The following is a 64,063-nucleotide window of genomic DNA, read 5'->3' on the forward strand; positions in this document are numbered from 1 at the left end:
CTTTCTCCATTTCAAGTGGAATTTCTGAAATGACACTGCCCTGCAAGGCAACAAATGGCCATCGTTCTGGCCCAGCGGCAGGTGGAAGGCCATGGAACTCCAGAGCTAAAAGTGGAAACTTTATGCCTTCAGAAAAGGGATATTCCTATCTTGCCAGCTAGGTATCATTTACTTTTTGGTCTGGGAGGATCCAAGATTGTGGCATTTCTATGTATAGCACAGCTTTTTCCAGAATCTTCTCAAAGTATATGACTTACAACTTTTATCGCAGATACTTTTGTAGTCACGTGAAAGCCACAACACCTGGTTTACACCTCAGAGAATAAACAGTTACTAATAAAATATCAAACCTCTCACAAACATCTCTGAAATAAGAGAATGACCTTCCAAAATACGTTTCAGCAGACTGTTTTAATGCAGCTATTTCCAAAAGCGAGCACTTGAGCTTTGTTTTCGTATCTGTATTTTTTATACACCTTCCTTGATACTCTCTTTGTATAAAGTACCTTAATATAATTAGTATCAATACTAATCCAATATGGATCCAGGGTAGACACACAATAGCCCTTGTGACAAACAAGACAGAATGTACTATATGACATTTATTCAGCTTGTGAGAGGACAGACACATAAAGAGTATAGCAGCATAAAGTAAAAAAGGTTCGTGTAGACAACACATGATCTAGCGTGAAGACTGCTGACTGGCACAAAGCCAACCCATCAAAAGTCTGATACATATTTTTACTGTCATGGTAAATTTATAGCCTGAGATTTTTATATTCCCTTCATTAAAAAAACCCTTCAGTGCCTGCTTTTTACTTCATCATACTCAGGAAAGGAAGAATGTCCTCTTACCAAACTGAAGTGAGAACAAATTTAACGGAGCCTCTTTCCTAATCAGGATAATTGAATTGACTCTTCTTTAAGCCAAAACAGCAAAAAACCAAGCTGTTGGTATTGCTTTGATTTACCATAGTCTTCAGGCCTCTTTTTTTGATGATTCAGAAGGGATTCAAATGTACAGAAAAAGTAACAAATTACAATCTTGTATGTGTCTGCCAGGATCAAAAAAAAAGGATTAACTGGAAAGTCATGGTTTCAGGTGGTGACCACAGCTTTTCAAGCAAAAATTGTAAATGTATAGGAGATAGAGGATTTAATAAAGAGGTTGGACATAGAATTTAGGAACAGCTGAGAAGAGTTGCATACATCCCTAGCCACATGGAGAGATACAGGTCTTTCTCCTTCCCATCAGCCAAGATGTCTGTACACAAAGAAGAAACTTAGAAGCAACAGAAGTTGTTAACTGCTCCAGCACACCATATTTAGCACAAAATGGCTACAAAATGCCCAATTTTAGCATTTTGAGGCCTTAACAGGTGTCACAATGCAGAACCACCCCAAACTTGGCTCAACATACAAAGATATTGAACGCTCTTAAGTCTTCTTATGGATGATAAGCATCCACAGGCTTTGACAGAGTACCTGCCAGATTACCATGGCTTGGTGAGTGTGGACATTTTGAAAAAAGTGATACTCACCCTCCTGGAGATCTTCCAGCTTTGCAGAGGAGCATGGAATTCTGCACAGCAAATATGAATTAGCAAATTCACTTATCTCTTCCTACAGTCTTCATAAAGAAGTGCTACATGAATACAGGTCAGAAACAATTCATGCCTTTACCATTCTCAATGAGGTTTTCATTCCTCTTTCTTCTTAGTCTCTTCCGTGACATTTGAAATGTGAAAATTCTTGTAAGTACAAGGTAATCAAGTTCACATTTGGGAACGGTACATGAACTCAACATACTGCCCTGAGGCTCCAGCCTGAAGGAATTTCAACTGTGCAGAGATGGAATATGCCAAGACAGAAATACAAGGAACATGGGGACATTGCTAACTGTGAGAATAGATGGGCATTATTGAATTGATAAAAATAGAATGGGGAGGTAGAGGTGAGTGTAAAATTATATGATTTGGAATGACAGTATTTCACACACCTTTTGCATAGGTATAAAGAGCTACACAAGCATTGTTCTAGTTCAGTGATGCCATGAACGCCCCAGGTGAAGGCAGCACTGATCAGTACAGCTAAGCCAATGTAGGATAGCAACAGTGCTGGCTGTATTCTTTCAATGACTGCTGCAAAATTTCTGGCTGCCACACCTAAATTATTCCTGGAGTACCTAGTGCTCCTCCTCCACCTCCTGCATGGCTGACTGAAGCTACTACCTGGCCCTAATTTTGCAGCTAGTCTCAACAAGTACAGTAAACAGTTCAAAGCATTCCTGGTACAGTGGAGCAGATGTGAGCCAGAATTGGCTTTTAGCAGTTGCTACCCAAAAGAAACATAATATATTTTCCAGTTATGAATTCTGGATAAAAATTATGAACTCTAGATAGACAGTTTGTACTGTACCTTCCATTTCAGCTACAGATGTGAAACAGATTTTTGAATTTGCAGTTAGAACAAGGTAAGACAATGTCTGCTAATGCTTCTGCTTTCTGTTTGCAGACATTGGAAAAGAAAATCTTTTTTCTCCACAGTGGACTGAGTTTTAATCCAAGCTTCATTTCACTGCTCCATTGACAGCAATGTTACACAAATGTGTCCAAGAAGCACAGTTTGGAACTGTATGTTTTTCACATTTCTGTGCTGTAAACAAGAAAATTAGATTATTTTATTTTTCATTTTATTTAATCATCCTCTCACACCACATATTTCTCTCTTTTTCTGCATATCACTATATTGCCTTTGAATGTTGTTGCTAAATGTCATTATTTTTATTGTACAAATACAACAAAGAGAGAAAAAACGCTTATCCACATGGGCCAGTGTTAGAATCAGAACTGTGGGGTTTACTTCTAATCCACTCCTCATTAACAGAAAATTCAGAACCTTCATCTACTATGCACTTAGATTTAAAACATTCTTTTGCCCAGTTCAGAGATACTGTATTATGTCTCCAGCTGGCTTTTTTCTTAGAGCTATACAGCTGGAGTACAAAAGCATTCTGAAATGTCCCAACTGAATTTCAAATGAATATCAGAAATAGGCAAGGATATACATGATACATGCAGAATATGTATCCAGGGAAATCACAGAAGTTCTAGTTTCCACTAGTTAGTTATACATAAATTATTTAGGCAATCTTAGTAAGCCTGTTGATTAGCTGGAGGCAAAGATATTTATTTTAGGTGTACTTAGGGTCAGGATTAACTCATGAAACTTGGATGGCATTGCCCATGAAACAGCTAGAATCATTTCAGCAACCTCATTCAAAAATTAGGTAGTCTCCTTTTTTTTTTTATCACTTCGGAATTATTTTTTAAATTTTTTTTTAGTTTTCCTTAACAAAGAGGACAAGATTTTTTAAAATCATGTGATAAATGTCTTACAAAACTACACTAGAAACTATTTAGGGTGACTGGAGAAGAAACCGTACTGGGAGCCAGGAGACTATTTCTATTTCTGCTATAGATATGACTTTGAACCTCAGCTCCCATTTTTGTGAAATGGGGATGATAATACTTACTGTTCTCTCAGGGATATTGTATAATGTAATTTTCATTAAGTTTATGAAATGCTTGATATCCTTGATTAGAAGAAGTTGAAAATGCAAATTATTAATCAAGTAACAGTAATCACAGTATCAGCAATAATAATAATAATTATAATAACAATGGTTTTAATGTTTTAAATATTAAATTATAAGCTTGATAGCATTGTTCTCTTTAAAAGCCCAACCTGCACCTAGCAGGAAGATCTCTGTAGCTCCCTTCTAGAAACAAGAATGCTGCCAGCATAGTTTCAACATGGGAGTGGAAAAGAATTCTTTAAAGTTCTCCATCTGAGCAATTGTAGGTGGTAACAATGAGTATCTTTTCAATATTGCTTTGTGACATGGGAGCAGAAGCAGCTTTAAGAGCTTAACAGTATTTTTAAAATATGACTCAGGAGAGGTTTTCTTTTTCTAACAGAACTGAGAAAAAAACCAAAGCAAACCACCCAGGAGTTAAACAATCTTTTAGAAACCCAGAACCCTGAAATAGAACAAGTATTGTAGGTCAGGATAATTTGAGTTCATGTGCAACACAATTAACGTATAAGAAATCTACGCATAAACAACAGAGAAAAACAGATCTCTTATATTGGAACCTTGAGCTCTGACAGATTAATCATAAGAATTTTTGTTCTGTGAGGGACCCAAAACTGCCACAGGTAATTTGGGAGGTTAAAGTTCTTTTGAAAAACTATAATTTTTGTGAACTACCTATATAGATTGTATTGAATGGCAGAAATCAGAGGAAGGTGAGGAAGCAGAAACACAGAAGATCAATATAGCATTTATTCCACTATAAAGAAAGAAAAACATGTTCAGATTTGTTTAGAGTCCCATTAAGGCAGTCTGGCAGTTTGTCTTCCTTCTGAACAGCCCATGTTAGCAAGCAGGTGTGAAGACCTTAAGAAAGGTAGGGGAAAGTATAATTACAACAGTGTAATTGCACCCATTAATCTTACCACATAAAAATTGCCCCTTAAAAAGCAAAACCCATGTGGACTGTGGGTTACACAGACTTCTGATGGTTCAGACTGGAAGAATTTAACTGGTAAACAAAACAGCATTTGGTTTCAATCCCTCATTTTGTCTTATTTCATGAGAGAGAAAAAAATTCACCATAAAAGAATTTTATATTAAATAGAATTTTGGAAATTCTATTTAATGTACCACATAACCCATGAAAGAGCTTGTTTGATGGTATACAATCATTTTATCAATGTCTGAAAACTGAAGTGTGTTACTCCACTATGTTACTAATAACCACCTATGACTTTGGAGGAAATCTCCACAAGAAACACAGAAAGTAACTTCAGCTTGTCTCATATCACAAAATGTCACAAGTCTAATAAAAGTTGTAGTCATGTGCCATTAGTCCCAAACAATGGCTGAAAATGAAGTAATCACCATGCCTAAGAAAAGCTTTTCAATCTTACATTATTGCTACTCACCTACACAGAATGCACCTGAATGTCTTCCTTTCAGTCTTGAAGAAGTCTGAGTGACTTTTCATTGTGATTCAGCAAATACATGAAGTGACGGACACCTGTTGCATGGTGGAACTGTTCAGGTTATAGTACTGTAACACTGAAAAAAAGGAAATATATATTGTTTATACTACCTCGATTACAGCCTCTGATAGGGTCAAGAGATGAAAAAAGAAAAAAAAAAGTTTTGAAAACAAGTAATTCAGATGGTTCGCTTTAAAGGAAGAGTCTTAACGTACACGGCCTGAGTAAATAGAAGGTGAAATATAAAAAGCTGGCTTTACTGAGCTACCTTCTGGTTGTCATTGGTTGTCAGATGAATAGAAACATCAGTATGTACAGACTAATACAAACATATGAAAAGCGTAGCTGTTTGTGTATTTGGGCATCCTTTCCTTCACCCATCCTATCGCTGACAGGATCACGCACAGCACTGCGGATGACTACAGTGCACACCGTTTTGCTTGCAGTGTACAAGACTTTGGTTCTGTCCCCATAAATATCTATGAAGCAGGAAAGGAATTCGAATTTGTAGTGCCCCTAGAGAGGGCTAATGGTACTATTAATCTACAGTAATTATTGCCCTACCTTGTAGCTGGTAGTTTCTAGAACTTGTCATTAGCCCCCTAAGTACCAGGCTAGCTCACCTGAACCTGATTAATACAAAACAGTGTACATTACATGTTGAAGAGTGTGCAAGGTAAACTCTAAATGCCATGTTAGCATTTCTGTTTCTAACTTACTCAAGAATCACAAAAAGAAACCATTCAAAATAATTAACTGAAGTTTTAACACTCTAAGAAATGAGGCTATGTTGTGTCTTTATGGGTCCAGCTTCAAATTGGTACTGTTCTCCTGGGTGACAGCTTCAAAACCGAAGCAACGTCTTTGCTCAGGAAGTGGTGGTCCATGTCCCATAGCAAAGGAATTCAACTTTCACTACACTGTTAAGTTCTACAGGTAAGTACTATATAGTATGATCACAGCTATGACATCCCAATTAGCCATCAATTTGTTACAGATATAAAATTTAGGGCAAATTTGTAACACCTTACAAAAAACAAATCCTTCCATTTTATAAATATTGTGCTTGGCCACACAGCCTTCTACAAGCTTGGTAGTATTCCTAGCCTATTCTACAGAGAGCAAAATTGAGATCCAAAAGCACACAAGGGATATTTACACAGGAAAAAAAGTCAGCTAGCTGCCAAATTAATCAGAATTAGACCTTAATTAGATGGGAAATTCAGGTCAGGATGAGATAAGAACTCAAATCTCGTGGGTACCAACCAGTGCTTTATTTCTAAAGTTGCAGTCCATTTATAAGATGGCAGTCAAGCTCATTTCCCTTTAAGAGAAATTACTTGGCTATCAAAAAAGGATAAATTATTTTTCTCAGATATGCACGATGGATCTTGGTTCTGACATAATGTTGTTCTCTCCCATACTTCTAGATCTCCTATTAACATCAGCATGGGTTAGACAAAAATATTTTTCCAAGCAGGGGAATGGAAACTTTTGTGGCAAATACTCTAATGAAGTCTTTGGTGACAAATCAAGTGACAATCAATAGGATATAGAAATAAAAGAAGAAATCTACTAAGCCAAGCGGTGATCTCTTATAGTTACTGACATCAGAATTTGTCTCACTGTCTCTTTCACACTACCCAGGCAGCAGGCAGCAGGAACAACAATCCAGTTCTGGAAATCTCCCAGTAGCAACACTATCCTTTGTGTTCACAGTCTCTTGGTCTCAGTGGAAGTAAAATTCTACCTGCTGCTGATACAGGAACACACATTGCCTAGGAATAAAAATTATTCAGAATAAACTCAGATTATCTTAATTATCAAAATTCAAACCAATATTTTATCACTAAGTTTTCTACTGGGTTTGTGTAACTGTTTCATCTCAGTATTTTTTGCATTTTGCTGTTTAAGCTATAAGCTTCTTAAAGGGAGAGAGGGGGAAAAAACACCCTTGACATAATACCATGAAATCAAAGAGCAAGCTGACTGGAAAAAACAGTTGCTATATTTAAACTGCATTATCCTATGACAGAACTGCAGTTTTAAAACCCTTCCACTCTGATACAGCACTTTTGCGGTATTTTAATATGTCTTAGTAGATTTCAAGTGGCTGAAACATTTTAATAACTGTAATTTAAGAAGAATAAAATAGTATTGTAAGAGGAACAAACAATGCCCCCACTCATCACTCATGAACTTGTATTTGAAATCAGTTGGGGTAATAAGAGCAATGGGTTTGGTGGTCTCAACCTAAGCCCCATTAACCAGCAATTAGCCAGTCTGCAAAAATCATGACATAATTTGGCACAGTTAAGCAGAATAGTATAACTTTATGTCTAATGGAAGAGATTCAGGCCTGAAATAGGAAGGCTATCACCAGTCAGCATTCAGGTGTATTGGCTCAGCAAACCAGCATTTTGTGTAGTACTTGTCTGTGCTGTGTTTGGGTCCAGTAAAAACTATTAATCTTCTTTGAAAACTAAGCTACAAAACATATGTTTTTGCGTACAGCAAGAGACAATTCACATTATGACCAGTAACTCTACTGTGAATCTGCTTTGCAGCAATAGGGATGACTTAATGTTATTGCAATTTGAAGGAAAGCATCCTGCAGTCCTCTCTCAGGCCAAATTCCCATTTACTTCAATTAGTAAGCATTACAGGAACCATTTTAATGCTGCTGCCCGATGTGTTGGCTGCTGCTTCTAATATATTACAGTGAAAAAAGACAGGAGGCCAAATGTATGAATGGTGTACTTCCATTATGTGAATGGAATTTCATCAAGGCAAAAGCTGGCCCATTTTGTCGTGTTTGTTTCCAAGGTACCGCTCTAAGGGGTTCCACTCTAAAAACAAACTGCAACTTCACTTCGCAGCAGCAAAATAAATTTGTTTCCTTCTTTCTTAAAGATGGAAAACGTAAAGCTATTTGCACCTGCTGAAAGTGCAAATCACCTGGAAGCTTTCACGGGCTCATATTGCTTAAGGTAGAGCTGACATGCCATCGTTCTGATTGGGGTCAAGATACCCATCTTGTTAAGAGACAAGACAAAATTTGTAGGAAACTTTATGAATCCTTGCATAGCAATGGGAAATAACACTGATTTCAGTTCACCATTCTAAATTTGTATGATAGCAAGTGATGCCAAAATTAGCAGGTACTGCTTCTGCTGCAGTATCTACATGGGTATTTGTAGTTCATTCTGCACCATGCTGTCTAGACCAAGCATTGTATCTGCAAATTTTCCAATGTGCAGCTGTCAAAAGATCTTAAGTTATTTGAATTTTATTCTGCTGTGGAAGAGAAAGACCTGTAGAACAGTCCTTAATGCAGTCATTCTCTCAATATTCACTAAGCCATAACAGAACACATGACAGAAAAAAACACAGGCAGAGGACTACGCTTGCAAATTCTCTCCAGATTTTATGTAGGGGTCTATGTTCAAAAGATGGAGAAAAAAGGGGAAGAATCAAGTCTTCTTAATGGGTGAGAGAGAAACAATGGAAGTGGAGTTGTCAAGCTGTAGCTGAACTAGTGAATCCCAGAGAATGCCAAGAGTTCCCCAGGATTTGCTCAAATGCAAACTCTGTTTGCTTTCCTAGCAGCATTTCCCCATGTTAAAAAGTCAAACTGAAAGGACGCCATACCTACTTTATTATATACTATGTCAAGCTCTAATTGCACATGCCATGGTTCTGGTATGCTTAAAGTAATTTTCAGAAGCCTTTTTGGAAACAGGCATAAAAATTAAACCAACAATGACATACAAAGTATATCACAGGCAGAAATAATATGAAATATGACCCAGGTCTTTTTCTAATACCAGTTTGTTTTGAAAACGGCTACTGATGCTTGATTGTGTTGCACATCATGTGTTGCACTTTTACATCATTTGAAAGTAATACTTTAAAATAGTAAGAAAACGAAATGCTGGACTTTGAAGGGCTTTGCAGGTGCTCTTCTATATGAAGGCTATAAAATACACTTGTGTGTAAAAACATTGTTGTGGTAAATGTATTTTTACAAAAAGCCTACATGTAGTGCAGGCTGTGTTAACATGGTAGAAGGGAAGAAGAAACTACTCATATAGATGTACTGGGCTGTTAGTCTGTGAAATATGTTAATTCAAGTAGCTGACGTTATTCTGTATATAATGATTGTAGAAATTATGGATTTTTTGGTGTTGCACATGCACGTAATATGGGGACCAACACAGTCTGTCATGCAGAGGTGTCTTCAGACAAAGGTGTGTACGTACATACTCGTGTGCTAGAGGATACCAAAACCTAAGGTGTGGGCTATCTGGTCCTGTGACAGCCATCAATCAGCAGTTCTGTTGGCACTGAGTGTGTATTTTCAAAGACATACTGTTTTGCAAGAGTATTAATTTCATATGCATGTGCATCTTGTGACTTCAGTTGTTCTGGGGATGATTGGGGTCATGTGTTGATACAATATCAAGAAAATTATTAAAAGTGGTTAAGAAACATACAGTAAACTATATAAATTACATACAACTGTCATGTTGACATTCTTTACCACTGTAACAGTTACAGTATGTCTATATATGTGCAGTGTGAAGTAGTGGTATGAGAAGCAACACAACTGTATGCTGTTGTGTTCACAGCCAATTCAGCATTTGGCCATGCTGATTAATCATGCTGATAAGCAAGATAAAATTAATACGGGCAAGGCATGGAGTAAGTAATTCCCATACCTCAACTAGGTCATCAGATCTAACTCATGAATTTTTATTTCAGAACTTCCCTGTGAAGTGTAGGCATGTTGTCAAGTCATCCTTTTCTGGATGTTGGCTAGTTTCAGAGGAGTCTCTTTTAGGACAGTTGTACTTTTGCTAAAGAAGATACAGGGCCACACATACCCTAGAACACCGTGATTTTATATTGGCTGTCCCCTCTCCTTGCTTCTTTTGCTAATACAGAGGTAAGACTCAAGATATTTTCTTTCTAGATCAGATATACAGTTTCTTATAGGATGGTACTGTGGGTGGTTTGTAACAGTGGTGGATACACAGATTGTATGTAGGATCTGCATTTATGTAAGCCAGCACACATGTAGAGATCAGCTTTTACATTTGCACACACGAATACATCACTTAGCACCGAGTGCTTTTAAGGGAAGGTATTTACATTTTGTACTCGGTCACTTGCTGTGTTGTGTATTGCAGGTGTCATTTATGTCAGCTGGTGCCAACCTCTCTGTTTGTATTGTGTTCATTGAAGTTTCTGTGAATTACTGAGTGGGATGGCAAAATCAAGTCAGTTTGCTGTGTTCTATACTGGTCTGTCAGTCTGTGCCAGTTATCGAGATACTGCGCCGAGGAGAGCTGGTATCTCACACCACACACGCTGCTGAAATCACACTGTGCAGTTTATACCTCCTTACGTTATCTCTGTGCATGCCAGCGCTGAGTGTGCGCGTCACTGTTATGCTGGCGGGGCAGCGTGCGATGGCTGCGAGGGGAACCAGGGAAGTTGTGCAAAAGACATTGCTCAGCGTCAGCGCAGGCCTCGTCAGAGCAGGGGCAGGACCTCTGGGGAACGAACCTGCTCTGCGCCAGCATGGAGGGCGCGCAGCCCTTGCTTCTCCCACCTCTGGCGCACCCACCCTTAGGCTGGATGAGGCTCCTGTCACGACAGAGGCGAGCGCAGCCCCTCACTCACCCTTAGGCTGGATGAGGCTCCTGTCACGACAGAAGCGAGGACAGTCCCCCCAGTGAAGGCTGACGCTCCTGTCGCGACACGCGCCGGGGCAGCTCCGCGCCAACCCCCTGCGCCGAGACGCCTATCGCGACAGGGCGCACCCTGGGCGGCGGGCGCGGGCAGCTCCCCTCAGCCGGCGCGCGCTGCCGCCCGGGCAGCCCCGCGCCCCCTCAGCGCCCGCCAGGCGCGGGTTGAGGCCGGGACAGAGGGCGGCCGCAGCGGTTCACGCTGGGGCGGGGGGGGGGGGGGGGGGGGGGGGCTGGAAAGCGGCCACCCCACCTGCGGGCCTCTCCCACTGCGGAGCGGAAGCGCTCCCGCCGCCGCATGAGGCCTGCATCACCCGCCTCCGCCTCCTCCGCCGAGCCGACGGCGGGCGGCCGGCCGCGCTGCGCTGCGCAGGGCCGCACCAGGCGCCGCTGCCACCGCCTCAGCGCGGCGGGCGGGGCCGCGCCTTCCCCCCGCCCCGCGCCGCGCGTCCCGCCAATGAGCGGCGTCCACATGCCGCGGCGGCGAGAGGGGCCCGGGCGGCCCAGCTCCCATAAGTTACATTAGAGCAGCCGCCGCCGGTGCGCGACCGGAGCGAGCGGGAGGCAGCGGGGAGGCCGGGCGTGGGGGGTGGGCGAGCCCAAGCCGTGACGGCGACAGCGGCCTGGGCCGGCGAGGGGAGGATCGGGCTGGTGGGGTGGGGGGGGTGATTCTGACCCTTCCCAGCGGAGGGGAGGCGGGCGGCGGAGCAGCTGCGCCTTTTTCAGCCCCCTGCCTCCAGAGGCCGGCGGGGCCAGGCGTGCCGTTATCGCCCTCCGCGGGGGCGGCGCGCAGCCCGGTGAGGCGAACGGAGAGGCCGCTCAGCCACCTGGACGCGGCCCACCCCCACGCAAGCAGCCGCCGCGCCCCGCCGCCGGCGAGCCCACCGCACGCCCTCCCGCGCCCTGAGGCGACAGCGGCCGGGGGCCCGCGCCTCTCTCCTCCCGCTCAGCGGCTGCCCGCGCGCGGCCGGCGGCGCCTGACGCCCCGCTCATCGCTGCCGGAGAGGCGGCTCGGCTCCCTCGGCGGCCGTCTGGGGTGGGAGGGGGGCGGGGGCTTTTTTTTTTTTTTGACGGCTTCCCCCCCACACTTTTTTTTTTAATACATTTTTTTAATTTTAATTTTTTTTCCTCCGCCTCCTGGGGGAAGAGCGAGGCGCTGAGGTGGGCTCGGGGGCTCCTCTCTTGCGGGAGGGGGTCTATGGTGATAGCACGGGGGTGGAGGGGGAGAGAGCGAGGGGCTGAGGAGGGGGCTCGCCGCCGCGCCCGCCGCCGCTGAGGAGGAGGAGAAAGAAGAAGAAGAAGAGGCGAGGCACCATTTGCTGCTCCCTGCCCCAGCCATGGAGAACGCGCACACAAAGACTGTGGAGGAAGTTTTGGCTTATTTCGGCGTTAACGAAAGCACCGGGCTCAGCCTGGAGCAAGTCAAGAAGCTGAAGGAGAAATGGGGCTCCAACGGTAGGTGACCGGGCCCGCCGCCGCCGCGGGGATGCCGGCGCTGCCGCTCGTCGTCTCCCCCCCGCCCTCGTCCCGCTCCCTTTCCCCCCCCCTTTTCTCTTTTTCTCTCATCCTTCTCGGGGCCCTGTTTCGAGGCCTGACGTGCGTGTATTTGCAAAGCCGGCATCTCTTACAGGACCCGGAATAGGAGCGAGGGAGAGAAGATGGCTGACTTGAACTCCACCTCGTGGGTTTCTTTCATAGCCCGAGCGCACAGGGCTGCTTTGGGAAGGAGGATGTCACCTCCGTTTCCTTTCACCTTAACGGTGGGAAATCTTCTGCCATTCCGAAACCAAGCGCTGTGGGTTCTTTTTTTTTTTTTTTTTTTTGTGTCCGTCTATGACCTTCATTTTCCCCTGTTTTTCCGTGCCTTTCTTTCTGTGCCTTATTTTACATTCTTCCCTCGAGTCGCGGCACAGAATTCAGCCGATAAGGTGTTTCTTTTTTTTTTTTTTTTTTTAATCCCTATTGCTTGCCCTTCCTAGTCCCCTTTGAACTCCCATGCCGTTGTGTAAAAAATGAAAAGCTGTGAGAAGATTATACGGTGGGGGGGGTTTCGGCTTTAACATTGCTTTTGTGCCTCTTGAATTACTGAATCTAGTTGCAGGGAGATAAAAGGGAGAGCAGAAATAAGAAAATATCCTTAAAATGGAGGAATGAATTTGTAATATTTTGAACCAAGTTTGGTGGTTTGGCTTTTTTCAGTGAATGCGGTGGAAAACCTTTGTCAGGCGGCTTTCGAAAAAACGTTTTGAGCCTTTGACCCTTTGTGTGCAGCAACAGCAGAAGTCCCACAGCTGGCTGGAGTGATGACTTGGCTGAATTATAACCCTTGGCACATTCTGGCTAACCTGTATGTGTCTTAAAATGCAAAACTGTCGGGCCTATTCAGATGCTCTGATGAAAAGAGCCACCTTAATGGGGCTTTCAGTATGCATGCCCAACGAAGTTGGATTTGACAATTCAGAAACAGTATCTAGTGGATGCCTTCTAATGCTCTAATGTGTTTCTTCAATGATTTCTTTTCTTTGACATGCTTCCTGGAAAAATCTTCCACTGACAGAGTTACCGGCTGAGGAAGGTAAGCATGCTTGTGAAATCTGCCAATTTCTATTAAATAATTAATCTTTTTTTTTTTAATGTGCATACTAAATAGCTCTGTTACATATTGCAGGAAAAACCTTACTCGAGCTTGTGATTGAACAATTTGAAGACTTACTAGTTAGAATTTTGTTGCTGGCAGCTTGCATATCTTTTGTAAGTATGAATTTTTTTCCATTTCGTAGGCTTCTGTGTCAGTGACAGATGTTACAATGTATAGGAACTGTTTTTCTTTCTCAAAAGCTATAAGATGCAAAGTAAACTGCTATCTGTTAAATTAGTTGCCCTGTGAATGGGTTTGTGTATGATAGAAAACAAAATGTCAGGGAATCTTTTATTGCATGAGTCATAAGTACGTAACTACACTAGACAGGCATTTTAAAAAGTGATTCTCATTCAACCCAGTTCGCTTATTTGAGGTGGCATTTCCCAATGCTTTTGTTGGCTTTGAAAGCTAACCTTGAGTAAGTAAGTGTTTAACTGGACATTCTTCCTGCCTTTGAGTTAATAGTTATCAAGCTCAATGTATAATCATTGGAAGACATTTTTGGGTGCAGTGCAGACTGTAAATAGCATTTACATGGCGAATATTCCAGTTGCCTTCCCCTCCTGATAATAGCAAGGTGACAGTTGTTGCTTTTGACAGTGACAAGAATGATGACGGCTGTGATGGCACCATTGCTGACCAAATTTGGTAACTGACCTTTGGAAAGTCTAGTCATTAAATGGACATCTTGCTTTACATACAGGATTAAAAGAACAGGAACACTTCTAACTTAGCTTTTTTAAAGCATGTTTAGGCAGTCTTTACATAATGTGTAACGGGTATGTGTTTGCTAAAAAAACTAGAAAACTGGGCAAAAGCTAAGTACAGAAGGAAGATGAAGGCTGTGTGTCTTGAGGAGCTGAACCACAGAAATAAGTGTGCAGAATATTAAACTGTTTAGGTAGGAGTAAAAGTTTATGTTAGACTTTGCCCTGGAGTTGTAATTAACTACTTAAAAAAAAAAAAAAAAAAAGCTACAGCTCTTGGGGGGGAGTGGAAATTGTGGTGACTCTTTAGCTAAGGGCAAGCTAATTAGGATGGGCAGAGGAGAATGTGCTCTGAAGCCACTGTGTTTGATGGGGGAAGGGTTGCCCTGTTGTGGCTGCTGCAGTATATACTGTGTTGCTGATCCTCCACCAAGAGAGGCTTCAGCTATCCCCACACTGATACCTTTCAAAGTACTTTGGATTTTGACATGTATACACCATAATCAGCTGAGCATTGACTGGTGGCATTGGTCTTGACCATGGAGACAGATGTGCTTTACTTGCTCTTCTGTTTCCTGGGAAGGAAATCAGGCTGGCTATAGAAAATTGAGTAACGACATCATTAAAACTTTTTTTTCCTTGTCTCTCCATTTTCCCCTCACAGAGGGTGAGAAGGGGATGTATTTTTGCTCTGAGAGGTCAGTTAGTGTTCCTCCCATGTCATGAGATAAATGACAGTGCAGAAGTTTGTTAGCCTTTCATGCCAAGGTACATTACTTGGTTTTATTATAACAAAGTAAATAAAAAATCAGATTTCACCAAACTTTTAAGCGTTCAATGCTGAATCTGAGTAAGTAGTATGATACCAGAGTAACAGGTCATAGAACATACACTTACACTACCAGGCCCTCCTTGAAAACTTGACTGCATTGAGCTTTTTTCAGTATGCTTGATTTTCCTATCTAATTAAGAGGAGTGTTGGACAGATCTGGGTTCTCTGCTTCTGTGCAACTGGCATGGTATATGACCTTGGGCTACTGCTCTGCTTTCTCTGTCTCCTATTTAAGAGTTACAGATACTCACTATGAATTGATGTTAGTAGTAAAAATTTTCTCTTTTTGATGAAATGTGAAAGAAAAAACCAACATATGTTACAATTTTGGTACTTCAGAAGCAATTCCCCTTTTTGTGTGTTTCCAGCTTTTTTTTTTTGTTGCTCAGAAGGTGATCATCTGTTGTCAGTTTTTCTTACGTTTTAACACTTTTTGTTGATTAAAGCATATTAGAGACTTCTGTAGTAGCTGAAAAGAACTGTTGAGTATGTTGATACAAAGACTGTATTGCAAAAATTGAATGTAATTAACATCACCTAAATTCTGGTATTCTTTACCGTTAATTTAAAAAAAATTTGAAGATTCAGGTATGAGAGAGAGGATCTTGAGGTGAATAGATCATGGTTTTGTGTTACGGAAGCTCTTCTAGTGACTGTGATCATAAATTATATTGGATTCTTACTATCATGACTGGCTGCACAGAAACATCCATCTTTAACACTGAGATTGCATTAGACTTTTGTGCAGAAACATCTCCTCTTACATACAATATAAACCTCTGAGTTCAGAGTGCCTTTTGTGTCCTCGACTCCCACACCCCCTGTCAGTTATGTGTCAGTAAAATAAATCAGACTAACAGCTGAATCTGCGTCGCCCTAGCTGATTGTAGGGGTCATATGCTGCATGTTTGTTGGCTGTAGATACTATGTCCTACATTCCAGGTTGGAACTGCTGTTACAGATGTGCCTAGTTAGTTAAAGCCTTAAGTATGGCTTTTGAAGAAAAGCAACGTAAATAATTTCTGATGGTGTGTAAATGGATCTGCGTATAGGCTTGGACCTTGGCTTGGTGGTCTGTTGAATCTGTGAAGCCTATGCAGAAATACACTCTACAGGTTTATCTCGGCAGTTAAGTGCCCTCATAGCCTGACTTTCTAGGTGAAAGTAAGAGGATGGTTAATTTTCTGTGAACTGTGCCTTCTAATTCTTGCTCCTTAGGTAGCATGTACTCAGATTTACAGTACTTACATTAAAGAACAGCTTTCTTTGCTGTATAAATGGTCTTGACAAGTTGCAAGATGTTGATTGTGCACCTGATGTGGAATAATTCTTTGGTAAAGTATACATTCTTTAAGTAGTGGTGTATGCTTAACCATGCAGTCTTTGCACCACACTAACAGTGAATTTTCTTCTAGGAGGTGCAGCATAGGCTACGAAATCTACCAAAAACTTAAATATTAAGACAGCATCCTAAGAGCATTCACCCTGCCAGTTGTTTCTTTGATTCCTAAACTGACTTAGAACTGAATGTTCTGGGAACGTTTTCTAATAGCAGATATCCATGTTTAGATTAAAACAATATATTGTGATTTAGTCCAGAGATTATTACAGCCTGTAAATTAGCATGAGTATAACCTAATCTGTGTTAAAAGATGAGCAAAGCTACTCTTGGAGGGTAAGATGTGCCAGTAAAAATGATGCAGGCTTTGACCTGAAATCACCCCAAAGCTGCCTGTTACGGTCAGTAGCAGTGAGTATGTGGCATGAGATAAGGATAGCTGTGGGATGCTACACTGACATGCTTTTAGCTAAACTCCAATTACTCAATAGCACCTGGTGGTACCCCTACCAACTGGTGGGTAGGGTCAATAAAACTGAGAAGTAATTGGGTTCAATTTTACTTGGTAGAAATTAAACTCTAGGTGCTATATCTCTTTTTTTTTTTTCTCCCCTTTATTGCTACGCTAAACACAGGAATATGTTTATTTTCAGAAATAGAGTATAGCATGTGTGATGGGTGCTTACAGTCTGTTAACCCAGTAAAAATCTTAATTTTTTACTTGGGTGTGGTCAAGATCTGTTGATTTGGGGTGGGTTTTTTTCCTTCCTCTTTCCTTGGGTAGCAAATAAAAATCCCTACTGGATAATGGAACTAAAGAAAAGGCTCCCACGCTTAGTATTTCTTGGTGTTCAGTATAACGGACATGGAACAAGTACCAGAACTACTAAAATAGTTGGCATCTGCTTAATTTTAAGGTAGTTTGTATTGAAAAGAGAGATCAGTAGAAAACAATTTTCTGAGTAGTAGTTAGTACTCTCCCCAAAATGTACTGAATCTTAATTCACAGTATGCTGTGAGAAGAAAGCTCTCTTAAACGCAGTCCATAGTTCTACATGACCCACCTTAATTAGTCCAGGGTTTCTTTTTGTTAGGATGAGATCTTACTATCCCAGCTTGCTTCTAAGTTTCCATTGTCAAAATGGAAAACAAACAAAAATCCTTGTTAGGTTGCTGACAACAAACTGTTTGCTTTTCCTCTGTTAGTGGTAAGTGGGTGCAGCCTGCTGGGCAACAGAATTCTATCTTGAAACTTCCATTCTTTAATTCTTATTTTGTTACTTAATGATAGCCATCGGAGGGAACTTGCCTCCATAACTTACCTGACAATGCAGAGATATTTAACTTCCAGAAATGCGAAAAGTTCTGAGGTCACTTCTGTTCTTCTAGCTGTTTTTCATCAGTAGTCACCTCATTGCTGCCTGACTTCTGCATTGTACCTCTGCCCCCTTTTTTACAAATAACCATGAAAACTTAAGTGCTATTTGCCTGTCATTGTGTATTTTTTTGGCTTACTGTCCTGTAGGTCCAGCCCATTAGGCTTTGATTAAAACAAGCTTCTGCAAGCCATAGCTCTAGCAGCCCTGAAGCAAATGTACTGAAGGGAAGCTGTCTTTTATGCTGCTTACGTTGGCTGTTGATACGGACTTCTGTGTCTTGCTATTAATTTCCCTTGTATTGTCAGACTTGCATTTCTTTTGAGCAATTATCTTGCTCTTTCTTGCTCCTGCCCCGCCCCCCCTCCCCCCCTTAAGCTGCTTAAATACATGGTAACTTTATTGACCATACTGCCTGAACAAGTACATTGGAGATCAATGACCTGGAAATTAAGCTGTACTACATCTGAGTCTTAAAAGTGATTAGGCCTGAAATACGGTGGAGCCCTTCCGAGTAGCAGTCAAATAAAAGATCTCTAACTGTAAAACTCTCCAGGGTCTTAAAAGTGTGCTAGTGGAAACTTTTTGACAAGGACTCAATGCCCAGGACAAGAATTGTCTAGTCTCTACCAGGTTTCAACATATGATCTGTTGTTACTAAAAATGCCTAGTTAAATACTTGTATTCCCTGTTTCAGTCTTTGGTTTTTACTGTGGCTTTGTTTTTACTTCAGGCTACCGTCAAATAATAAACCTGATGTGTTACAGCAATACATGTTATATATCACAAGTATCCCAAATGGAGTGTTAATATAGCTGTAGTCTGCTATAACAAAACCAAAACCTAAATGCATTCCGTTACTTATATGTCTACATTTACTAAAACACTCTAGAACTAGAGCTTAGATTGTTCCACTGTTAGTAATTGTATGGAAATTTTGGGGAGGGAAATCTGTGTTGTTGGCTTCCAGGATTAACTAGATACTTCATTTTAATTTGGTCACGTATTGATAATTTTGCCAAAAAACCCACAACAGTTAAAATCAAAAACATCAGGTCTGTACTGTCAGGTTCATCTGCTCTTTCTGAAATAATGGCTTATTGAAAGAAAAGATCTGTTGAAAACTTAATTTTGGTTCTCCTTGACATACTTGGATCTTGCTGTCCTTGTAGCTACTTTCCTTACCTGGTAAAGTTGCAGGCTTTCTCAGTGTTATTTCACAACACGTGTGGTATTCAATCTGAAGAGATAATGGTTTAGCATTGTGTAAAGCAGATGTTTTATTCCAGTTAACCTTGTAGGTGCCTGTTCTGTTAAGAACATCACAAAATGATTTATTTTACTTGCTTTGTTGGAAGCAAAATGGGCTCTGTGAAATTTTAATAAAGAAAGGGAGGGAAGAAGCAGATCCTAAGCATCTTTTCTTATGGCAGCATGTGACCTTGTATATGCTAAGAAAACTGGAGATGTACCGTTAGCTCCACAGGAGGCAACAGTGCTGGTGCAGAGTAACAGCTGTCTGTGATATTAAGGGGTATGGGTGAAGACTACAGTTCAAACTGGATGACTGCTGTAGCAGGTCAAATGGCAGAAGTTGTTACTGGGGATTGGAGATTTAGGGGGGGGAGGAGGGAAGAAATACTGAGACACAGAAAGCATAAGAGATCCTAACTAAATCTCTTCTCCAGAGGGATTACGCAGACCCTCAAAATGTTTTGTTGCCAGCTGGAATGTTTCAGTCTTGCTAATTGTAACCTGGATCTTCTAAGTTTATCCTTTTGTAATAAAAATTTGTTGTTGCATTGGATTTGCTTGACAGTCTGTTTTCTGCTTGAGGCTTTCATGCTGCTGCTCCTTCCTTTTAACGTCCTGGAGTGTTTCACAATTGAGCAATAGCTCTGAGCAGCATGTTGGCGGAATTATGGCGCTTGCTTTAGTAACGGTTTGCTCACTGCAGTCTTCTTGTGATTCAGAGTGCTGTTGCCTGACTACCAGCCTTAATTATCTCAACACATTGTTCCTATTTACTGTCACTTTCCAGGCTTCCTGTTGCTCAACATGTTCACGAAAAAGCTCTTCCTCTCTGGTCATGTTAGCTTGACTTTTCTTTAGTAATTACAGAACTCTGCAGAGGCCTGACACGTACCCATTCAAGTGAATGGCAGAAGCCTAGAACTAGAGTGTAATTCTAAAGCAAATGAATTAAAAGAAAATATCTGTGGAGCCTTTTCATGCAAGTCCTCAAGCTGATTTACATTTTAAAATTCAGATTTGAGTTTTGTCAGTTACTTCGCTCAGATTTCAACTTCAGATGTAACTATACAATCCACTTACGTGCTTCGACACTACTTGTATTTAAAGGAGTAGATGCTTGTTTTCCATATGTACTCACTTGTAAACTTGTAAAACCGTTTTCATTTGTGTCAAAGATACTGGTAAAGAACAATTAACTTGATTAAAATTCATATCCTGGCAAAGTTTAATGTACTAACTAGTCTGCATCCTGTTGTATACAGTAATAAATTTTTTTTAGAAAAACTTCTCACTGCTGTAGCTGTTATCACAACTTCTGCTTTCATTTGTGAAGCAAAAGTAGCAGTATGTTTCCCAAATAAATAGCTTGCTCCTTTAAAAGAGGCAGCCTTGGAAAATAACTTTTTACTACTTTAGTATTGATTCTTTTTCCTTTCCATTGTATATTGCCAGCTCATTCATGAACTGCAAAACTGCAGCTTGAAAGATTGCAAGATTTCCAAAACTGCTTAAGTCTAGGTAGTTGAACCTCAAGCTGAAACTTCCTGGGTGTAAAGTTTGCACAGTGTCTGTGGAAATCAGTTAGTAATTTTAATCATTGTGTTTCTCATACAGGTCCTGGCCTGGTTTGAAGAAGGTGAAGAAACAATCACAGCATTTGTAGAGCCTTTTGTAATCTTACTTATATTAGTAGCCAATGCAATTGTGGGAGTGTGGCAGGTATGCAGATATTTTTACAACATCAATTCTTTTTGTTTAAGAGGAAGGACTGTACAGTGTAGTGTCAGCTGCTTCATACCGTGCAAGTAATGTGGTGTTAACTTTAGATTCCTGAGAGTCGACATACCATAAAATTTCTACACAGAAAGTTTGGACTTAAAGGTAACATGTAAGCTTTGGAAGTACAGCCAAAAAGGCAAAGTTCCTGTCAGTTTGTTTGGCCACACACTGAACACATGAACTAGGCAGTCCAGAATGAAGGCCTGAATTTGGGAAATATTTCTGGGCTTTGCAAGATTTAATTTAATGAATTGGATGGGATTGTAAAAAAAAAAAAAAAGGTGTGCGTGTGTATCAATTAAGGAACAAGGGATGGAACATTTGTAGTCCAGTTTCTTGTCTGCTTCCTTTTGAGACAAATACTATGTTTTAGTACATTTATTAATAGAATTAATACAGTATTAATTCTTCCTATTTAATTACTGTAGTAGCTACAAAGTACAAGACTGCATGTCTGTCAAATGGCAGAAGTTTCTTTTGAAAACTTCTAAATACCATGAAAGTTTTCCTATGTTATTAGCTGTGAGATGAGTTAGATGACTTTTTATAAATCCTATTGGCCGTAATATCCATAACATAATCTAACACTTCTGGAGATACTGGACCAAAATTGTTCATATATCTTCAGTTTACTAATTTGGTCACTATAGACAGGGCATGCTTTATTAGGTTAATTTATCTACAGAAAAAAATTCTAAAAATCCTAAAATACTTTCAAAGTTCCTTGTAAGGCTGGTTTTGTTCTGTTTTTTCTAAAGGGATGATGTTAATATGACATAATTACTTTTAGCACATTAGGTTTCATGCGTGGGGAAAAAAAAAAGGCAACCCTCTCCAAAACAACAAGAAAAATTAAGAGGAGGAGCCCTGTTAACCAGTTAAAACATGTTTGAGAGGAACCTACACACTGGAAGCCACCAGAAGTGGCATTGAGTGGCACTGCTGCACATTTGTGTGCTTTGCTTTGTGCTAGCCCAAGTAAGCTGGCTGAAGACTAACCCTTGAAATGCTCAGTTTTAGCAGTACCCAGCTTGCTGTGCAACTGCTAGAGCTGGTATGGAGAGGAATTAAGTGTCAGTTGAGGGATGACAGCATTGCCCCATTAAGTGTCATTTTTCTATTCAAATCTTTGTAAAGCAATTGTTAAAGATTAATTCTTGCACTTGAAATAGAGCTACATTTCTGCATGTAGTGATTTTAAGGACAAAATGCAAGGTAAAGCTATCTGTATAGTTTGGGGATTTTCCTGTGTGGTTGCATACCCTGTTGTAGGAAATAACCAATTTTTTTCAGACATGATAGTGTGCAAAGAAAATACATATCTCTCTCTGGCTACATGCAGTGAACTTAATTGTGAAACAAAATTGCTGTACAGATTAAATGACTCATTCCCTTGTTTTAATGGGTATGGAAAATAGTCACAATACATAGTCTCCACCCATAAATGTATCTGTTTCTACAGGTACTAGATGAGATCACCTGAGTCATTGCCTTAGCTCTGCCCTCCTCAACCTTTCCTCTCACATGCACTTTTCCCACAGTGCCATTTGCTAGTACTCTGGTGGTTGGCAAGGTAATCTTAACTACCCTAACTTCAAGTGAACTGATCGTTGAGTCCAGCCGTTCACCTTGCGCTGCCCAGTCCACTGCTAAATCACGTCCCTAGGCGCCCCATCTGTATATCTCTTAAATACCTCCAGTGATGGTGACTCAGCCACTTCTGTGGGCAGCCTGTTCCTGTGCCTGACAAACCTTTCGGTGAAGAAATTTTTCCTAATCCCCAATCTAAACCTCCCCTGGCACAACTTGAGGCTGTTTCCTCTTGTCCTGTCACTTCTTACTTGGGAGAAGACACCATCCCCTGCCTGCAACCTCTTTCAGGTAGTTCTACAGTGTAAAAGGTCTCCCCGAGCCTCCTTTCTCCAGACTGAGCAACCCCAGTTTCCTCAGCCATTCCTCCTAAGACCTGTTCTCTAGACGCTTTGCCAGCGTGTCTCTGGACATTCTCCAGCACCTCAGCATTGTTCTTGTGGTGAGGGGCCCAAAACTGAACAAGTACTTGAGGGCAGCCTCACCAGTGTGTACAGGGGGATGATCGCTTCCCTAGTCCTGCTGGCCACGCTACTTCTGATATAGGCCCAGATGCTTTTGGCCTTCCTGGCCACCTGGGCCATGATGTTTCATTCTTTCTTATTTGTCCTTTTTGAAGGAAAAGTTCTGTTTAACAAACCTTCCCTTTGTGGGTTTTCCTGTTGTACCTTTAAGGTTTTGCCTAATTTTAACTTGTAGTTAATCTGTAGAAAAGCAACATCGTTATTATGCTGGGGAGCAAAATTAATTTACCTGGTGGGATATGAGGCTAGTATTAATTATAGCTTTTACAGGTCTGTGCTGGTATCTCTGCACTGCCTGGTACGGAGCTGTGCCATGTTAAGGTCTGTCCTTCAAGGAAATTTTGGTAATGCTGGTTTTCAGCTGCGTTTTAAAGAAAGTACCTAGTACCTCAACCTTCAGATTTCTAAAGATTAGGTTTCTGCTTTGATACATGCGGGAGGAAGTTTTTATTACATAGAAAGGCTGGTATATATTTGAAGCGCAGACATTCTAAAAAGTATGCACACACTTAACATTATCTGTAATCATCAGGACTACATGATGTTTGTACTTGTCAATAGGCTGGAAAATAAGTTAACTTTTCTCTAGGTCTTGGAGAAGTGCTGATCAGCTGTTGGTTTCTTATGTTGTCCTTTATCTAGGAGGCATCACGATGTTGATACTGATCTCTGGTAGTGCTTAGCCAAGAGAATTGCGCTTGAGATAGAAAAGCTAGTTAGTGGAAATGTAAAGGTTGTCGTATGGGGGGATTCATGTAAATTTGTAAACTGTTATCAGACTTTGGGGAAGTTTCTAGTCTGTATGCTTTAATTTCACTGTAGTTGTGACTTGATTTACTGGAAGAAAAGTTGATAATACGTTGTTTGAGCTTTGTCTTGACTTGACCTTTGATTTCTATCAGTGAGTGAAATTTAGTAGTGCTAGTCCACTCCAGTTGGAGTCTAAGCTGCTCCAGCTGGTGAGGTACAGCTGAGACAAGACTATATCCATGAGTTTAATTCTGCATTAGTGCTTTTTTAATGTGAAAAAACATCCATGTGTTAAATAGAACTCTTTGTGTGGCCTCCTTGTAACAAGAAACAGTGGAAATGCTGCAGGGTTTGAATAAACAACTTTTAGGTTCTAAATGCCCACTAATACCCGGATAATGTTGTAATGATTTCCAGTCAGCAGCCTCATAAGGGGAAGGTTCATCTAACTTTCTGCATTAATAAATGGAGCTCAGCTGAGTCAGTGATACTCATATGATAATGCATTTGAAAAAATGGATCTGACATATGTATTTTTCCTTGAGGGTTTTAAAATTACACACTTTTGGTGTCTTTTAGGAAAGAAATGCTGAAAATGCTATTGAAGCTCTTAAAGAATATGAACCAGAAATGGGCAAAGTGTATCGACAAGACCGAAAAAGTGTACAGAGGATTAAAGCAAGAGACATTGTCCCAGGTGATATTGTAGAAGTGGCAGGTAAGACTCATTTATGTCATGCATACCTGTATTAGCATATTATTGTAAAATTGTTGTGGGGGCCTTGTCTTAATGATTTGAGGCCCTGGGGGCAGTTTCCAGAGATGCCTGAGTATACGATTCACTTACAAACAATCTTGCTTCTGTTCATCTGTAATTACCTTAAATGTGCATTTGCACTGAGGGGATTGTTTTTCAAATTGCCACTTACTTTAATTGGTAGGTCTAAAAGCAAAGCGTCTTAATTGGAGTAGAGGTTTTAACACTTGTCACTACTCTAAAATTTTATTTTCTAAAGTCTGGTTTCAAAGTGTCCTAACTTGTCTGTTTTCTATTGCAAAATACTCTTTTTTTTTTTTTTTTTTTTTTTTTTTCCTAGCTTTGAAATGTGTTCAGTTTTCTTAGGTTCTGGAATGCAGATTATATTATTATTATTTTTTATTCCAGCTCTGTTCTTTTATCTAAGGAAAGATAATTTCATCTGAAGACTTTTTCCAGCTTTTTTTATTTGTGGTAGCAGTGTCTTTCAGCTTCTCTTTACAAATGTCCGCTCGGCTAGTATGACTGGCATATGACATCATTGTTTTCTCAAGTTTCATAATTCTTTATTGCTTTTTTGCCTGTTGCTGTATAGGAGACCACAAATAGAGATAACTATACTAAGTAGAGCTTCCTGTTTCTCTGGTGTAATCATTTAAGTACCAGACTTAAAAGACTGAAATTTTACATCAAGCTTTCTAATAACTTAGATTTGCCCTAAAAGATGTACCTTTATTTGGAAGGAGTGCAAAAATAGAAGTATTCTATACTTACAGCTAGAACTCCTTCATCTTGGTGACTGTGCCATACCAATAACTCTTTCTCTCAACTGGATTTGTCAGTGACTTTAATGTTTCCTATTCCTTCCCAGATAGAACTAGGTGGTTCTTGTTAAGTGTCAGGAGTGATTGCGTACTCGTATTTTGTAGGTCATTATCAACTGTTAACTGAGTGATTGGCCCTTTGGGAGCAATTAAGGGTGTACATCAAACTTTCTTTGCACTGGTGTCACTTTGCTTTTAGAGGTGGTAGCTGTCTCAAGAGGAGATAAATATATACCCTTAAACTTGACTATCCTTCTATTTTAATTAGCAGGCAGAGAGAGTATGCACTCAAAATGAAGTTGGTGTTGGCCGTCTGCCCAGCTTTCATTCCATAAGAAACTTTAACATTCATTGAGCCCTGTCTCATGCCTCCGTTTTGTGCATAGGATGATTCTGCTACAGCAGCCCTGGCTAGGGTTAATTCGAGTGTGAATCTCATGAAGGCTGAAGCTAGTTTCCTCTTAGCATCTGTTGGTGAAGACCAAGTACAACTACAAAGTGCTGATAGGTGAAGTAAAGGGTGAATTACGATACCTTGTCACTTACTCTGCTGTTTTGACTCACTATTGCTCCACTGTACAGTCAAATCTGTGAGCTCTGCAATGAGATTCTGTTTCAGCAGCTGACATTTTCTGTGTCTTTTTGAGGCAAACAACTGTATAATGTTACAGACTGTGCAGTAAATGTCTAGTCCAAATCTTTATCCTGTTTTTAAATGTCAGTAATAGAATGGTAGTTTTGCAAGTAGTGGGTTGTGGGTTTTGGCACTTTAAAGCAGTATTGGTAGAACTGATGACTGTATTTTGTACTGGTCTGGGGTTTTTCACTAAGGAAAAATGCTGGATTTTGCTGCTCTGCCAGGTGTCCATAGTACATCATTTTCTGCTTATTTCTTTGCTATTTTGGAAGAGGCAGAGATTGCATTTTCATCTTACAGAAAAAGACAAAGCTAAATTTGTACGTAAACCAGTTGGGGTATGTGTGAGCTTTTACTTAGCTGTATATTGTCAGCGTCAATAAAATCAGTTATTGGTGCCATGTCTTTTAAAGGCCAATGCTTGAAGGAGAGAAATGAATTGGAAATAAACTGCTGATTAGCATACATGGAACACTAGGTTGTCTTTAACAAACATAGTATCCTATTTTTCATAGGGTGACTATTGCACTATTTAAAATCTGCTTGTAGAACAGTGTGTGATAGTCCAACACGTGTAGAACCGATTTTTTATTTTTTTTTTTTTTAAAAGAGTAAACTTTAAAACTTGTATGCTTCTGTAGAGAAAAATTATCCAACCTTATGACTGTCCTTTAAGATACGTGGTCTGGCTTGGTGACTGACTGTAGAAGCTCATACAGATTAAAATACTCACTTAAACTGGTGGGTCAAACAGTCCCAAGCTAGTCTTAAGCCAAGCATTCATCATTTTTCTTACGTTGGTAAGTAAAATCAGCTGCAGTTTCAAGAGAAGGTGATTAAGACATGTGGATGTTTAATACAGCCATAAGTGCTTCTGTGTAATACAAACCAAAACAACAAATTCGAACTTGTAGCTAGACAATGATGAAATTTTAATTGTAATCAAACCCAGAAAAGCTACTGAGCAAGTAAAGAGCAATACACTATGTACCAGTGTTAGTGTCAAGACCTGGAGGTGAGAGAGACTGTGTGCATGCCTGTGCCTCAAGTGTAGGAGTTCTGCGATGGCCTTTGACATGGTGTTTGCAAAAAGATGACCATGTAGGGAAGTGACAGAGCACTTCATACTGGGAGACATATCTGGGTATGGAATTCTAGGCAAAGTGCCAATGACATTTGTGTGTCCAGGCAAATCTCTTTCAACTGAGTGGCATAAATAACCAGGTGATGGGTTTCTCCCCTATGCTGATATCTAATTTGGAACAACATTCTACAGGTCTTCCATTACAAAATAGTTGTATTTAATGCTCTAACAGCTTTGTTAATTTGAAGTAGCTATGTCGGTCTGACAGTGATAACTCTTTGGTAGATTAGTATTGTAGTTCTGGGTAAGTGGGGGAATAATTTGCCTCTTCACACTGTGAGAGTTCCCTGAGAGTAGCATTGAACCATTTTCAAAATAAATTGGTATTTTCAATATTTTGAACCCATTAAAGATAACCTGGTAGGCTTAGCCTAACCCAAAGACAGTGCAATATTGGTTTATACTATTACTTTTTATTGTGGCTCCTTAAGCTGTTTGCAGAGTTTGACTGCGTTCATTATGTTTGCATTCAGGTTGCCTCATAGCCTTCTAGAACAAAGCTCCTGGAAGACTTTTTTTTTTTTTTTTAATTGATTGCCAACAGCAGAAACAGATGGTGGTTTATTTGACTTGAAGTAATAGGGGGGAAACTGCAGGTCCGCATTGTCGCCTTGCAGTGAATATGGAGTAACACGAATTAGATTATCGCTCAAGTGGTAGATAACCTGCTGTCTTGTGTGTCTCTTGGGGATCTGTGTGCATGAAATACTGCAGAACGCTTGAGCAGTTACTGGTCCTTATGCCTAATAGCTAACAAATTCGACATAAATGCTGTGCTCCAATGTTGCAGGTGTACTAGCAGACACTGTAGTCTGTATTTGTTCAGACTGTGCAGACGTGAATTTCTGAACTGTCTATGTTAGGAAGTTGTTGTTCTGTGTCCACTTAAGCAGAGATGTTGGAAAATAAACTGTATAACCAACTGGAACGTGTAGGGGGATGTATGCCTTAAACTTGCTTGCAGACCTCTGGTGGGCATAGTTCTCGGAACTGTAGTGTGTAAGGGTTACTAAGCTACACTGTTTGTGTCTTAAAATTGATGAACTGAAAAAAATCCAGATGCTGTCCTCAGATGGCTTTTCAGTTTGACTTGTCTTGAAATGGATTATTGTGCTGCTATGAAAGCTTAAGTTTGTTGGAGGATGCACTCTAAATTTATAACTAGTGGCTATCTTAATAGATTAAAGATGTTCTTCTTCCTTTCAGTTGAGTTTTTGTTTGCCTTGGTTAAAGTAACAACTTAAAACAGCATGGCATTAGTTCTTACAAGTTCTGTATGAAGTCTAGTTGATATCAGTGTGTCAGACTGGCTGCGAAGATTTTTAAAGAAGCACGTCTGGGAACAGGAATTAGCTTTGTTCACTTCTGTTGTATTATCCTGTCTAAAATGTTCTATTTTAGATACTGCGTGTCTGAGTTTCTGTAATGTAATAAATGAATGTTCATTAGTTGTAATCTGTAAGTGACCAAACTGGAGTCACAATAAGTTCCTCTTTCCCTGAAGTCCTGAATGATGGTTCTTGTCTTCCGTTATTATACCTGTAAGTACTCAACAGCTTAACAATACACACAGAGTTCTCAGAATCTGTTGATTATTAAATTAGTGTGTATTTCAGAAGACTTAGTTTTAAGTTTTTACTTGGCATAATAAAGTATGCAGAACTACATTTTGATGAGGCTTTTAATTCTAACTGTAGAGCACTCGTAAGACTCTTCCTAGAGCTTAGATACCATTATAATCAAGGAAAGATAAATTCTGAGGTGAAGAAGATTGGGAAGGAAGATTCTTAATGTGAATTATGTCAAACTCCAGTGTGGTTATGAAGAACCATGGGTTCTCCCTGGTAGTATAAGCAACAAACATTTGCATTGCAGATCTTACTCCAAAATGTCTGGGTCCTTGTGTCTGTGTTTCAATTCTGGTTATTAGAAAAGTTTCTCAGACTCGGTGCTAGAGATGCAGGTTTACTTTTCGAAAAGTATTGAGGTTGGAAACAAATAATGAAAAGGATTGAGTAAGACTTAAGGCCGGAATGGTGACCTGCTGGGGGCTATCCTAAAAGCATGCTGCTGAAAGCATCTCTTGTGGAAAAAAACTTGACTGCAAGCTGTGTTGTGGCTGTTGGTTGGTTGGTTGTTTTTTTTTTCTCCCTTACCTAGTGCAAATTGTCAGGTTTGGCTTTTAAAGGTCAAGCATATATTTTGCTTTTTCCATAAAGTACTGCTTTTGAACCAGAAAAAATATGGAGGTAAGATCAGCAGTTAATAAATACACATACGAGTACTGCATAAATCTGTTAGCTTCAGTGAGCATTTTAGCTGTTAAACTCTTTTTAACACACCCAAGGCAGTTTTGAGATAACCAGATGCGGTCCAAACTCTGTTCAGTACTCCACTGAAGTCTGGAATTACGTGAGGTTCAAGTCAGGGCACAGCCTGAACTTGTGTTGCTTTCAATACACATTGGAAAACTTACAAAACACATCTCCAGTTTTTTTCCCCAATTCTTGTAGCATTTTCCTCCAGAGTTGCCAAGCTGTTAAGTAAAAATAGTGAAACTAATTCTTAATTGTTTGAATTCAGAACATATCAGACGTTCTAGACTCTGATTAGAACCGGTACTGCAATGGGGTTTTATTATAAGCACAAATAGTACTGAACAAAATGCTTGAACATCAAGATAATATTGTGTTAATACCATTTCACCCTGGCAAAGCAAGCATTTTTAAGGCTAAAGAAAACTTACCCTTGGAGCTGTGCTGCACTTCCAGAATTCTTACTTTTTTTTTTTTCTTGTGTTAACCCACATGCAGCCTAACTTGGAAAAAGGACTTCAGCTCTGGTGTGAAGATGTAATTGTTCTCTACCTGAACAGCAATGAAGTTTAACTTGCCACTTAGATGGAGGCGATCACAAGAGTTTTCAATCTAGGAGATGCTGATAGAAATAGATCCACTGATTACAAGCTAAAGCTAGACAAATTGAGAATAGAAATAAGTGCAGATTTACAGGCTGGGTACTCATCTATTGGCACATATTACTTAATGTTCTGGTGCCCTCTTCAGAGAGAATGACACTTAAAAGTATGTTTTCACAGAACAAAAAGAAAGTAGGAATAATTCAAGTCTTGATACACTGTGTTAAACAGTACATAACTTTTCTCAATATAACCCTCTGTTCTGACCCTAAAATATTTTGCTCCCAGAAAGCTAAACTTTTTGTGTTCGTTTGGTTTTTGTTGATGAATGCAGTATGTATGTGTTTTGTTTGAATTTTAACTTCTACCTCTAACAGTTCTTGGGTTAGAAGAATCACACTGCACAATAAGTTCTCTGAATATTTTCTCTGTGTCCAGGCTGCAGAGCGGCATATGATAGAGAAGGCTATTTCAGAATGTTGTCTGATACATAGCGTGCATCATAAATGCAAAGAATGAATGTGTTCAAATGTGTTCTGTCATCTTGGCAGTAAAAGGAAATGCTGTTTTATTACTATGGTTAAAACTGAGTGGGCCAGTGCTGTTAAAATTCTTCTTGTTGGAAAATAAATCTGTCATACTGGTTTGGAGTGGAAGCTCAAGACTTGAAGTATGTCTCATAGTCTTTTGGTTTTGACAATTTGACACTCTTGGCCTAGTATGAAAGCATAGATGGACTCAATCTTCCTGTTTTGTAGAGCTTCTGATTTTTGGTAGCATTTTATTATACCCTGTTCAGGAAGTGTTAAATACTTAATTTTTCTTCCGTTGCGCTCATGCTGAGGAAGTTTAATATTAAAACCAATTGTGTTGCAGCAGCTGTACTTCTAAATAGAAGCAGTTTGTTCTGTTTACGTGTAAGTTTTAACTGTTCCTGTCCCCCCCAGCAGAAACAATACTTGGCTCTGGTTGATTAAAGTATGTAGCATCTCATATGTGCTATTTTAAGACTACTTATTTCAATTCTTAAACCTTGAAGTGATACCCATACCTCATGTAGGAAGGTTCAGTTGCCTCAGTTTATTGGTAAATATTCACACAATGGTGTGTCCCCTCATTCAGAGGATAAGAAATTATTTTTGGGCAAGAGAGAGGACTTCAAAATAACTGACTCTTCAAGAGGCTAAGGATCTCATTAGAGAAAGTGGTTTAAATAACTATACCCATAATTATATGTAATGTTGAGACAGTTAAAGAAAATAGTTGCTAACGCAGTGTTTTTTGGCAGAAGAATTAATACTTATTCCTCTTCCCTTTTGATGATAAAACCCCATGCATAATGTATTTTGAATCAGAGATGTTTTAATAGCAGTGCGGTAGGTTGTATCTGCTGAATTTGGTAGTATTTCTACTGTAGCCTGATGAAATTAGAGCATCCTAATAAAGCAGGAGACAGACCATACTGTCTTAAAAAATCAAAATAGATGGAATGTGTCAAAATGAACCTTAATCTGTTAAGCCACTTAGAAGGGGGCAAAACAACACAATGTAACATTTGTGGAGCTTTTTTGTCTATTTGGCCTTTATGGAAATTGGGAGGAACATCTTGTCTTTCAGGAACTGTTGTTTGTGTTCCCAAATTGTTCAACTGGACGTTGAAATAGTATCCCAGTTCTTCAGAATTTGCCTTAAAAGAAGTTACAAACTCAGACAACAGTGGCAGAATAGTTCAGAGCTGTACTGATCTTTATTACAAAAGTCCAGTTCCGACCCCAGCCTGCTGATAGCAGATAGAGGTTGACATTAACTTTGGTTAATGATAAGCATAAATAAGAAAGTATCAAGTGCATGTTGTATATGAACAGCCATTCTGACTTCTATGGGAAAAATTACTCATTTACTTTGATCACTTAGATGGGCTTCTTGCAAACAGATCACCCGTTATTGCAACACATTACATTTGTTACTGTAACACAGTTTACAATAACAATTTTTGTTACACATTAACATAAAAAAGAAGCAAAACTTTTCACTTGTTTATAATGTACTGGTCTGTAAACCTCCTCTTAGCAAGTCTTCAGTTGTGGGAGGGATCAGAGGCTGTTAACAGAGCTCATACCAGTGTTCAAAGTACATATTTAAAGCAGTAGTTTTGTTTGGAGGACTTTTATATATCACAGTAGTTTTCAAGGGTAACGTTAATACTGCTTCCTGAGCCTACAGTCACCAACAATTTTAATTAGAAGATCTAGAATATCACTTGAGACTTTGAAAGATAAGTGTAGGTCTGTTGTAGTATAAAGTTCTTTGTTGATACCCAGATGTAGCTAAAAATATAACAGCGACTGAGATCCATGCAGCTTTAATAGTTTATTTTCCATCTAGCTTTGTTGTTCATAGCTTATGTGCCCCATCATGTCTGCTCATCTTCCTGGGCGCCTTAAACCACCGGCTGATGTAGCCTGCAACACGCTAGTAGTGCCTTTGGGCTGTAGAGTTCTCCCAGTGTGTGTCTCAAACCATCTTCGGACAGAATTCTGAAGTTAAATGTTTAGTATTACTGCTGCCTTGGAAAGTGGTAAAGTAAAATATCGGTGCTCAAATGAGATACCTGGGTAACGAGTTGATAATTGCAGTCTTGAGACTTGGTCACCACAAGAGTATTAAATCAGGACTTACATTGCTTGATATATTCCATATTTGAAGTAGGTTTGGAGACTTGAATCATGTTCTCTTACAAGGCATCTTTGCAAATCAAATAGGGCAGTCTGTATGCTGGATTGTCCTTGAAGGATTTTTGTTAACGAGGAAGCCCTTTCCTGGGGAACTGCAGTCATTTCTGTAAATGCACGTTTTATGTGCTCTGATAGGGTTGTACTGTACTTAAAATTGAACATATGTATGTGACTGTACATACAGAGTAGAAATTGACCTATAACATTGCCACAACATTGGGAGGAGTAAGATAAGGTGGGGAGCTTTGAACTAGGGAAGAAAGGCTAGAGTGTTAGGTGTAGTGAGTGGGAATCTTGGCAAGATAACACTGCTAGTTAGATAGGTAGCTGAAGAACACAGTATTTTCAGATATTAAATTGTCCATGTTTTCAGTGAAGGAATATGGCTTATTTAAAACAATTGCCATAAACTTTAAATTCATACCGCAACCAAGTACCACTCCAGTTTATATCAAGGCATGGAAATCGTCAATTGTTTGCTTTGGTACAGGCTCGTGCTCAGTTAAGTAAAACAGATTTATTTAATTTCTCCCCATCCCACCCCCCTTACAGGGACCAGACTCTTTTTAAACAGATTCGTAGAGTCATAGAATGGTTTGAGTTGGAAGAGACCTTAAAGACCATCTAGTTCTGTCCCCCCTGTCATGGGCAGGGACACCTTCCACTAGACCAGATTCCATTATTGCGTGCTGAAGCTCAGTATTAAAATTCCAAATTAGTATTCTGTACGTGAGTAAAAAGGTTCTGTGAATAAAGCTGTAATGATCTGAACCAAACCCTAATTTTGCTCTTATTATAATAAAATTAGCAGTAAATTTTATATTTATAAGGGCTGTTTTAATCAGTAGTTAAGTATTTGGCTACACCATGCTTCAAGAACATGTACCTGAGCAGCTTTGAAAGCAGCTTACTTGATTTCTTCAGTTCTTCAGAGTTCTTGTAGAAATCAAGTGACTGTTTAATCTTAAACACTTTGGTTAAAATCATGGATGAAATCACTTATGCAACTGACTCGCTATTTTAGATTTAAAACTGTGGGATTATATCCATGTACTGTAGCAGCAGCCCTGTACTGAGCAACGCAAATACATACTCACCTTCTAAATTCTTGTTTTTCAAGCCTTGTGTAATACTTATACTGGTTCGGTGGACTGAAATGCAATTGAATTTTAAAAGCTTCCCCCAAAAACAACAAAACCCTCCCAGTTTCTTTCCCGTGTTGAAGCATGTGGAAAAAACCCTTCTTGTAGATAAGATGAGCACTGAACTGCTCACTAAAAACTTGCTGTGGGTTCCGATCTAGCACAGAATGATTTCCTATCTATATTCAGTTTGTTATGCTCATGAAAGTATATTCAAGACTATAAATGACTTAGTGTCATAGCTGTTATTTTGCAAAGAGCAGCTTAAAATAGTTCTGTAATTGATCCTGATACACAGCTTTCCTGCCTATTGGAAATGCCTCAGATATTTTACTACAGCGTTCTCAAATGGAGATAGTGAGTGAACAAAGTGCCTTATCTTAAATTGTTGAGAAATCTATTATGATACTGCAGCTTTCGAAGTTTTAACACTTCAGTTCTGGTGATTCATGCAATTGATAATGATAGTAGTTCTCATGAAAATACCGATGCTCGAATGCCAGTAGTCTACTAGAACAGGGGTCTTTCCTAATACTTCAGATCTTGTATGACGTTTGAGTTTGGACAACTTAAGAGTTGTTCAGAAGTAGGTTGGAAAATTACTTGTAAACTTTGCCATATGTTACTTGAATATTTTAAGATTATTTTTTTAACAGCTTCTTTTTTAGGGAGTGATTAAGTCTTTAGCAGTGTTGTCAAATGTGGCAGTGTATTTGAGTTGGCTATAGTTTTCCAGCTGCTTTAAGTACTTTGAAAATGTCTGTGCAGATCGACAGGCGTTACACCACGTTGCACTGAGGTATTAGCCTGTTGTTCAGTGATATCTGAAAACCAGCTGCTATTCTTTGTCTGCATATAAACCTCCTCACGACATCAGGAGAGCATATGAATAGTTTTGCCATTTTTGGCCTAGGTCACTGTTTGTCTAATGCTATTTTCTCTTGCTGCTCAAGGGCATTGTGGCTTAAATCAGTTTTCGCAGGCTATAATACAAAAAGGGAATTTGTGGCTATTTATTGGATCTCTTCATATACATATGCTTACAAAAATACACGTCTAAGTCTACAAAAAAAAGCAAGCAATCTTTTGCTGGTTTTAATGGTTGGTATTTCCTTGACCTTACAGAAAGTCATGTGGTGCAAGTTTACTTAAGGTTTGAAGTAGCACTTAATTGTGCTCTTCAGCATTTTGTTCCATAGTGTTTTCCTGTGTGAGTGGTTGGATCTTCTGAGGCTGTAACACCACTGCAGAGTTATCCATGGTATTAGTTGTTAATGTGCATTGTTGCTGTTAGTTGCATAAGCAGTTCCTGCAGGAATTGCAGCTTGTTTTGATTTTACTGCAGGGACACAGACTGTCTACTGAGAACATCAGCTCTTTTTAGCTAGTTATTCTCCCTTCTTTTGTTTCTTTGCATTATTTTATAATGAAAAAGCTGACAGTTGAATACTTGCAGTGCTGAATTACATTAGAAATGTTGGATTTTGTGCGTTCGTTAGCAATATTGACATGCAGAATGTAGAAACACCCCCCCATGAGTCAGAAACGTGACTCATTAATATGCTTTAGCAAGTTAATTTGCATGCAGCCATTCATTTGCAGTCACAAAATGGTGGAGCTTTAGTTTTTTTTCTTAAAAGCTAGATAAGAGAAGTTAGGAAGGGAGAATAATTAATTCTAGGATGATAAGAGGTGCTTAAACCAGCCACAGAGCTCTGGCAACTGACTTTGTTACTCTGCCATCTTTAGGAGTGTGCTGCTAGCTTCTTGTGTTGTCTGCTGCCTTGGGGTCTCAGACATTTGCTAGTGGAGGTTTTTTTTTTTTATTTATGGGTTTTAAATTTTTTTTTTCCCTCCAGTGTTGTCTTCTGCAAAGTAGAAATATATGTGACAAGATAAATGCAGCATAGAAAAACACAGAGCTCTGAAAATTTTAACTGGGTATGGATTGTGGGATATTTAATAGAGTAGCATTACTGAAAAAATATAGCTGGTGTATGATGTGAAGTTGACTTCCAACTCTGAAACATCTGTCAGTATTCAAAGTACAACATTAAAGTGGCAGATTTGCAGAAGCACGTTATTCTCACAATTGGTGCCAAAGAAAAGGAAAATTTCTTTTAGTATCTAAATAAATAAATGTGATAACATTCTGATCTTTGGAGAGCAGAGGATTGACTTTGGGCATAGAGAAAACAACCTGAAGACTTTCTGGGACCAGTTTTTCTGAAAACAAAACTCTATTTGTTTTAGCTATGGGTATATACTGAAATTGTGCTTTCTCGTGGTAATGCTTTGCTTTTAAGTGGTCACAATCCAGTGATTTAAGACTTCTTTCTTTGAGGTTAGGTAAGGGTAGAGGTCTTTAAGGCAAATCTAAATTGCTGAAGTATATTGGATACTCAGAAAACTGGAGTATTGCAAGCCACAAAAACAGTAATAAGCTGTTAGTAATCTTATGCATCTGAACAGTTACTGGAAAATTGTTTTCCTGGCTGATAGAGGTAATGGTATGCTTGGTTAGAAATCTCTCAAATAACAAAATTCTAACTTTGTCTTTTTCATTTCTTTGCAGTTGGAGACAAGGTTCCTGCTGATATAAGAATTACTTCTATCAAATCTACAACTCTAAGGGTAGACCAGTCAATTCTCACAGGTATAGTTTCTGTGAATTTTGGATAATTATGTGCATAATTGAAAGTGCCTTTTCACTGTTTGTTTGGAATTATCCATTAGAAGCAAGCCTGTAGCTATTAAAGTGGTGTGTTGCATTCAAGTGCAGTAAATTTCTGATCTAGTAACTTAACTCTGAGAGTGGCTAAATGTTGCTTCATCATTGACTTTACACATTCACTTCAGCGGGATGAGCATTCTTGTGGAGACTTGTAATGCTTTTTTGGTCTTTCTTCTTTCCTCTCACCCCAGCCCAGGCCAAGACACACACTGGTAACTTGTGGGAAACTAAAATGAAAAAAAAAAGAATTTCTATTCTAGTTCATTCAGTTTTCTAGGTTTGAACATCTTGTCACTGCTCAAGTATGAAAGTATGGAGATTGTAACTAAATGTCTTCTGTGACAGTTACCCATTTTTTCTCACGAGAGCGCAGAACTTCTGAAGTACAGGCAGCCTTTAAAATGCTGTTTCCAGAGACTCAGTACACTGAAGCCTTATTTGCTGAAATTCTGTGAAGGCACATTCATGTGTTTTCTGGTACCGGTTCTCAAGTGTAGGAGCTATATTTAGAGCACTTTTCAGATTTGTTGAACACAAAACAAAGTAGCAGTACTTCTGAATATAGGAAAGAAGCTAGGAATCAGCCAAGCATGCTATAACATTTTTTTTCTCAGCTGGAACACGAAGATCTGTCTGCCTGTTTTGGTAGCATAGATTAATGTTAACTAGCCTTGAATTTTAAACCAGTAAAGTATTAATAAAGAAACCTGTTTTTGATCCTTAAATCTGTGTTGAAACAGGCCCCAAGGTTTCTCAGTACAGATCCTGAATTGTACAGAACTGTTTAAGCTTACTTATGTTTAGCATAAGAAAGTGTAGGCGCTCTGTGTTTGTCAAGCTATCAGAACTGAAATAAGTAGAAGAAATAATCTACCAGAAGCCTATATAAAGGGAGTAATTCCTTGCCTTTGTTTAAATAACAGCTTGTTTGTTTGGTTGTTTTTTTTTAAAGAAAACCTTCTGTTTTCAGACTACTTCAAGTTGATGCTTAAGTCTCCTAACTAATAATGCAGGACTGAAGTCTAAGATGCTACTTAAGAAAGCTTTTATAAGTAGGAAACTTTGGCACTCTACAGCTTAGAAAAAGTAGTTTCACTCCGTGACTGAAGCCAAGAGCACTACCTCGTGAAATCTGATGTAGTAAATAACATCTGGTTTTTGTAGAAAAAGAAACCTTTCTTACCTGTGTGACATCTTATAGAAATAGATACATCGGAGGTCTTTATGGAAGAGTTCTCTGAAGACTTCCAGCTGAAGGAGTTAACTAACAGATGGCTGCATGACACTTAATTTCTTTTTTCTTTTTTTTTTTAAGGTCTGCCAGTGTAACTGTGATGTATACCATCACAGATGTGTAACTGTGCTAACATCTTAATGATTTAAATAAGAACATACCTCTTGCAGTGCATAGAGAACTGAAATGCTTGGTACTGCATGCAAAGCTCACAAAATATCTTAATTCATGCGGTAGATCTTGCTACGTTAAAAGGAGTGGAGTACCAGCTGCTTACTTTTCTTGTTCCTTGGTGTATGCTTCATTAATTCTAACTATATAAAATTTTCACTTAAATTCCTTCCTATTTTCATTAAAAACCAGCCGTTCTGTTGGGTTTTTTTTTTTAGTCAGCTGAAATATTTCCTGTTTCACTTCAGAAATTAAATAAAATCATTTGAGGAAAAGAACTCTATCTAAAAAAACTTCAGGACTAAGGATTACAACTTTTTGGTTCCCTACAGGACTTAAGATAGTATATGTATATCTTCTTAAGACTTACTATCTTTATTGTAGGTGAATCTGTGTCTGTTATTAAGCACACTGACCCTGTGCCTGATCCTCGTGCTGTAAACCAAGACAAGAAGAACATGCTTTTTTCTGTGAGTTAGTTGTTTTTAAATTTTCAAAACTTTTATAAGATAATAATGAAGCTGATAAACAAAAATGTGCAGAACTTCAGTTGTTCAGGTAAAAACTGTATGACTTCTTTGCCGTATTCTCTATACGCATCTGTATGTGTGTGTCCATGTACATCGAACTAAATGAATTAAAAGTTAGAAGAAACTTGTAATAAAAGCTGTCCTCAGGAAAGATGCTTGTTGAAACCAGTTTATGTGAGGAAACTGATTTTTGTCCTTAGCCAGAAAGTCTTGAAGGCTGGAGCACTTTTAAAGTGCTTCTACACTGCTTTTCTAAAGTAATAGTCCTTAAGACTGGTAAGAATGCCCACACAAATTGCAGTATTGTGAGGGAAAAGATGAGAACTGGCTTTCTATATAGGAATGAAACAGTTCAGATTTGTTTAAAGGAAGCATTGAATGACTTTCAGATAACAAAATAAAAATTCTTTTATTGTTGGTAGGCTCCTTGTAGAAAATTCAGCTGTTCTTATATTAAGTAGGTTTACAAAGGGAGCCCCAGAGAACACCTCTATTACATTAAAACTGGCAAAATACAATCCTCATAAAAAAGAAAGGAAAGCACACTTAAGATTCCCAGTTGAATACTCCTTACTCATCAGCTGGGTTTGACTGTGTTGCTTGTAATGGGTCAATACCGATTCATTTTGAGCCCATTTTGTAAGCAAAAATTCTGCACTGGCATATTCCCTTACAGGTACTGGGGCAATGTCATTCTCTTCCTCTTTACCTTTTCCTGTGTCATAGCTGAAACACAGTCTGGACTCACATAAGGTGTTTTTTGGTGGTTTTGTGTTTTTTAAATTAAACAAAACTCACCACCAAAACCTGTTTATAGATTGACCACAAGTTTTCTCTTTCCATTTCTTTATTTACATTAGGGTACTAATATTGCTGCTGGTAAAGCTATGGGAGTGGTTATTGCAACAGGAGTAAACACTGAAATTGGAAAAATTCGTGATGAGATGGTGGCTACTGAACAAGAGAGAACCCCACTCCAACAGAAACTGGATGAGTTTGGAGAGCAGCTGTCTAAAGTCATCTCCCTTATCTGCATCGCTGTTTGGATAATAAACATTGGTCACTTCAATGATCCGGTTCATGGTGGCTCCTGGATTCGAGGTGCTATCTATTACTTTAAAATTGCCGTTGCTCTTGCTGTTGCTGCTATTCCTGAGGGTCTGCCTGCTGTCATTACCACCTGCTTGGCTCTTGGAACACGGAGAATGGCCAAGAAGAACGCTATTGTTAGAAGTCTTCCTTCTGTGGAAACCTTGGGTTGCACGTCAGTTATTTGTTCTGACAAGACTGGTACTCTGACCACGAATCAGATGTCAGTCTGCAGGGTATGTTGAACTAGCTTCTTCCCTTTTTCTTCTCAGCCATTCTGAATAGCCAGCATTGCTTGAATTCTTTTGATTGTGAGTCTTTTGGTTCTCATATCGTCAAAATCTTGCTTTATTTTCCTAAGATAAGCTTCCACTTTTAATTCAGTTTTCCACTGTGTAGTGTTTAAGGCTTTTATCTCTTCCCTTATTTAGTCATGGCCAGAAATAGCTGTTCCCGCACTTGATGGGAGAGAAAGTTGTTTGCAAACAGTTTTCCATTGACTTGTCTGTAAGCCTTTCTGTCTACTGGTAGTTATTTAGTATGATTTATCCTGTTTCAGAAAGGTAGCATAGTTACACTGTAGAATCAGGATGTATGTAAGTGTAAAATCCTTGCCTCTTTCATTTAGCAAGATGACCGGTGGAGAAACTTAGCAATGAGAAAAAAGATAGATGATTTACTACAGGAACTTGATTAATCCAAGGTATTTTCACTACTGAGTGGTTCCACCTTTATTTGGGTGTCTTCAGTAGCTCCTACTGGTCTGATGTAGATCACTAGTGTTTTCAATGTGCCATATTGTATGACTAATCTGGCAACTTGGAGGTGCAGTTGACCTTGTCACCAGCATTCCCAGGGTCATCTTAAGTGTAAGTTATGTGCCCCTCCTCCCTTCCCCCCCCCCCCCCCCCCCCCCCATGTTCTTTCTGGTGTTGATTGATTTTGAGGCTCTTAAACAGCTAGTTGCTTAATGTAATATAAGTTCAGTTGTCAGTTCTCTGTGCTTTCCATATACTTGATGTTCTCTGTAGGAATTTTCTGGAGAAAATGTTAAGTCCTTAATAACTGTAGATGTTCAGGGGCATAACAACTGTATGACATCAAATGTTCAGTCATTTCATTGGGTTCGAATTCCAAATGTGTAAATGTTGAGCACTGCATACCAGTGACAAAAGTTTGTAAGCCTTAAGCACTTCATTCTCATGTGATTGATGGCTCTTTCTTTCTAATTGGTGGTTGACTTGTTCTACTTCCTTAGGTATTGTAGTATTTATACCTAAGAGACACAAAGTAGCTGCTCATCAGTATTCTAGAGGAGGTTACTTGCAGTATGGTTGCATAACTGCCCTAGTCTTTGCAGGGATTTTTTAATTGTGCAGATGCCAAAAGCAGAAGGCTTCCTGGTTAACTCATCATTTAAGTTGTGTTTATTTAAAAGCTCTAAATACTTTACTCCTTATATTTAGAGGGCTAAATGTTTTAGATCTTGTGCAGTACAACCGACTTCGTTCCTAGTTAACCTCTGATGGCTAATTGTAAGATCCTGCAAAATGTAGCAAAATCCTAATAATATCTGTAAACAATACGCTTATTCTTGGTTTCACTCTAAGTAGAGACGTTGCTTAGCTTTTGGAGAAGGCAGGTTTACAACAGTAATTTTACTTGTAGTTTCAGTCTGTGTTAAGTAGTAACTCCTGAGTGTCCAAAGGAGCCCTATACTAAAATGTTTGTCAGAAAATAATTTCTGTGCTTTAAAAGAATCCCTCAAGTCTCCTCCTAATGTCCTGTGGTATCTCCCTCTGAGAATGCACTTATTCTGCTTCGTGGGCTTTTAATTGATCAGCTTGTCTAGCTTTTTGATTTTTAAAATCACTTTGAAGATTATAGGGTCTCCAGACATCGATGCAGCTCAGTTGGGAAACCTCATTATTAGGCTGTATCTTGTGAAGCTTTTTGCCTTAAATCATATGGCAGCACAATGAAGGTAAAGTAAGACATTGCTAAAACGTGGTATGGCAAAATGGCTTATACTAGCCAACAGATAAGAAGTTCCATTAAGATGTACTATCAATTAGTGAGAAATTATTTTCTTCTCTACTAACACTCCAGCAAATCATAAGAGTATGACAGCTTCAGGCACTCTTGTTTTTTTATCTCCCATCTTCCCAGCAGCGGTTCTGCCTGCAGCTTGCCTAGAAGGGAAACAAAAACAAAGAAAAAACTTGAGATGCAGGTGTCTTGTGGGCTACAACTGCATCCTTCAAACTGGTATCTGTATTTGAAAATAACACTTCAACCTGTGCTGGAAGTGCACTTGAGCTGTCTGAATGGTTTTAAGCTACCAGCGTACTGGATGGTAAAGTGACTTATAACTAGAAAACCAGGAAAGGAAACACTTTCATGTAGTGGCTGGTATTAAGGGAAACTGGCCATAGTCTGGCTCTAGTCTAAAACCTTACCTCTTAGATCTAGAAGCTTCTTGTATTTGTAGATGCTTTTACTTTGGCAAGAATTGTCAGTTTCCAAGCTGCCCTACGCTGCTTTTGATTGGAATTGCAGTTTCAAGTGTGTAAATGAGAATTAATTTTTAAGTCTGAAGCCCAGGAAGAGCTTGGCTATAGTCAGTATTGTCAAGTGGATGTGCAAGTAGTGTTCACAGCTGAAATTAAGTGTACATAGTGTATGTGTTTTTCAATTCTTCCAATGTTTATGCCACAACTCAAGTTTTTTCAAATGAGATCTGTGAAGCAGAAGTGCTGGTTTCTGTATTTTGTGCTTCCATATAGGGAGCTGTTCAAACATACGTGGGATTGAAGTGCAGAGTATCCTATCTGGTTTTGTCTAGTTTCTTTATTCAACCCGAACGTGCCTCTTGTACCTGCTTGCTGAAGACCTGTTTAATAACTTGCATTAATTATTGTTCAAAGGTAGTAACGCTTCTAACTGTAATTTCAGATGTTTGTCCTGGACAGAGTAGAAGGAGATAGCTGTTCTCTGAATGAATTTACTGTAACTGGTTCAACGTATGCTCCCATGGGAGAAGTGTAAGTGTTCTGTTGAAGTTAAATATTTGTCTGTTTGTGCATTGACTGTTACTTTAGTCTTGAAAAGTGATGCATGTAATATTCAACAGTGATTGTTAATAAATGAAAGCTCAGCCAGTGAGAATGCACACTGAAAGGCTAGAGAGGAAAAATAATTAAAAGTAAAAACAAGTTAAAATCTAGAAAAGTAAACCTTTGTGAAGCTTACTTAATACAGTCTCCAATATTGCAGTGTTCCTTTAATCTGAAAATAAATTAGGGGTAGGTTGAAAGGATTTTTTTTTTTTTTTTTTACTAAAATCTTACTGGGCAGAGATTAGCTTATCCCAGTGCTTCAAAATGAGTGTTACTTTTTTATTTAAAAAAACAGCATAAATCTGAACAGGTGAGCCTCTATTAATCTGTAAGCTCAATATTTCCAATTCCCCTGCCTCAGAGAATGTAGATCTTTTTGTAAAGCATCTTACAGAGTTAATTCTTCAATTCAATTCACTGTAAATTCCTGCCTTCTGCCCTCACAGTTTGTTGGACTCTGTATCTGTACTTGAATAGATATGTGTTTGTCTCGGCTTTTGGTATTTGAGCTGATGTTAAACCCACTGCCTTAAGAAAGGAATATGGTTTACTTTATCAGTTGCAAGTTTCTACTAGTGGGATAGGTTCATCTGACAACTTCAGGAATTTTTAGGGTTCCCTTTCTAGAAGGAGAGCGATCCTCTTTACTGGATTGTCACAACTCCTTGTACTTGGCCAGTCTTCTATGTCTTTTTAATCTTACTGCTTCAATTGTGTTTGCAGAATAGAATTCTACTGTGTATGAATTAGAATTAAGAACCAGTTACTGTAAACATTTCAGCCTTGTGGAGTTGTACATGCATGCCTCTGACTCCATGCAATCTTCACCAATCTCAGTAGTGATTATCTCAGTTCAATTTTCATAGCAATTAAGACCATGGTGTTCTCAGCAGCTGAAAAACTTAATCCCCCCAATTCTCTTTTGTTTCAAAGCTAATTGCTGTCAAAAGCTTAAGCTTTTATTTCAGGAGACAGCATTTACTTAGGCAAGGTGACATTCTAGACCTTGTAAAGCATCCAACTATTATGCTTTAGCGGGTCTCAGATGAGCTCTAGATAAACAAAATAATAAAATATTATACTCAACATCTGTCACCATGCTATAAGACAGTCATCAATGTATGTAAATGTTCTATTTTACTTGCTGAAATTGGGGAAATGTGAACAAGCATGTTAATCGCACTGCATTCACGTACATAAAGAACATTCTGTGAAAGGGAAATTACCACAGAAGGCTGTTATTGGAGCATGAGGAAACAAATAGCTAAGTTCCCAAACCTTCAAGGCTGATTTATTTCTGCATTTGTGGACAGCCTTTTTTTTTTTTTTTTTTAATCAGTGGCTTTGTAAGGATTTTTAAGTGAGGTGACTGACTTTACCTTTGATTGCAAACTGCCACTGCAAACAAAGTTTGGGGATGCTGAGGCCATCTAGTCCATTGCACCACCCCCGAGCAGGAGCTGCTCTAGTTCTACAAACTGTCCTGACACATGTTTCTTTGTTGTGCTTAAATTCAGGTACTGTTGTCTTCCACAGCTGTGTAGGCAGCCAACTCTTATTTCATAACCATGAAGTGTTTTTGCAATAAATGAATAATTTTTCGTTCATTCTTAAAATATTTGATACATAACTTTCATCTAAGAGACATTCAGAATACAAAATGACAAATACTTTTTTAATTGAAAAAAACCCTAGAATTTCTTACTGACTAATTTCCCAGGGATATTAGGAGATTGTTGAACAGTTTCAGGTAGTTTTGCTGGGTTTCGGCACGCACGATGTGCATACTTACTTGCAAACTGGGGGCATAAAATTAACAACAATTAAGTACTGCGGCAAAAGTTAGCAGATTTCATTTTCATTTGACCTCAGATGAGTTCATCTTTAGCTAATCAAAAAGTCTGAAGTTCTAAGGAAAAAAAAAAACCAAACCAACAGCCAAATCACCTTTATCCAGAACTGACCCCAGCAACTTGGACTCCAGTGCACTTGCCATTCTCCAGAAAATGTTGATAAGGAACACACAGGCAAGGGAAGAAAAAACAAAAAAATACCTCCCCCCCAAAAAAAAAACCCCAAAAAACAACAACCCTGGTATAACGAATTATGGATATTCAAGTGTGCTAGTTTTCAAGTTCAGAACAGGTGGAAACAGGAAGTATTGGCCATGATAGATGAGGTGACAAATCGAGAGCTGCTGGGAATTTTGAAGAGATGAGAGTTTAAAGCTACTGCTTGTGGCTGTAGAATTATATGCAAAATGAAACTTCAAAAAAATACTTGTTTTTTATAAGATGCATTTTGTTCATGTGCATACAACACTGGAATTTGTAGTACTACAAGAGACTGAACAAAAGCTTACATAATAGAGCATGTCATAATTGATGTCATGAATTCTTAAGAGTAGTGATCCATGTCTTTCTACCACCAGACCTTTTTTCCCCTCCTTGAGAGCTTTAATGAAAGATGTTATATACTAGTTATGTCATGCTAATTTTGGTAGCGGGGGAAATAACATTATTGAACAGCCTTGGTTCTATTATGCTTACTCTAGAAGCATGCTAATGTTCCAGAAAATTAATTTCATTTCCAAATGTGAAAGCAAAGAAGCTGCTTCTTATTTATGATGTCTAAATGGTGCATTGCTTTAGGAAAATGTACCCTCCCTCTTTCTGAAGACTTCAGATATTCATCATGTAGTGTATATGACTACTAGAAAAGAGTATTTTTTCTGTAGTAGAACTTGTATTGTGAAATGGCTTAGCTTTTCATTGGCTTAGGAGGTTCACATACAGTAAAGATTAATTTTTAAGCAATTAAAGAGGCCAGATCTGCTTTTATGCCTGCCAAGTACATACATTCCATGCATGGCAGTAAATCTGGAGAATATGCAGTAAGGCTAAGGAAGCTGAACTCCTAAGGTATCCCAACAGTATCCCTCTCCTACTTGGAGCTCCCCTCAAAGTCCTTTGTGTACTCTTAATACTGCTTTCATGTGCCTCTTCACTGAGCTCCTCTCTTCTGTATGCCTGTCACTGGAGGAAATAAGGTTTTGTAATTCAAGTAGCAATTTCATTAATAATCATGTCATTCTGATCATGACTCTCTGATCTAAACTTCAGAACTCACCTTTATCAAACCTGTTATTCTCAACAATTTCTAGTTCTGTAGTTCCGAGTCCATAACTAATAAGCATTGTACTAAATGGAAACACAGTAAAGGGATTAAAGAAGGGGAAAGGTGCAATGCTAATACTAAATAACTAACTCAAATCTCCCCCTTTTCTTCCTTTGGAAAGGCATAAAGATGACAAACTTATTAAATGTAGCCAGTATGATGGCCTTGTGGAACTTGCAACGATCTGTGCACTCTGTAATGATTCCTCTTTGGATTACAACGAAGTAAGTACATACCCTAGAACAGAGGAGAGTGTGAGAATGAGGATAAATGTTTGTTCTCATCTGTCTATGTAATACCTTTCAGTGGTAAATCTCCTTCCTAGTCAAGGGTGAGAGTATTTAGGTTCTCCTTTAAGTATTAATTCTGGGAGTCACTTGTTTGTTGAGCACTGAGAAAATGAAAGCCAGGCACCAAGTGTAATCTGGAACTTGGAGATCCTGGTGTGTAGAATGCACTGCTACTTTCTTGCTTTATCTTGCTTTCTTAAGGTTGCCACATCTTGTACTGACTTAAATGCTTGATGATAAAGTACTGACATCCATCTCTGCTGGTCTTGAGAGTAAAGGCTTGAGATCTCCTACAAATTATACTCTTCAAAGCTGCTTTTTTTAAGAACAGTTTTGCTCGTTTTGTAAGCCATAGTAATTCTTGTTAAGCTTTTTTCCCATTGTGAAACTCAAACTTTTTTTTCTGGTAGGTTCCAGGTGAGGTTTAAACTCCTGTGTTTTTGTTTGCTTTGTTAACTAAAGGCTAAGGGAGTATATGAGAAAGTTGGTGAAGCCACAGAAACAGCGCTTACCTGCCTGGTTGAAAAGATGAATGTATTTGACACAGACTTGAAAGGACTTTCTAGAATTGAACGTGCAAACGCTTGCAACTCGGTCAGTACTCTTTTATCTGGAGTTCACTGGGGAGTGAGTTTTGTTGTGTGTATTATCTAAATGCATTTTTATGCTATTGTTTTTTCATAAGGTGATAAAACAACTCATGAAGAAAGAATTCACTCTGGAATTCTCAAGAGACAGAAAGTCTATGTCTGTCTATTGTACACCGAACAAACCAAGCCGCACATCTATGAGTAAGATGTTTGTTAAGGTCAGTTCCTCACTTAAGAAAGTGTAGTTATGGAATGGCTGGAAAGGTAACACAATATTAAAAAAAATTATCATGCAACTAAGCTGCACCTTGAAGATGAAAGAAAGACTTTTAATTTGAGAAAATGTTGCAGTGGGAAGGGACCTATTAAGCTAAGTTACTACTTTTTTTTTTTTTTTTTTCCCTTTGGACTCTGCAGGGTGCTCCTGAAGGTGTAATTGACAGATGCACGCATGTCCGTGTTGGAAGTGCTAAAATACAGTTAACCTCAGGAATTAAGCAGAAAATAATGTCTGTTATTAGAGAATGGGGAACTGGTAGAGATACATTGCGTTGCTTGGCTCTGGCAACCCATGACAATCCACCCAGAAAAGAGGAAATGAATCTTGAGGACTCTTCAAATTTCATTAACTATGAGGTAAGTTTAGTAATAGATCCTTTTAATGCTTTTCCCACTTCCAAACTGGAGAACAATGATTCTCCTTACATTTGATTATTTCTTGAGAAAGTTACATCTGAGAATTTTATCTTTCTGGATATTTTTGATGTCAGACACAATAGTTAACCACATGTGTGGAAGGAATATTCAGTTTAAGAGGAGACTATGTGTGTCTTTGAAGAAACTCTGTTCTGGATGGCTGGTATATGTCCTGCTGCTTGGCTAAAAGTATAAGAAATCAGTTAAACAGCTAGCTGAAAATTGTATTATTTTTTGTGTATATGTAAGGTCCTCAAGATCATAACATCTTAAACTGTTCTTGGAGACTGACTGGAAAGTATTCAAAATACTGCTTTGTGGTTTCAGCTGTAATGGGTTTTAGCTGGACATTGCTCAACTGTAAGAGCTCTTTGGGGATTTTGTGATGAAACATACCTGCCATTTTGTGCTCCTAAAAGTCAAGTTCACTTCCAGTCTCCATACTGTCAGCTGAAAAAGCTCAGTCCGTGATTATAATCATAGCTACTCTGTAATTTTCCAATGAAATCTGTATCTAGGATTTAGAGGGGGGTGGGAAAGGACAGCAGTTGCATGAGAGCTTTTGGCTTGTCCTCTGCACTCCTGGCACTGATGACAAAAAGGAAAGACTTGACTGCTTGCAGGTTGAATTTGCAAGGCTGACAAGCAGAGCATGTTTTAACTAAAAAATAAGCACGTTTGAAGCAAGATATGTTTGGAAAGGTAGGATCCCATTTCAAAGTGTGGCATACTCTGCAAATGAACTGTCCTCCCATATGATCATCATGTAGATGGTACCATGTAGCATTGATTCCAAAGCATTAAATTCTTATTTACCTTCTCTTGTTAACTTGCATATAGCTTTGTGACTTCAGTTCCTCTCCAGCTCTGAATTAAGTTTGAGAGCTAAAGTGCTGTGTAGACTTAGTATGGTGAAACAGGTAAGAAACTCTGAAGTAAGCTTTTCAGGAAAAAAGTACTTACATGAGAGCAAGTAATTCATAATACATTGATTTTGACCAAATGGCAGGATAACAAAGGCCTCAGTGTCTTAATTGCTCAATGTAGAACCACAGAAATTGTGGACAACAAGTTAAACGTCACTGTGCTGAGAGATGATAACGTAGCATGCAAGCAAAACAATTGTTTGCTAGTGTCAGATCAGAAGTCTGCAGGATCTTGCACTCAAACTTGGTGCTGTCTCGTTCCAGACCAATTTGACCTTTGTCGGCTGTGTGGGTATGCTGGATCCCCCAAGAATTGAAGTGGCATCATCTATAAAGCTGTGCAAACAAGCTGGTATTCGAGTTATTATGATTACTGGTGATAATAAAGGCACAGCGGTAGCTATTTGCCGTCGCATTGGTATCTTCGTGGAAGATGAAGATGTTTCTACGAAAGCCTTTACCGGTCGTGAATTTGATGAACTGTCACTCGCTGCCCAGAGAGATGCTTGCCACCATGCCCGTTGCTTTGCTCGTGTAGAGCCTTCCCACAAATCTAAAATCGTTGAGTTTCTTCAGTCTTTTGATGAGATTACAGCTATGGTAAGTTAATTGAACTTTTACTTGGTTTGAAAGGCACACGCTGTGTTCAAACCCAAATTATGCCTTTTCAGACTAATGCGTCTTTCAGTAAGACACTTGATTCCACATTTCCCTGAACTCAAAGCCTCAGAACAGTTCTGCACTTAAGTGATATATTATTTTATTTTTTTTAAAGATCCAGATGCACACCCAGTACAAAATTCCTCTATGGTCCTGTATGTAAGTGCCCACCTGATGTTCTTTTCTTGCCCCACCGCACCCCCTTCTTCTTTTAGACTGGTGATGGTGTCAATGATGCCCCTGCGTTGAAGAAAGCAGAAATTGGAATTGCTATGGGTTCTGGTACTGCAGTAGCTAAAACCGCTTCTGAAATGGTTTTAGCAGATGACAATTTCTCAACTATTGTAGCTGCTGTGGAAGAAGGACGTGCAATTTATAACAACATGAAACAGTTCATCCGTTACTTGATCTCCTCCAATGTTGGAGAAGTTGTCTGGTAGGTTTAAAATGTTTTTTTCTTTGAACTGGAGTAGTGATGATGGAGACTTTTAGTTATGTATTTACTTCCAGTATTTCTGGCTAAAACCAGAGAAACAGGTTCTTCAGGTAATTGGTCATTGTGATTGTGTGGAAGTCTGCACACTTCTAGCCTAGTCTTTACTGGAGAATTTTAGCATAGCACAAGAGAGAGATATTGTATATAATATTCTAGCTCAGTAGGTGGCTAAATGCTTTACAGTTATTTCTGCAGTTGGAATAATTTTCTGGAATAGGAAAATAAAAACTTTAATCAAATATTACAAGGTCTGGTATTTCAGATAGCTTAGTCACAGATATAACTTGGATGTTTGTTTAACCTCAAGTTACAGAAGAATGTGTCTTGTGTGTTAGGAAGGAATGGTGACGCAATGCCACAGAAGGCATTTCTGGTAACAGAATGTAAATACTAATCTTGTAACAGTTGCTTATATCAAAGCATACTTTCTCCCAGAGTGGAATATAACGCAGCAATTTTCTTGCCTTGTTTCTTGTGAACTTTAAAGCTGTCCTTCACATGGCTCTTGCTGCAGCCCCTGCTTCTGTTCTATTGATTCACTCAGGCTTGGAGCCCTGAAAGTTATGTGTTCATTCAATTTTTGCAGGGACTCATCTTGCAAGCAGTAATGTAGCTAAATGAAGCTTAGTCATTTGAGCTAAAATGCTATTGTGTCTGCAGAAGTTCTAGTGTCTTTTAGAAAATGGCTTGCAAGCCTTTATGCACGTATGTATATATTTACCTATACAGACAAGCAGAGTGGGGAAAAAACAAGGCTAAATCAGAGAAGTCTCCGTTCATGAAGTTACCAGAAGAAGATAATGCTTCAAAACTTACATGTCAATGGTTACAAGTGTTTGCTCTTTGATATGTTTCATTTTCTGAATGTGAATATTCAGCTTGTGATATTAAATGAATAATTCTCCGTGAGAGAACAGAAGTGCTGCTACAGGCGTAGGCTTAAGTGTTAAAAGGACTGACTTACATGCACAAGAATAAGCTTATAACTGGTGGATTTTTTTATAGTATCTTCTTGACTGCTGCCCTTGGTTTTCCTGAAGCTCTAATTCCTGTCCAACTGTTATGGGTAAACCTTGTGACGGATGGTCTCCCTGCTACTGCTCTGGGCTTTAATCCTCCTGATCTTGATATCATGAATAAGCCACCACGCAACCCTAAAGAGCCACTGATCAGTGGATGGCTCTTCTTCCGTTACCTAGCTATTGGATGTAAGTAGTAATAGTGTCTTATTTTTAAGTAAACTTAGGCAAGTACAATCTTCTTTTTTTGAGATCCGCTTGAAAGCAGTTTAATCTCCTTGTATGCCGGAATCTTGAAAGCTAGCAATAGATGTTCTGTGGAGCTGGTGTTCTTCCTTTATTTTGTTTCAAGATTCACACTTTGTTTTGCACGTTTGCAGGCAGTGCTGTGATCAGAACAGTGAAGTGGCGTTTTTTATTTTTTCCATTGTTAGCAACTGTAGGCACCAAAAACCCTAGCCACATAACACCAGTATGACATTCACCACTTTGTCAGAATCTTTTGATTTTTGACAGCTAGGAAACCATTAGAAATTTTATAACTGCATAGGACCTTCAGAATTGCCTGGTAGTGGGTGATGTTACAGTCCTCAAAAACGAGAAACCTTTCAGGAGCAGATGAACCTAGGGCCAAGTTAGACCTCTGTACTCGAGAAGCCACTTAACTTGCCTTTTCCCATTTGGCTCATTCCAGGCTGAAATACTTTCATCTCAAAGCATTGAGACAGCAGATTTTAGCTTGTCTGTGCAATACCTGTCAGCCTTAGGGGGATGAGCATGTTGTGGGGTTGGGAGTGAAGAACCAAGACCAGCCATTAGTGAATGCGCATCTGCATTAGCTGTTGAGGGAGTACGTAGAACTAATTGTAAATCTGAAAATGACACCTGTTGTATATCTAACCTACCATTTTCCTGCTTAAGCAGAACAACACAACAGGTTTGCTGGCCTGGCTAAAATCGAGGAAAATAAGAGTGTAAATTCATGAAATCAACAGAAGTAATTTAAACTTTAAATACAGCTATAGTACTGTAAAGCTAGAATGAGTATCTCTCTCTGTCTTCACGCCAAAAGCTGTGACCTTAATTTTTCCAACTGACTTCATAGATCTTTAAGTAAACTTCAGTATTAGTTAATGTCACTACAGACACATTTGAGCTCTGAGAGGAAAAAAGAAAAATTGCAGGTTGATGACTCTTAAGTGATATCCTTGTTTGCCTTAAGTTCTAGCTGTCAGCTTCTGCAAGCAGGTACTAGTACAATATTTAATGGTTATTTAAGTTACAGCTGGTGGAGCAGATTACTTGCACAGAAATTAGATGAATTACAATTTTATATTTTTTCCAGTACTGAAGGTCTTGAGGTTGAAGTTCGTGCAAGTGAGATCTTCTCTTGCATACAGTTTGCAATGCTGAAAAAAGCACTTTGTTTTTTTTAAGGTTATGTTGGTGCTGCCACAGTGGGTGCTGCTGCTTGGTGGTTTATCGCTGCTGATGGTGGTCCAAGAGTTACCTTTTACCAGCTGGTATTTGCTCAGTTTAATGTCTTTGGGGGTGAGAGGGGAGGTACATGCTTCTTTCATGCTTACAACTTGAAATGACTGTAGAAAAACAGTAGGTTACAGAAATTTGTGTAACAACACATTTTCAGACTTGTCACTGTAAAACTTACGATTACTTTGTCTTAATACTAAAGCTTAGAGTGGGATTCCTGAGCTTTTAGACAATTTGAAGGACTAATTGGTGTCTTGTAAGTAAAAGACTAAAGGGGATTTGTCTAAAGCTGGCAAAAGTTTTAAACCAGTGCTTATAGGAGTCATATTAGAAAGTTTTCTTTTTATACTTGCCCCTTATTTTGTAATTGCCTATTGTACACTTTAAAAGTTAACAAGCTGTGGAAGTGAGTTCACATTGTTCTGTTCTAGAGCCATTTTCTGCAGTGCAAAGAGGACAATCCAGACTTCTCTGGTGTCGACTGCGTGGTTTTTGAGTCTCCATATCCAATGACAATGGCTCTTTCTGTACTTGTCACCATAGAGATGTGCAATGCTCTCAACAGGTTCGTATGTCCAAATAAGAAGGCAAAGCTGCTGCATACCTTATCCAGAAATCCTATTTTTTGTGCAGTTTGATTCTTAGTGTATGGACAGCTCAGCTAATGAAGAATGAGTCATACTTCCTTTCTGAATCTGGGTAGTGCAAACAAAATTACGCTCTTAGGTAACATTTGAGATCTCTTATCATAAGGTATATTTTTAAGTGCCAGTTCACTCTGGTATTCTATTAAGCATGAGCAACTGAAATATTTTCCGTTATTTCTAATCTAAGCTTAATCTATCAAATTATCCCTCCTGTGTTGGTATAAAGTGATATCAAGGAGAACTAAAATAAGAATGCTGAAGATATGGAAAATAATTTTTTCTGCCCTAAGGGAGTGTGGGTTTAGCCAATTAGTATTAGATTATAAATGGAAACCACTAAATAGCACAATGTCAAGGGTATTTTTCTTCAAATAGCTTAGAGGTCAGTTAATTTAAAAACAAATAAACGTTAAATACAAGCGTATTGCAGTAGTCCTACATAATAAGATACTGCTCTACATCTGATGTTCTGGATCTTGGCCTCTTCTACGGCATAGCCTAAATGCAGATTGAAGCTGAAGAGCAAAATTACAGAACATGCACTGAGAACGTGCAAGTACTTGACCTGTTACATATATAAAGATTGTATAGCCAGTCTTTACATGAACTTCAGAAGTGGGTCTCCAGGTGTACGATCAATGGGGGAGGATTCTGCCATGCCCATCCTTCCCTTGCCCCTCCCATGGGAGAGGATGTTGGGGTCTTAGCCAAAAAGGTGTGAGCAGGAACACACAGAAGCTTTCAGAAATAAATGTGAGGCTGAACTGTGACTGCTTTGCTAAGCAGGCTTCCAAGGTAGCTTAAAGTTGCAACATATATATATAACTCCTGTCTTGGCATCTTTCTTTCCTTCATGACTGCGATAATTGTGACTTGCCATGCTCCTTTTCTTTCCAGCTAGTTTTCTGATGTTTTGAGTTTTATTGGTGTCTCATGTAGACAATATGCACCATGTTTCTGTTGCAGTCTATCAGAAAACCAGTCCTTGATGAGGATGCCTCCATGGGAAAATATCTGGCTGGTGGGCGCGATTTGCTTGTCCATGTCACTCCACTTCCTTATCCTTTATGTGGAACCGCTACCAGTAAGTGCATGTATCTTACACTCATCCCTGAGCTTGGAGACAGAGCAAAAACTTGTCTGGAGCTTAAGGCAAGGGATGGAGTGGGGAGAAAAGAGGTAACACTTGGCTTTTCTTTCAGATTATCTTCCAGATCACACCTTTGAATGTGACACAATGGCTGATGGTATTGAAAATCTCACTACCTGTCATTCTGCTGGATGAAACGCTTAAATATGTGGCCCGTAACTACCTGGAACCTGGTAAAGATAGTGTGCGGCCTGCCACCAAACAGTGTTCTTTGTCAGCATGCACCGAAGGAGTTTCCTGGCCGTTTGTGTTCATTACTATGCCCTTGGTTATCTGGCTTTACAGTACAGACACTAACTTTAGTGATATGTTCTGGTCTTGACTGACATGGTGACAAGTTTTACATTCAAAGAAAAAGTTTAACTTAATTTTTTTATTGTTTAGAGCAACTGTCTATTTCTGCTGAATTTTCACATGAACATACTTGCCGGTGATGGAGGTTTCATAATCTAGATTTTGGTTTTTTGCTTTTTCTGACTTCAGTGGGGGCAATATATTCCTCTTTTATACACAGTTGAAGTGTCCATTGACATGTACAGAGAACTAACACTATTTTATGCAAATATTTTTTTGTAGATGAGAAGCATGTACAGTGTTCTGTTCAATAGTCTATTCATTATGTAAAAAATAAATTTTTTTTGAGCCAGCGGACACTATCAAACTAAATTTGGCAGCAGATTTTAGGGAATGAATGTGTGTTGTCTAAAACTAAAAAAGCATGTAACTGTTTGTCTTCTGCATGATCATCCAAACTTAATTTGTCACAAAGTCAGCTTTTTTTCATAAGCGGAACTTTCTGCGCTGGGTGGAGAGTACTGCTACCTCAGTCAGGATTTCTTCTGTTTCCCCTCTTCCTATTCCCTCACTCTCAGTTCTGAACTGTCCTTGTTTACACCAGTTTCTGTATGAGGTATGCCTAATCCTGCTCATGCAGAAAATACCATTCCAGGTGCAGCCTGCTGGGGTTCTTCCATACTCTCAACATAGATGGGGTTGGTTTTGTTTTGTTTGGTGTTTTTTTTTTTTTTAGATTATTTATTTGTCTATTGTATTTTATTGTAACAGACCTTATTTTGCCAGTGTTGCCCATTATGCAGGGATAGGAACAGGGCTGTCTACTTAAATCTAAACCAAGCCTTTTTAACAAACACAGTCTGTTTGTTAAAAAACCCAAAAGAGGGTTTAAGTTGGGTTTTAATACCTTATTTACATGTGTCAGATCCTTTCATTTTCTTTTTCTCCCCACCCCACCCCAATGATCAAAACTTGTAATAAGACCTGGAAAAATAACTTGCACTGCATTAGCTAGAAATTGGATTTCCTACACTTAGGGCACTAATGATAGTTGTATACATGGAGTTACTCTGCTGGCCTGTTGTTAGCCTGACTTAAAGTAACAAGCTCGTGTGTGTTTTTTGTAAAATCTGTAAATAGCACATGACCAAATTGAACATATTGTATAGAACTATTTTTATTTTAATGTGGCACTAACCACCTTCATTATTACGGTAAATGTTAAAGCATGTTTTCAAATTCAGTCCTGTATCAACAATGTGTAAGTCATTAACAGTCCTAACTGTGGTGTTTTTCTCCAATGCCTTCCAACTTTTCATCGACTAAAGTGAGTATTTCTCTTCCATTTCACCATGCCAGTGGTGACTTGCTGTAAAATAGCGTATGCTGTATACATGTTGAAGAATAAATAGTAATTTCCTTCATTCCCATGCTGTGTTTTGTCAAACTCTGCTGTGCTACATTATTATCACCACTTTAGACTCTTGTTTTGTGATCTGAAGCTCAAATTTCTGATACCAAAGGCAAAGCACTTGCTTTTGGTTTAGTGTATTTTAGGGTCTTGTTTTATAGCACCCAGGAGTCTTAGTGCCCCAAGACTTTAACAGCTTGTAGTCTTAAGTTTGAGATAAAATTGGATAAATCTGTAACTTAAGACATTGACAGCTGTTAACGTGAATGTTTAGTGTCCAAAACAGTCTGGTACTTGTGGTCAGGTACTGGTTTACTCCAAAGCTTTTTCCTGCCCTGAAATAGGGGATGCCACTCTTGAGCTGACCATCCTTCCCTGGTCTCGTAGTGCTCAAAGGGTAGGCACTCTGCTTTGCAAAAACAGCTTATGGTTTCCAGTGAGTGGAAAGACTTTGTACAGTGGTCATATGAAAAGACTAAAGAACGGTCTCAGCTTAACAGGATAGTCTTTGAAAATTGTACTGGGGTCATTATGTCTTTGTAGAGTAGCAGGTGCTGTGTTATCTTGTGCTGGCTCGGTCTGCTTTAATAACCAGATTCAAGCAGCTTTCTGATTCCTCTTAGAGGAAAATGATAATTAAAAGCTATGTTCTGTTGGTGCCAGCTGGAATCCAGTGAGCACAGAGAATTCTCTAGGTTTCAAGCTTTCAAATACAGATGCTAACCTCCAAATACACAGTCCCTATCTGAAATCCCACTGCATTGTGAATACTCAAAGTTTACATAGGCTGTGACTTGTTTTAAGTTGATGCTGAAGTGACTCAGAGGAGCTGGATCTGATGACGGAGCAGGTGCGTTGCCAAACTGTAAGCATTTAAATCCCATTGAATGCCCTCTTTGGTGTGGAAGAACCCATCTTTGCCAGACGAAGGTTTTGCGTACCACAAAACCGATGGCCAGCACCGGCCATTTGCTGTATCGATAATAAATACGCTATGTGAGACTTGAAACAGGAAAAGAATAGGTCATGTGGGTTTAGGATTCCTTGAGATCAGAATATGTAAAAGGATGTTACTTGTTGGAAACAAATACTAGCAAGTTAATTCTGTGTGTTCCCAACGTTATTGACAGGTGTTTTCCAGGGCAGGAATGCCACTGAACCTTAGAAAGCTGGTTCTGTGTGACCTGTTGGTGGGCTTTTCTAAAGCCACATCTCTGACTGTCACCACGAACGATTCTGCTTCTTGTACAATCTTATTCCTGTCTATTATGCCAAATACTCCCTTTCCCCATCTCTAACGAGCTGAAGGGGAAACAACTGTTGATGGGTAGAATTCAGTCTTCAACAGCTTCTTTGTTGGATCTCTGTCTGTGTTGAAGATGAATCTTACTGCTTGTCATGGATTTTCATACTGACATGAGAGCCTACTCATACCGTGTGTCTTGGGGGCACTTGCATTAGGGCCTCGTGTTCCTTGGAGTTTGCCTTTGAAAGCTGGATGACTGGCAGGTAAATGGAGTGGCATTCATCCCTGCGGGCTCCTAGGGGTACAGGAACAGTCAGGTTTTATAAAGTGCTCCTCAAGAGCCCAAGCGATCTTAATTACACCAGTTTTCTTTTATTTCTCCCAGTCTTGCTGTCCGAACTCTCCTGTAGAAGTGGAGCAGGAGGGTTCCCTAAGATCAGCACTTACCTGTCTTGGGCGCAGTGGCAGCTGTTGTTTTGCTTTCAGTATTTCAGTTTTCTGAAATTACATGGTACATACCAGCCTTGTGTGGTCCGGACTGGCCAGACGTTAAGACCTACCATAAGCTGGGCAGCGAAGCACCCTGCCCTGGAATCAGAGCTTCCTTGTGATCCTGGTGCTGTGGGTCTGATCCTGACCTGCCTCTCGGCAGAGTGGGCTGGGGGCGGTTGCCGAGTGCTTCTAGGGTCGGACTAGCAGAGGGCAGCTGGCGATTTGGCTTTTCAGTTACCGAAACTATAGAAATGCACTTGTGAGGTCAGTAATGCATTGCAAGAGCACATGTTAACTAAAATGCTTGTCTTTTAATCGTGCAGCTCCTGTTGTTCTTTAGCTGTCAGTCCTTTCAGCGAGAGAAGCCAAGGACAGAGGACTTGGCAACTTAGAACAGACTTACTGGCCAGCATCTCAGAGTTGCAGCTCTACCTTAATTTGTTCCTTCCTCTCTAACCTCCACTGTACTAGGGTCACCTGGGGATAGAAATAGGTAACTCCTTTTTCAGTCTTAGCCCTGCGAACAGATAAACAGAAGCACTTAGTTCAGCAGAAATAACTCAAAAGTTACCCAGGCTTTATCTCCTACCCCGTTTTTAGAAAATAACTTTATACTTTCTGTTTCTCCCTGCTCTCACCTCGCTGAGCTTTTTCATCTTTGCTGTCTTCTGGATTCCTTAGGAGTCCTCACGTGTCACCGCTGATTTCTCTAGCGTGAGGGGTGTGTAAGACTAGTATCAATCATGGGATTGATGCTGCCCTGTGCCAGGAACACCAGGAAGGATGCTGGCTTACGCTGGGAAACCAGCGGGGTTTGGTGTGGGAGCGGCCAGCTCCTCCGGAATTCAGCGTTCAGTAGCCCGGTCAGCGTCGGAGCAAAGAAAAGGGTCAGGCTGCTGCAGTCATACGTCAAATATTTAGATGGGGGCTTTTATCTTTGTGCTGCCTCTGGTCCTTTCTGCTTTCAAATGTGATTCAAAGTACTGTTTGTGAGCTACACAATAAGCTGCTCCTTTTTGTTGGCATCCAAGCAATAAAAATAGTTCATACTTGGTTTCCCAAAATACTGTCGCGAATAAAAAGTATGAGAGAGGCTGCAGAAAAATACATACCGGTCTGTCAGAGCTCTAGGAGGCTTGTGTTTGTAGGGAGACTATTTTGGAGAAGGCAAATGGTAATAAACTGAGTTTTTAATCTGATGATAGAATGCAGTACAGCAGTCGTGTCACTGTTCCAAGAACACAGCTGATGCACAGAATATACATGGTAAACAGCTTAAAGATGGTTGAATTTGCTGAGATGAAGGGAGGTAAAACTGATACAAAGTTGTCTGTCTTTTGCACCTGTCTTGTTTACTTTTTTGCACTTCTAACCATTAACTGTTTCCCTAATCTCTGCTAATTACATCCTTAATTACATTAATATGCATTTCAAATCTTAGCAGGAGAGCCTAAATTTTAATAGTGTCGAAGCAGTATTTTGGAGAGCCACCCCCAGGTTCTAGGGGTTCAGAGTACTCTAGTCGTCTCTCCTAGATGCAAGGCTCACCTTACGCTGTATTTTAGGGGTAAAGTACAGTAGTAACTTCAGTACGTTGTACTCTACCCTTTGCCTATGCATTAATCTGTGTAGTTTAATTACTTCTTCAGAGCTTTCCTACTGCTTCCCAGAAGAAGCTGCATAACTTGGAAAAGGGACATTGTTAGGTCACTTTGGGGCCAAACCTGCCATATGATGTCTTGATTAGAAAAATGCCCTTAAAGTTCTTAAGAGCTCAAACTCTGTAGGATGGAACTTGGAAGTTAAAATTACAAAAAGTGAGACCTATCTGTCACCGCTCGTCGGGCAGAGAAAGGCAGAAGCTGTCTGAACGTGTCCCAATTCTTTTTGACTGCAGTCTTCTGTAGGAAGTGCTGGCTGCGCTGATGACAACGGAGCTCTGCCATACTCGGAAGAGCAGAGCCGTAATCCAGAAGGTTCTAAGCTTTAAGAACAAAGTAACCTGAGAGTGTCCCTTCAATGACAGAGCAGCCAGTTATCAAACTTAACATTCTTCCTTCTGTCACTGTTGATCTTAAGTCTTGCTTGTATAATGGTACTTAGCATTCATCCTTTCATTAACTGATGCCTTTTCTTTCTTTCCTTTTCAGCAATACTGGAGTAATCGCTTCCTAAACAATTTTGCAGAAATGTAAGGTTGTTTTGTTGCATTGCATGTGTTTTTAGCAACACATCTACCAAAACTTCTGCATGTATCGTGTAAAGATTCTTTGCTTTCCCTAAAACAAAACTCATTGTGTTCTCTGTGGAAGAAACGTGTGGTACCCTTAGGACTTCGTTATACAGATGTACAAACGTGCAATATAGCTTACTGAATTGGAAACTCTCTCCAGAGAAGTTTGGGTTCTGTGCTGCATGGAGAAGAGTTTGTTTATCCTTGAACAAGAGTTGCGGAGCTGTCAGCCAATTTTCCATATTTCTGTATGTAAAATGTCAGTTTATACAATGTACAATATCAAAATAATGCATGCCTTCAGTTGTAGACAAATCTTTCTCTGTATTGTATCATCCAAACATACTACTCTATAACAGCTTATGTAAAATGCTATCCTATTTATAAAATTCATTGAAAAAAAAAATTACAGATGAATGTTAAACCGTAAGCCTCCAGTTCATAACTATGGATTTTTTTATCATGTGTGCAAATTGACCTCTTTTGCACTGTAATGTAACTTATTTAAATCTAAGGCAGTAAGACAGATGTTGGTGCAATACAAAATATTGTGATGCATTTATCTAAAAAGCAGCAAACGACTTAGCCAGTTACCACAACTGCATGTGTGATCTTTAGAAGTTGTAAATAAGATCAGTTGTCTATTTACATGCTGACAGTAAGAAGCATCACACCTAGTTTCATTTGTATCAGGTAAATAAATTTATTCTACAATACGTACTTTGTGTGTTATTTCATGCACTTTGTTTTCCGCAGGTACACACGTACATACTTCAGCACTCTCTTAGTTAATGCCAGGATGACACTTATTAGCACCAACACCATTGCAATCTTTCCTCCTAGAACTATGCAGATGCCAGCTGCTCCTCCGGCAGTATTGACCTCCTCGCTGGTGTGATTTCCTTTGTCCAGGGGCTTGTGTGTGCGTGTGTTAAGGGACACTGTCAAGTACTTTGATCACTCAATTTTTTTAAAATGCTCCATTGTTTGTAAAATCCCTCTGACAAACTTAAAATAAACAATTCTTTCCCAAATACATCTTCCTTTTTTTTTTTTTTTTTTTTTTTTGTCTTTTTCTGTTTTCTATATTGCCCCAGCCTGAACTAGCTGTTAGTCTTCCCCCTTCCGTAGGCAAAAGGAGGATTAACCCATTGTGTTTGCTGCGGACCAGGCTGGGAGTGCTGCTCTTGGGGACGGCTCACGCCATTCCCCAAAAGACAGGGTGAAGTGTTCAGCCAGGCTAAAAGCTGGATTTTTCCAAGCATCCTGCAACACTCCGCTCCAAAGCCCACAAACCAGGTTTTGTTTGGAGGATGAGGAGGTGCAGCCTCCCTCAACACTCAGCTTCGGTGCTGTGGTTTAAATGTAATGCCTCTCAACAGATATCAGCCTGCTGCTAGCAAACGGCATCATCCAAATGAGGTGCCAGGGCTGAGGCCCTTCAAACACAACAGCGTGAGGTTTAAAAATACCAGGGTTGAATTCCAGTGGTCAGCTGAACTATAGGATGGTGGAGGATGCGTTAATACATGGGGCTGCGCTGCCTGGGGCTGCTTCCTACTATGGTAGTAGTTGCTCCGAGCAGGCTGAGCTCTGCACCTAACCTCTGCGCTGCGGCTGTCAGAACTGAGCTCAGCACCCGCCTCTTATCTACAGCCACAGCTCTTCCCCTGTTGTATTTATAGCCTGGCTCCAGCAAACCCTCCCAGCTGGTCTGCTGGTCCGCCGGGGAGCTGGGGTGGGCATCCCGTTACTGCCATACACAGACACCTGAGCTAAATGATTAGGCTGCCCCATTAGCACCTCTTCCCTTGTCATAACCCTCCAGCCTTGCTTTAATTAGGAAGCAAGGAGGGGGAAAACAAGGTTCCCTTCCTTGCAGAAGGTGGCTCAAGTCCAGTTTCTCACATTTGTGATGGTTGGTTACTCCTGCTGCTCGGCTGATCTGCTGCCCCTTTTTTTTTCCACCTTGCAGGAATTGCTGTCACCCCCGCTGGTACCCAGTGTAAAGCTCGGTGATGCTACAAAGTCATCTTTCAGAAAGCGGCTCACGCTGCTGTCACAGCGAGTGACATCCCACGGCTGGTTTCAGCATCTCCACGTGCAGGCAGCGCTGCGCTGGTGAGCAAACCGGGGCCAGCCTCAGAACTTAGTTTTAGACGTGTCTTTAACTGATGAGCTGCAAGCCTAACTCCTAACTAGTCACCCCAGCGAACTGCAAGCGTCACTTGGGATTACAGCTGTATGAAGAAAATGTGACGCTCAGTGGGAGTGTGAGGGTATGTGGTAAAGAGATGCTGAGATAAACAGCTTCATCATCCCCCTCCTCCTCTCACTGCAAACCCCTGGCTCTGAAGCGTTGCATGGACGAGCCCACTGCCAGCCACGGAGCTGGGCAGCACTTCCCCTAGCTCAAGTTATTAGGCATTATAGACATACTACATCAAACTTACATTTCTAAAAAGAGGGCAGAAAAATAGCCCCATTTTTACCTGGACGTGAACTGGTGTGCGATTAGAACCCGCGTCCACCCCCAGGAGTTGGTGGGGAAAAGGAGAAACACTTCAGGGAGGAGGAGATGGCAAATTCTCTTTGCAACCTCAGCTGGCAAAAAGCCCCAGGACTGCAGAAGACCAGCAATCCACCCCCGGCTCAGCCTGCAGTTCTCCAAGCGCCTGAACCGGTCTGCTGAGACACTTCAGCCCAACAGTTTCTCCATGTGGAAGTGCACAGAAGCCCTCGGATGTCAGTTTAGCAGGTTTGGGCTATTTGCCTGATCAGGTCAAGTCCCTGCCCTGTGTTTAAACAGAGACGGTGGGAACTGAATCTAGAGATTATTCCCTTATAACCAAATCTGGAAGGGTTATCTCCCCCCTCCTGGAGGTGGGGGACAGGACACGGGTGGTGTGGTGGGAGCACCCAGACGCTTCCATGTGAATTAGCGCTTCTGGGGCAGCACCAGCTTGCGCATGAGCCAGACCCAGGATTTTGCTGAGGTACCAGCCAGGCTTCAGCACGGCACAAGGGAGGACGGCCAGGCTGATGGTACACAGGTTCAGGAGCCCGAGGAAGGCAGCGGGGAGGCCGGGGCCTTCCAGCACACGCAGCAGGAGCTGCCCTTCCTGCATCCCTCAGCCCAAAGGGACGGACGGTCCCTCTCCCTGTAGCCTTGGCAGCTCCCAGCAGTGGTCAGCCTCCAAAAACTGCTCGGTGTGTCCCATTCAGACTCCCCAAGAGAGAAAGGATACCACAATTAACCAAAATAAACTTCAGAAACAACAACAGACAACGCAAACCCCACTAAGGCCAGGCTGCTGCAAACCCCCTGCTGTTTGTGCAGGTGGCAGAGTCAATTTTTCCTATAAAGCCAGCAAAGAGCACTGCTTTGCTGCTGGGTGAGATAACATCAGCAGCTCACCGAGCTGCAACCAGCCGACACCTTCGTCACCAAGTCCTGCAGCTCGGGTGTACCGTGACTGTGAAACATGGAGCACCTTGGCCTCCTGCTTGCTGCCGCCCTGCACGCGACTTAAGCATGAACACGGACCTGCAGTTCCGTTAGGTACGAGACTGACCTGCAGCAGGCAACCCATGGGCAGGAAGGCTCCCACCACCTCTGAACTCATCAAAGGTGCATCCTTTCCCTTCCTGGAAGAAGAACCTCACTGCCCATGGCTCAGGTCTGCCATGCCAACTACGATTCATGGTGGAGCTTCTTGCTTTCCAGGGATTCCTGCCAAATACTCATCACCTCACCATGCTGCAACCAGCAATTCCAGGCCTGTTTTTTGCAGCGGACTTCTTTGCTGGACGCAGTTCACCTCTGGCTGGAAGTTATGGGTACCAAATCCTGTACCACTATAAAATCTAAGCCTCTGGTTTGTGGGCACCATCCATGTCTCAGCGCACCCCACCGAGGGGCTTTACACCTTCCAAGAGCTGACGGCACAAGGACCCAAGCCACAGCCACCACCCCTGCTCACAAACCAGTGTCAGGTGCTGGAAATTTCAGCTTCATCCAGGGAGCACAGGCTCCTGCCGGGCTGCGTTCCAAACCCCACGCTGCTCCTGCTCACAGCTCCCAAACCTGTCATCGATTAAAAAGACAAAACAGAAGGAAATCACCGTAGCATCGAGTCAGTCTCCACTGTCAGATGAGGCATGTAAACCACAGGTGGCCTGTCAGAAACCAAGGCCAAGTTTCCAAAGCACCCAGAACCTGCTTTAACAAGTCCTCCACCTCCCAGAGTTACAGAACCTCCCCGAGCAGCGCTGCCAGCGGTTCTGCCCACATTGTGTCAACCACATTCCGCAATAAAAAAGCAAAAAGCTGTATGTGACGTGCCAAAACGCACCTGAAGAGTGAACACGTGTGCTGTGCAGCACCTGCATCAGCACGGGCAACCAAACCAGAGGAAGGCTACTGCTGCCGGCGGCTGGCTACTGCCACGGGGGACCAGGCGCTAGTTCCCTTAGTCCAGGTTGAAGGACAGAGCTAATAAAGGTGTTGAAGTGAAATTTAAGCACTTAAAATCAAGTCCTGAATTCCTTTATCAGGTTGATGCTGACCCTGGAGCACACAGGCTTCACAGGATTC

At 40.0% G+C, this 64,063-nt stretch overlaps 1 protein-coding gene and 1 long non-coding RNA gene across 3 annotated transcripts; one reads left to right on the forward strand and one right to left on the reverse strand.

Moving 5' to 3' along the window:
- Window positions 1-4,301: 4,301 nt before the first annotated feature.
- Window positions 4,302-11,164, reverse strand: LOC114014582 (uncharacterized). The gene is made up of 3 exons (XR_008730613.1): window positions 10,759-11,164; window positions 5,011-5,146; window positions 4,302-4,462 (listed from the first exon to the last, which is right to left on the reverse strand). It is a non-coding gene; the product is annotated as an uncharacterized LOC114014582 (long non-coding RNA).
- Window positions 11,165-11,491: 327 nt separating this feature from the next.
- On the forward strand, window positions 11,492-60,182 carry ATP2A2 (ATPase sarcoplasmic/endoplasmic reticulum Ca2+ transporting 2). 2 transcript variants are annotated; one of them, XR_008732221.1, is made up of 21 exons: window positions 11,492-12,278; window positions 13,381-13,398; window positions 13,492-13,574; window positions 20,587-20,691; window positions 24,195-24,333; window positions 36,347-36,427; window positions 38,295-38,380; window positions 39,301-39,765; window positions 42,485-42,573; window positions 45,947-46,049; window positions 46,578-46,709; window positions 46,801-46,923; window positions 47,123-47,341; window positions 48,592-48,927; window positions 49,203-49,423; window positions 50,489-50,691; window positions 51,940-52,025; window positions 52,425-52,558; window positions 53,607-53,724; window positions 53,843-55,411; window positions 59,384-60,182. XR_008732221.1 is itself a non-coding variant. In XM_005434576.4 (20 exons), the coding sequence occupies exons 1-20, from the start codon at window positions 12,161-12,163 to the stop codon at window positions 54,110-54,112; spliced, it is 3,129 nt and encodes a 1,042-aa protein (XP_005434633.2). In that variant the 5' UTR covers window positions 11,492-12,160; the 3' UTR covers window positions 54,113-60,182. The 2 variants fall into 2 exon arrangements, 1 of the variants encoding a protein (XP_005434633.2); XM_005434576.4 differs by having other exon boundaries at window positions 53,843-60,182.
- The last annotated feature ends 3,881 nt before the right edge of the window (window positions 60,183-64,063 follow it).

The sequence above is a fragment of the Falco cherrug genome, chromosome 1 (assembly GCF_023634085.1).
Source record: "Falco cherrug isolate bFalChe1 chromosome 1, bFalChe1.pri, whole genome shotgun sequence".
Lineage (NCBI taxonomy): Eukaryota > Metazoa > Chordata > Aves > Falconiformes > Falconidae > Falco > Falco cherrug.

Bases quoted from the DNA above. Each gene is read 5' to 3' on its own strand.
- ATP2A2 (XM_005434576.4), top strand. From the start codon at position 12,161: ATGGAGAACGCGCACACAAAGACTGTGGAGGAAGTTTTGGCTTATTTC. The intron at 13,575-20,586 runs GTAAGTATGAAT...TTTCTCATACAG, and splicing joins TGGCAGCTTGCATATCTTTT to GTCCTGGCCTGGTTTGAAGA. The intron at 38,381-39,300 runs GTGAGTTAGTTG...TATTTACATTAG, and splicing joins AGAAGAACATGCTTTTTTCT to GGTACTAATATTGCTGCTGG.